Source organism: Callospermophilus lateralis, chromosome X (genome assembly GCF_048772815.1).
Source record: "Callospermophilus lateralis isolate mCalLat2 chromosome X, mCalLat2.hap1, whole genome shotgun sequence".
Lineage (NCBI taxonomy): Eukaryota > Metazoa > Chordata > Mammalia > Rodentia > Sciuridae > Callospermophilus > Callospermophilus lateralis.
This window is the reverse complement of record NC_135325.1, coordinates 31,561,251-31,633,339: the sequence shown is the minus strand read 5'-3', so window position 1 is coordinate 31,633,339 and position 72,089 is coordinate 31,561,251.

Here is a 72,089-nt window from a genome sequence, read left to right as displayed (position 1 = left end):
TCTCATGATCCCATCATTTCACCTCTGAATGTTGCTGCATTACCTAAAACATGAGCATTTGGTGGACATTCCAGATTCAAACCATAACGACAAAACATCACTAGTGATTCTATAAACTAACAGCAAAATAAATTAAAAACAAATCAAGAAACAATCCTACTTAAAATAGATAGATACAAAATACTGAGGATTAAACTTAACCAATGAGGTATGACATTTCTACACTGAAAACTAAAATGTTGGAGGGTTTTTATTCATCTTCAAATCTGGAACTTAATTTTGCTGGATATAGGATTCTTTGTTGTCATCCATCTTCTTTCAGAGCTTGGTATTATTCCAAGACCTCCTAGCTTTGAGGGTCTGAGTTGAGAAATCAGCTGAGATCTGAATTGGTTTGCTTATATATATAATCTGATCTTTTCTCTCACAGAATTTAAAATTGTATCCTTATTCCATATGCTAGGCATTTTCATTATAATGTCCATTGGTGTGGATCTGTTGTAATTTGCACATTTGGGGTCCCGTAAGCCTCTTGTATTTGATTTTCCATTTCATTCTTTAGATTTGGGAAATTTTCTGATATTAGTTCATTGAAAAGATTGTGCATCCCCCTGGTTTGCATCTCTGTGCCTTTATCTGTCCTGAAAGATCTTAAATTTGGTCTTTTCCTATTACCTCATAATTCTTAGAAATTCTGCTCATGTTTTTTAAACATCTTCTCTCCATGGTCAACTGTATTTTCAAGATTATATATTTTGTTTTCATTGTCTGAGGTTCTCTTTTCCAAGTGGTCTTGACTTTGGTGAGGCTTTCCTTTGAATTTTTAATTTGGTTTGTTGAATCCTTCATTTCAAGGATTTCTGATTATCATTTTTTTTTTTCAGAATCTGTCTCTTTATCGACGTGATCTTTCACCTCCTGAAATTTATCTCTGATTTTACTCATTCTTTGGGTCACAGATCAGTTTAACTATGTATATTCTAAACTCCTTCTCTGACATTTTCTTCTACTGTGTTGTCAATTCCATTAATGGAGCATCTAGGTTTGGGGGGGGGTACTTTGTTCCCTTGTTTTTTCATGTTGTTTGTGTGTCCACTCATCTAGCAGTGTGGATATGAGGCAGTAGTTTCTAACTTGTAGACTTATGGTGTCCCTGAACTTTTCCTGTACCTTGACTTTAATGGGGAGGCAAATAATAACAGTGTCCAATGCAAACAATATACAGCCTTAAACCAAATAGATCCAATAAGACAATTTTGTCACAATAAGCAGAAATTATGTGTTCAATTATTGTCTACAGTATAAACAGTAAGTTTGCAAAACGGTTTACAATTTCAAATGGTGGACAAAGAGAACAGAAATGTGTAGAATGTGATGTTTATGAGGAAGGAGGAGAGAAGATAGAAGCAAAAAATCATAGGAAAATTGAAAGAGGAAGTAATAGAGGTTGGCTGTTAGCAGGACAAAAGAGAAAGAGAATCCAGGAAAACAGATAAGTGAGAGGAAAATATATATAAAGTGAAAATTTAAAAAAAGAAGATAAAAAAGTGAAAAAAGTAAAAATAAAAGAATACATAACAAAACTGTAATATACTATTCAGACAACCCAGTCCTCACTAAACTGATATGTGATAAATACTTGATTTCAAAAATGGTAGAAATGTGAGAGAAAGAAAAAAAAAGGGGAGTATCTTGATAAAAAATTGAACAATTGTTTCTGTTGGATTTCAAAAGTTTCCCAGCTTCCCTTCTCATCAGGTATGTGGAGTTGTCTGGTGTATGATGCTAGCTTCACCCTCAGGATGGGTGGGGTTGTTAGGGTGAGAGTGTTAGTCCTGGAGGTGGAACTCCTGGAGGTGGGGTGTAAGCTTAGGTGTGCTCCTGTCTTTTCACTTGGTCCCAACTGGTTTGGAAATTTTAAGTCAGTGCACCTTGAGTGTCCAGCAATTGCTGGTCTACCACACTGGAAGACTGCACCTCAGGAATCTCCTTTGGGTTTCACTCATGTGTGTAGGAGCCTGATCTTAGCCCACTACTTCACCTGTGGACCCCACGATTCAGTCTCTGATTCAGTCTCTGAATTCAATCTCTCCTTGTCTGCCCTTTCAAATTCCCATTTCTCTCACAGCTGGTCCTGGAAGCAGCTGGATTGGAGGGGGAGGGTGAAGCCAGGTGGGTTTCTGAGACCAGTATTCCCCTGTGTAAATCTCTCTCCATGCTTGATTTTCTCCTAGTCACTTAAGCACCTCTCTGTCATGCAGCATGGGTTTGCCTGGCTTGTTTTTTTGGGTCAGACTCAGGTCTGCCAGTAATCAGCTTCCCCAGTTGCCATCCCATACACTGTGGCTGAAAAAATGGTTCCTTCTGTTGTCCTCCATGAATGCCATGAAGAGAGATGTTAGCTTCCCTCCTGTACACAGGTACTGGGCAGTACAGCTTACTGTTTTTTTCTAGCAGCATTTTTCATCTCTAAGCTCTCCATATCCCAACACAACTCAGTCTTCCTGAGAATGGGGGTTCCTTTAATTCCTTTATTGCTTTACTGTGTTCACATAGGGAGTGTTCTGGTTTGCACTTCTAGCCACTTTTGCTTCCAGCCATGGGGCTGGGGATATTTCCCCCTTATTTTATTATACAAAATTTCCTGAGTCCCCAATCTGTTTTGAGTGTCCAGTATTAAATTCTAGTAAAGTCCCCTCTAATTCTTGATGATTTACCCACCTTGTTGAAAAGCTGCCTGTCTGCTTTTCTTAGTTCACTCCATGCAGCCACCAGGGGGAAGCCATCTATTCCACCATCTTCCACAGTCTTCTGAAAACTATAAAGTATTGGTAAAAGAAATTAAAGAGGACTCAAATATATGGAAATATATTCTGCTTTCATGAATTGAAAGAATTAATATTGTTAAAATGTTCATACTACCCAAGCAATCTATAGGTTTAATGCAATTTAGATAAAAATATTAATGATATTATTCATAGATATAGAAAAAAATCAATCTTAAAATTTGTTGGAAACCACATAAGCCTCAAATAGTCAAAACAATCTTGACCAAAAAGAACAGAGCTGGAAGCATCATATTATACTACAAAGTTATAGTAACCCAAACAGCATATACCATCTTAAAAATAGAAGGATAGACCAATGAAACAGAATAGAGATCCCAGAAATAAATTCATTTATTTATAGTCAACTGATTTTCAACAAAGGTACCAAGAACACACAATGGGAAAAGAACAGTCATTTCAATAAATTGGTACTGGGAAAACTGGATATACACATGCAAAAGAATGAAATTAAACTTTTTAAAATTTTTATTATTGATACATGATATTATATATAATAGTGGAATTTATTGATACATGCTCATAACATAATTTATTAGACTCATCTTACACCATGTATAAAAATCCACAGAAAATGGATTAAAAATTTAAATATAGGGCCTGAAATTTTAAAACTACCAGTAGAAAAAATAGGAAAAAAATTCCCTAATATTTGTATGGACAAGGATACTTTGGAGATCACCCCAAAAGCACAGTCAACAAAAGTAAAAATAGACAAATGGCATTGTATCAAACTACAAAGGTTACTGACAGAAAAGGAAATAATCTAGGAGAAAATATTTGCAAGCTATACATCTGATAAAGAGTTAACATCCAAAATATATAAGAGACACAGACAACTCAATGGCAAGAAAATAATCCAATTAAAAAATGGACAAAGGTCCTGAATATACATTTCTTTTTAAAAATAATTTGACTTATTTATACAAACATGGAGTACATCCTATTCTAATTAGGATCTCACTCTTATGGGTGTACATGATGTAGAGATTCACTGTGGTATATTCATATATGTACATAGGAGAGTTATGTCAGGGTCATTCTGAATAGACATTTCTTATGCAAATTAAAACTACATTGAATGGCTCAGTGGGTAGAGTGCTCACCTAGCATGCATGAGGCACTTGGTTCAATCCTCAGCACCACATAAAAAGAAAAAACTACATTGAGATTTCATCTCAACCTAGTCAGAATGGCAATTATCAAGAATATAAGTAATAATAAATGTTGGTGAGGATGTGGCAAGAAAGATACACTCATACATTGATGGTGGGACAGCATATTTGTGCAACCACTATGGAAAGCAGTATGGAGATTCCTCAGGAAACTTGGAATTGAACTACCATTTGACCCAGTTATCCCACTCCTCAGTATATAACTTAAAATCAGCATATTACAATGATGTAGCTGCATCAGTGTATATAGCAGCTTCATTCACATTAGGAAAGCTATGGAGCCAACCTATGTACCATTCAACAGATGAATGAATAAAGAAAATGTTATATATATAATATATATTTATATATATTATATATATAATGGAATATTATTAAGCCATAAAGAAAAATGAAATTATGGCATTTGCCAGTAAATGGATGGAACTGGAGACTCTCATGCTAAGTAAAATAAGCCAATCCCAAAAAACCAAAGGCCAAATATTCTCTCTAATATGCAGATGATAACACAAAATAAGAGGGTGGGGAGGAAAGAATAGAAGTTTATTGGATTAGACAAAGGGGAATGAAGGGAAGGGAGGTGGGGATGGGAGTGGGAAAGACAGTAGAATGAATTGGACATAAACTCTACGACATGTACAACCACAAGAATGTGAAGTTAAACTCCATGTATGTATAATATGTCAAAATACATTTTATTGCTATGTGTAACTAACTAACTAAATAAATAAAAACCCAGAATAAGGGGGCTGGAGATATAGCTCAGTTGATAAAGTGCTTACCTCCTGTGTACAAGGCCCTGGGTTCAATCCCCAGTACCAAAACAAACAAACAAACAAACAAAAACCCACAGAATAAAACAGAAAAGAAAAATTAGACATTTCTTAAAAAAAAACACAGAGGGCTGGGTTATTGCTCAGTGGTAGAGTGCTTGCATAACATATGTGAGACCTTGGGTTCAATCCCTAGTACTAAAAAAAAATGGCCAACAGGTATATGAAGAACATGTTCCATATCACCAATAATTAAGGAAACAGATTAGAACCATAATGAGACAATCTCTCACACCTGTTCTTATCAAAAAGACATGATAGATGTTGGCAAAGATATGCAGAAAAGGGAGCCCTTGCACACTGTTCATATGAATGTAGGTTAGTGCTGCCATTATGGAAAACAGTATGGATGTTCTTCAAATAGAACTACTGTATGATCCAGCAATCCCACTACTGGGTACATCCTAAGTAGATAAGACAAGTATGTTGATGAAATATCTGCACTCCCAGGTTTATGGTCGCACTATTCAGAACATCCATAGAATCAACCTAAGTGCCTATCACCAGATGAATGAAGAAAATGTGGTACGTATACCCAATGGAATACTATTCTGCCATAAAAAGAAGGAAACCCTGTCATTTACAACAACATGGTTAGAACTAGAGATCATTATTTTAAGCAAAATAAACCAGCCACAGAAAGACAAATAAATATCACATGATCTCACTCACATGTGAAATTAGTCTCATAGAAGTAGAGAGTAGAATGGTGGTTACTAGAGGTGGAATGGTTGGTGGAAGGAGGTTGGGAAGATGTTACTCAAAAAAACGTTTCAGTTAGGCAGGAGGAATAAGTTCAAGAGATCTGTTGTATAACATGGTGATTGTAGTTAACAACATATTGTATTCTTGAAAAAGGCTGGATGATATGTGTTCTTGCCACAAAAATGATATCTATATGAGATAATGCATTTATTTATGAGCTATATTTAGTCATTTTGCAATGCATATATACTTCAAAACTTCAAGTTGTACATGAAAAATACATACAATTTTATTTGCCAATTAAAAAAACACAGAAACACTTTCCCTTCTGTAGTAATTGTTCAGGACATGATGATTGGCATTCCATGTGTCAACTGACTTTCCTAACCTTACACTGTTTTCCTTTCCTATTTTTCTCCCCTGAAGCTCAATTCCCTCCTTTATTTTTATCCCATTTTATTTCCTATGCCTTGATAAATTTTTTCTTGGAATAAAGATAAGTCAGTCATAAAATTCATTAATTATAATATTTGCTAAGGTTCTGTTACTCAGAGCATGGTACATGGACCAGTAATATCAGCATCACCTGGGAGCTTGTTAGAAATGCAGAATTTTAGGCCATCCCCAGACCCACTGAAGCAGGATCTGTAATTAATTAATAAGATCCCCAGGAGATTCTTATGCACATTGAAGCTTGAGAAACACCATGTTAGTACACTCCCTCTTTTTGGTCCCTTGGAGTCCTCAAGAATAAATTACAGCATCTTTACATGTATGGGTACATATTCTGTACCCATGAATTATTGTTTGCCTGTTTATTATCAGGGTTGTCTTCCCCTTTAAAGTAAGGGTCCTGCCAAGTCCTGAGAACCACATTCTTAGGAGTCCTAAGCAAAGTACTGAGTATATTCTATAATCTATTGGGTAGCTGTCATGGGTTGTTTTGCTACCAGGAGTTTGGTTCTTTGTCCAGAAACCTTTTATTTTACTTTATTTTATTTTATTCAGAAGTCTTTTAAAAATACCTTTCATATAGACTTCTTGAAGTCACACAGATTTAAAATGGTCAATAGTAGGAGAGGACAAGAGAAATTACAAAGTATACCCAGAAAGTAGAAGATTAATTTTAAAACCAGAAGCAATAAAGTAGAAAGACACAAGACTGTTCCATATGGTATAGAATGTCAAATATAAAGTTCTCACAATGCCACGTTGATGTGAATTGACACCAAATTTGCTCCTAAATCTTCACTCCTTGAGTTACAATTTCAAAGTGATGTGCCTGAATAATGTCATATTGCTTTGCTGCTTTTTAGAGTAAGTGGTTAGATAGAAGTAATAAGTTTTAGTGAATAAAGGATAAGTGGTGGGAATATTAATCTTATAACATTTTTAAAATCTAAATTTGGGGGATAGAAGACCAAAATAAATTTATCATCAAACGTCATTGTTTTCATGCACAAAGGACATTCCAATTTTAAAAAATGCAGGCCCAACATCAACATTTGTCACCTTCTTTAGATTCTCCTTCTTTTTTGGATACCCAGACTCTGCTCCTATCTTTTGTGAGGTACATTGCTTCCTCCCATCTTTAGAACTGTATAAAATGGCTGCAGACTGGAAGAATGAATAAAATTCTCCTCCCCTCTTCTACATTTCAGGAAGAGATCTCTAATAGACTTCTACTGTAAAGTATGTTTCTGGCCAAATTACTGAGGAAATTACCCTGGGACTCAGAATAGTGCTCCTATGAATAGTAACTTGATATACCTCAGTTAGAGGGGCCATACATTCATGAAATTAAAAGTTGATCTCTGCTCCCAGGTTTAAACTCATCTCCTTTTTCTTGCCTTTCATACATACTTGCTGAACATCTACTATGTACCAAGCACAACATTAAATACCAATGATAGAGGGACAAATAAGATAGCTTTTGGCCAACTACTCACTGTTTCAACTGATACTTTAGAAGATCCTTTATAATGAAAAACCATGGATCAAAGTATGTTTCCTGGAGGTGAATGAGTTTTTGAAGAAAGTTTGTCATTCAAAGACAGGATTCTGTTTTTCCTTAGAATTTTTAGGAAGAGTCTGGAGTTTAGGGGAAGGGTCTGGTCATCATGATGCCGTGCTCAGTTAGCAGGTCATTCATGCCTGCCCAATCACATGGAATCCAAACAGTGAGAATACCAGCCTTCCCCCATAAGATGTGGAAGAACACCCAAAGTAAGAGAATAGTGCTGGAGATACATAGAAAAAGAATACTGCATGCAAATAGCATTGATTTTTGCAGTCTCTTATGTATGAGGAACCCTATCCCGAGGTTCTAATTTAAGAATCCTGATTTACAGATCTCTTATATTGACCTAAACCATAGTCATTAAAGATAAAGATGCCATACAACCCTGTATTGTGAATCAGTGTTCAACTGGAGGGTGAATTGTGAAGCCATTCTGTGTCTAATCTTATATAAGAAGAAATTCTAGATCTGTAGGGAGCTGGGAGCTGGCTTGATAACAATACAGTGAAGATTCTCACTGAAGATCAAAGGAGACTCCAAGGAAGAATGAATTAGAAAACCAGAATCATGCAGGCTTGCTAAGATTTAAAATGTCAGAAAGGATGTGTAGGGATGATAAAATTAAAAGGGAGTGAAGACAGATCATGGGAGTTGGGGTATAGTGCCAGGAATCCAGACCAGCAATGTGGGGACTAAGGAGAAGGATTCAGGATAATGACTGGGAATGGGGGATTGTGGCTGGCTGTTATGATACACAGGGGTATGCAATTACAAGGTCAGGAACTTAATTGAACTAATGCTTATTAGGAAATATTACCCCTCTATGGATTGAATTGTGTACTCCCAAATTCATATTTCCGACTCCCAATGTGACTATATTTGGAATAAGGAAGTAATTAAGGTTGAATGAAATCATAGAGGTGGGGCACTATTCCATTAGCACTAGTGTCCTTATAGGAAGAGACATGAGGGGGCTTTCTTACTCTTTCTACACCATGTGAGGATACAGCAAGAAAGTGGATTTATGCAAGTCAGGAAGGGGACTCTCATTGGAACTGAGTTATATGCCACATTGATTTGGACTTCCCAGGTTCTAGAACTGTGAGAAAATCAATTTTTGTTGTTTAAGCCACCTGGTCTGTGGTATTTTTTTATGGCGGACTGAGCCATTACACTCTATTACAGATACAACCAAAATTACACTCTATTACAGACCCAATTACAGGGACAATCAAAATGCCTACTTATAAGCAATAATAATACAAAAAGTGTGAGAGTAGAGGAAGATCAGACATTGATCAATGGAACAGAACAGAAAATCCAGAAGTAAACCTAATTAGAAATAATATAAAGGCAACATTCAAAACATTACAGTTGAAATAAATGGCAATTTAGAAAAATAATTTAGAGAAGTATTCACAGAATTCATCAAAATTAATTCTAAATAGACTAAAAAGTTATTTAGAAACACAGAGTTGAATGAGTTTTAGGTTTCTAGAGGAGAAATAACCTTAAAACTTGAAAGCATTTAAGAAATCACAATATTCAAACATAAACATCAAAAGAATCATTTTGATAAACAGAATTGAACATCAAGAAAAATACTGGGGAGGATGTTTGTGGTAATTATTTTCACAGATGTTAGTTTTAAACTAAAAAAGATAGAAACTGGCCATTAAACACAACATACATTTGTCAATAGATAAATAGGAAAAAGAGAAAATTCACACAAAAAATTTACTTCTCTAGAAAATACACATAAGATGAATTATTCAACCTTGTTTGCAATTGGAGACACAAAAATCAAATAGGAGATAGCATAGAATACCAAATGAACCCATGTTTTATCTATGAAATGAGCCACACTATGATTGAAATAATCAATTTGAAAGAGATCTAAGGAGTATGTGGCAATTCTGGAACATTCTCACTTCTGGTGGAATGTCATTTGCATGCAGTACTTCGAGAAAGCAATTTGATCAGATGGGTCAACTGCTGTAAAAGTGATCATATTCAAAAGAAATTATCCTATGGAAATAGTCCAAAAAGAAAGTAAATACCATACATGTAAAGGTAGTTTTAACCCAGTTTGCCTAATGTTGAAAAACAGTGAACAATTTATCTGTTCAATAGCAGTTTCATGCTTAGAGAAATTAAGTGGTTTCATTCTTAAAGAAATTATTATCAACATTAGTATCAACTATTAAGTTGTGTTATTGAAATTTAATTATCTTCATGATATTTAGAAGGTGAGTAAAAGACCCCTAACTGTACATATATTTTTATTGCAGCTATTTTAAAAAGGCACAATTATGAAGAAAGATGGAAAGGGAGTACACAGAATTGAAAATAAGTGCTGTTAGAGGATTGTGAGATTTTAGGTGTCATTTCCCCCATGATTTTGCCAAATTTTCTGCAATGCTTTTTTCTATCTTTAAGTGAAAAAGGATGGCACAATTAGCTTCATTGATACAGAATTTTAAATATTCTAGTATATGAAAAATTTTAAAAATATGATGAAATGAAAGAAGGGAAAATAATTGCAGCAAGAAATTTTTATTAACAGAAAAAAGCCCCAAACAACAGGACAACACACACACACACACACACACAGTCCATGAATATTTAGAAACTCGGGAATATGAGAAAAACATATTTGAATGCATTAGATTCAGAATTCATATTCACAGATAAAAAAATACTTCCCTTCTAATAAAAAACATCCCTCCAGTTCCTTCCTTCTTCCTTTCCTTTTTTCTTCCCTCTCCAAGTTTAGAATGAACTGAATTCTGGATTGAAAGAAATGGTATGATGCCTGGTACGTAGTAGGTATCCAATGAATACCAATTTCCATCCTTCCTAAGAAATGTAAGATATTTTCAAATAAAAAAGTAGCTTTGTGTGCATAAAGAAACAGCATTTCAGAAATCAGAGCCAACTAACTTCATCTCACCTTCCCTATTACAGTAAGATCTTTTAGCACTGATATTTTAAAAAGAAAAAGAGATCCCAAATTCTAATAATCAAAATGGGTTTTCTTTGTTTTAAAAGGAAAAATCATACTGCAATTTTTAAGAGGCTATCAGGTATTTTAGTAATGATTCCGAGAGACTGCAAATTCTATCCACTATTGCACCTTTCACCTGAGTACTTCATCAAAGGAAGAACTAGTGTTACTATTTTATTTCTCTTAGTGGAAATGGTGGTGATTGGACATTGTCACTGGAATATCTGGAATTTTAAATAGACATTACAGGAAACCTGGGGCATTCTGGGCAGCCTTTATGAATTTTAAAGGGACAGAAATAATCCATTTTTCTGGGAAACACTCACATAGAAGGGACTACTCTTCTTAATGATGTGTTAATGAGGTGGCTGCAAAGACCTGATGCTACTGGCCAAAGTGAGAGGGCTATGGCCTCCCATGCACTTACCCTGCCTTTTTTTCTTTTTGTTTCTTCCCCCTGGTGCTGGGGATTGAACCTAAAGCCTCTCAATGACAGGTAAACAGTCTACCAGTGAGGTACAACCCCCAACCCTTGACCTTTTTATTGAGAAGTAATGCCTCTGCCTGTTGTCTCACTAGTGCTCCTCCTTTGGGGTCTGACCTCTCTGTAGCTACAGGGTATTGGCCTCCATAACTGGACATAGCCTCCATCCTGCTCCAAGAACCAGTAAGCTGAAGCTAGAGTGAGGCTTTTCATCTGGTCTTATTATTTATTATTCCCTATGTAAAACACTATTCATACATTTTGTACAATTAAAGTATTTGTAATACTTAATACCAAAAAAACTAGTGATATTTTGATTTTACTAACAATGTGTTCTGAATCATTAAAGGATGCCTTGGGTTATTTGGGGCTGGATACTCTTTTACCTTCTAATGGTCTTAACCCGGCAACTGGGATAATATTTAAGCAGCTTCCATTTGGTTTGCTCTTCAAATGTTGCACATGCTGAGAAGGTGTGATTTTTAGGATAACTTTTTATTTGATGTTTTAGTCAGTTTTCAATTATTGTAACAAAATACTTGAGAGAATCGACTTCTGTGGAAGAAAAATTTATTTTGCCTCAAATTTTCTGAAGTTTCAGCCCATATTTGCTTGGCCCTGTTGCTTTGGACCTGTGGTAAGGCAGTACATCACTGTGGGAGTCTGTTGGGGAGGAAATTGCTTACCTGATGACAGTGGGGTAACAAAGAGAGAGGAAGAGATTGGCATCTCCCAATTCCCTTCAAGGATATACCCCCAGTGTCCTAAACCTTCCACTAGTCTCCATTTCCCACTAGTCTCCATTTTTACCAATTCCCAGTACTGCTATGAGCTGGGGACCAAGCCTTTAACACATAGGCCTTTGGGGGATACTTATCTGAACTATAGCATATGGTAACTTTTTACTTTGATAAAATTCAAACTGTTGAAAGATTATAAGGATTTCCTCTATATTCTTTACCTAGATCCACAAATTATTCACATTTTACCACATCTGATTTTCTTGCTTTTTCTCAATGTGTGCATATATATATATATTTTTTTTTTCTGAACAGAATACTTTCAGGAATAAATTTGCAACATTAAGCTTCTTTACCAAAGACTTTAGTGTACATTTCCTAGGAACAAGGACATTCTTTTAAATACTAACAGTATAACAATCAAAATCAAGAAATTAATGTTGGTACAATTCTGTTTAATTCACGTTCCTTATTCAAGTCTCACAATAGTTCCAATAATGACCTTTGTGGCTATTTTGGCTTTTCCTATTCCCAATTCCATTCAGAATCACACATTGCCTTTGGTCATTGTATCTTCTTAGCCACCTTTAATCTGAAGTAGATCTTCAGCATTTTGGTCTTTCATCACAGAGTACACACCAGTTGTTTTATAGAATGCCCAATTTTTGTTTCTCTGATGTTTCCTCAAACAAGGTTGAATGTTCTCTTTGATATGTGGATGCTAACACACAAAGAACAGAGAGGAAAAGAATAGAAGTTCATTGGGTTGGACAAAGGGGAATGAAGGGAAAGGAGGGGGATGGGAATAGGAAAGACAATGGAATGAATTTGACATCACTTCCCTATGTACATATATGAATACACCACAGTGAAACTCACCATCATGTACATCCACAAGACTGAGATCCTAATAGAATAAGACGTGCTCCGTGTTTGCATAAATATGTCAAAATAGACTCTACTGTCATGTATAACTAAAAAGAACAAATAAACAAAATTCTGATTTTCCTTATCAGGACAAATTCAGGTTAGAATTTTTGGCAGGAATACTACTTAAGTAATGGTGTACACTTTTTAAAGCATATCCTAGCTATGAGGAGAAAAATAATCATGTTTATCTCAATTTTGGCAGTGTTAAACTTTGATCATTCAGTTAAGCTGCTGTCTTACAGGTTTGTCAACTGTAAAGTCACTATATTCCCCAACTGTGTAAATGGTCTGCTACTCGTCAAAGTTTCAATGTATTAGGATTTCTAACTGACCATAAAAATTTGGGTCCAGTTTTAAAACTTGAGGATGGTTATTTCATTTTTAAAATCTATTTTTATTTTAAACTGACACATAGTAATTATACATCATTATGGGATACAGTGTCATATTTCAACACATGTATATAATATGTAATGATCAGATGAAAGTAATTGGCCTATCCATCACCTCAGATATATATCATTACTTTACACTAGGAACACTCAAAATCATCTCTACTAGCTATTTTGCAATATTCTATTGTTTTTAACCATATTTATGCTACTGTGCTGAACATTAGAAGGTATTCCTCCTATACAACTACAACCCTGTACCCAGTAACCATCCTCCACCTCTCCCTCCCTTACACTCTTCCAAGGCTCTGATAACCACTATTCTGTTCTCCACTTCTTTGAGATCTGCTTTTTAGCTTAGGCATATAAGTGAGAACATGTGATATTTGTCTTCCTGTGCTTAACATTTCACTTAACATAATGATCTGCAGTTTCATCTATGTTTCTATCTTCAAATAACAGAATTTCATTCTTTTTTATGTGGTATAGAAACCACATTTTGTTTATTAATTTATCTGTCAGTGGATACAGGTTAATTCTATATCATGGTGTTATGAATTGCACTGCAATAGATTTTGTGAGTTCAGATGTCTCTTTAACATACCTGGTATCTTTTTTTTTTTTTTTTTTTTTTTTTTTTTAGTGATCATTTTTTTAATTGGTTGTTCAAAACATTACAAAGCTCATGACATATCATCTTTCATACATTTGATTCAAGTGAGTTATGAACTCCCATTTTTACCCCAAATACAAATTGCAGAATCACATCAGTTACACATTCACATTTTTACATAATGCCATATTAGTGACTGTTGTATTCTGCTGCCTTTCCTATCCCCTACTATCCCCCCTCCCCTCCGCTTCCATCTTCCCTCTCTACCTCATCTGCTGTTGTTCAGTTCTCTCCCTTGTTTTTCCCCCCTTTCCCCTCACAACCTCTTATATGTGATTTTGTATAACATTGAGGGTTTCCTTCCGTTTCCATGCAATTTTCCTTCTCTCTCCCTTTCCCTCCCACCACTCGTCTCTGTTTAATGTTAATCATTTCCTCATGCTCTTCCTCCCTGCTCAGTTCTTAGTTGCTCTCCTTAAATCAAAGAAGACATTTGGCATTTTTTTTAAGGATTGGCTAGCTTCACTTAGCATAATCTGCTCTAATGCCATCCATTTCCCTGCAAATGCCATGATTTTGTCATTTTTTAGTGCTGCGTAATACTCCATTGTGTATAAATGCCACATTTTTTTTATCCATTCATCTATTGAAGGGCATCTAGGTTGGTTCCACAGTCTAGCTATTGTGAATTGTGCTGCTATGATCATTGATATGGCAGTATCCCTATAGTACGCTCTTTTAAGGTCCTCAGGGAATAGTTCGAGAAGGGCGATAGCTGGGTCAAATGGTGGTTCCATTCCCAGCTTTCCCAGGAATCTCCATACTGCTTTCCAAATTGGCCGCACCAATTTGCAGTCCCACCAGCAATGTACAAGTGTACCCTTTTCCCTACATCCTCGCCAGCACTTGTTGTTGTTTGACTTCCTAATGGCTGCCAATCTTACTGGAGTGAGATGGTATCTTAGGGTGGTTTTGATTTGCATTTCTCTGACTGCTAGAGATGGTGAGCATTTTTTCATGTTCTTGTTGATTGATTGTATGTCCTCCTCTGAGAAGTGTCTGTTCAGGTCCTTGGCCCATTTGTTGATTGGGTTATTTGTTATCGTATTGTTTAATTTTTTGAGTTCTTTCTATATTCTGGAAATTAGGGCTCTATCTGAAGTGTGAGGAGTAAAAATTTGTTCCCAGGATGTAGGCTCCCGATTTACTTCTATTATTGTTTCTCTTGCTGAGAAAAAACTTTTTAGTTTGAGTAAGTCCCATTTATTCTTCTTTATTCTTGTTATTAACTCTTGGGCTATGGGCGTCCTATTAAGGAATTTGGAGCCCGACCCCACAATATGTAGATCGGAGCCAACCTTTTCATCTATCAGACGCATAGTCTCTGATTTGATATCAAGGTCCTTGATCCATTTTGAGTTAAATTTTGTGCATGGCAAGAGAAAGGGGTTCAGCTTCATTTTGTTCCATATGGATTTCCAGTTTTCCCAGCACCATTTGTTGAAGATGCTTTCCTTCCTCCATTGCATGCTTTTAGCCCCTTTATCAAATATAAGAAAGTTGTAATTTTGTGGATTGGTCTCTGTGTCCTCTATTCTGTACCATTGGTCCACCTGCCTGTTTTGGTACCAGTACCATGCTGTTTTTGTTACTATTGCTCTGTAGTACAGTTTGAAATCTGGTATCGCTATACCTCCAGATTCACACTTCCTGCTTAGAATTGCTTTTGCTATTCTGGGTATTTTGTTTCTCCATATGAATTTCATGATTGCTTTATCTATTTCTACAAGAAATGCCATTGGGATTTTGATTGGCATTGCATTGAACCTGTAGAGAACTTTGGGTAATATTGCCATTTTGATGATGTTAGTTCTGCCTATCCATGAACAGGGTATATTTTCCCATCTTCTAAGGTCTTCTTCTATTTCTCTCTTTAGGGTTCTGTAGTTTTCATTGTATAAATCTTTCACCTCTTTTGTTAGGTTGATTCCCAAGTATTTTTTTTTTTTTGAGGATATTGTGAATGGGGTGGTTTTCCTCATTTCCATTTCAGAGGATTTGTCGCTGATATACAGGAATGCCTTTGATTTATGCATGTTGATTTTATATCCTGCCACTTTGCTGAATTCATTTATTAGCTCGAGTAGTTTCTTTGTAGACCCTTTTGGTTCTGCTAGGTATAAGATCATATCATCCGCAAATAGTGATAATTTAAGTTCTTCTTTTCCTATTTTTATGCCTTTAATTTATTTTGTCTGTATAATTGCTCTAGCTAGTATTTCAAGAACTATATTGAATAGAAGTGGTGAGAAAGGGCATCCCTGTCTTATTCCAGATTTTAGAGGGAATGCCTTCAGTTTTTCTCCATTTAGAATGATGCTAGCCTGAGGCTTAGCATATATAGCTTTTACAATGTTGAGGTAACTTCCTGTTATCCCTCGTTTTTCTAATGTTTTGAACATAAAGGGATGCTGTACTTTGTTGAATGCTTTTTCCGCATCTATCGAGATGATCATATGGTTCTTATCTTTAAGTCTATTGAGGTGGTGAATAACATTTATTGATTTCCGTATATTGAACCAGCCTTGCATCCCAGGGATGAATCCTACTTGATCATGGTGCATATTGAGAATTTTTGCATCTAAGTTCATTAGAGATATTGGTCTGTAGTTTTCTTTCTTTGAAGTGTCTTTTTTCTGGTTTTGGGATCAGGGTGATGTTGGCCTCATTGAATGAATTTGGAAGAGCTCCTTCTTTTTCTATTTCTTGAAATAGCTTGAAAAGTATTGGTATTAATTCTTCTTTGGAGTTTTACTACATTTCTTCTACTACATTTGCTGTTATTTTGCTCTTCCTTTTCTAGGGTTTTGAGACATAGTGTGTAGTGTGTCATTTATTTGTTGTTTTTTTCTTTTTTTGAGGAATTAACTCCAGGAAATGAATTTCCCTCTTAAAACTGCTTTCATTGTGTCCCATAGATTGCAGTATGTTGTGTCTGTATTGTCATTTATCTCTAAGAATTTTTTTATTTCCTCCTTGATGTCTTCTGTAACCCATTGATCATTCAGTAACATATTGTTCATTTTACAGGTGATGCAGGATTTTTCCTTCCTTCTTTTATCATTGATTTCCAGTTTCATTCCATTATGATCAGACATGGTGCATGGTATTATCTCCACACCTTTATATTTACTAAGAGTTGCCCTATGGCATAACATATGGTCTATCTTTGAGTAGGATTCATGTGCTGCTGAGAAGAACATGTATCCACTTGATGATGGTTGATATATTCTATATATGTCCCGGTTAAGTCTAGGTTATTGATCGTGTTATTGAGTTCTATAGTTTCTTTATTCAGCTTTTGTCTAGAGGATCGGTCTAATGGTGAGAGCAGAGTGTTGAAGTCACCCATAATTATTGTGTTGTGGTCTATTTGACTCTTGAACTTGAGGAGAGTTTGTTTTATGAACGTTGCAGCACAATTGTTTGGTGCATACAAATTGATAATTGTTATGTCTTGTTGGTGGATGGTTCCTTTTAACAGTATATAGTGTCCTTCTGTATTCCTTTTGATTAACTTAGGTTTGAAGTTGATTTTATTCGATATGAGTATGGCCACTCCTGCTTGCTACTGAGGGCCATGTTAATGGTATGATTTTTCCCAACCTTTCACCTTCAGCCTGTGTATGTCTTTTCCTATCATATGAGTCTCTTGGAGGCAGCATATTGTTGGATTTGTTTTTTTAATCCAGGTTACTAGCCTATGTCTCTTGATTGGTGAATTTAAGCCATTAACATTTAAGGTTATAATTGAAATATAGTTTGTACTTCCAGTCATGTTTATTTATTTATTTATTTTAGTTTGACTAGTTTTTCCTCTTTGGTTATTTTTCTCCCCCTTTACTGAGATACCTCCCACTGGTAGTTTTGGGCATTATTTTTCAATTCCTCTTCTTGTAGTGTTTTTCTCAAAATGCTTTGCAGTGCTGGTTTTCTGACTGTGAATTCTTTTAGCTTTTGTTTATCGTGAAATATTTTAATTTCATTGTCAAATCTGAAGCTTAATCTTGCTGGATAAAGTATTCTTGGTTGGAGTCCATTATTTTTCAGCGTTTGAAATACGTTGTTCCAGGATCTTCTCGCTTTCAAAATCTGTGATGAAAAATCAGTCGTTAACCTAATTGGTTTACCCCTGAATGTAATCTGCCTCCTTTCTCTCGTAGCTTTTAATATTCTCTCCTTGTTCTGTATGTTGGCTATCTTCATAATTATATGTCTTGGAGTTGGTCTATTATGGTTTTGAATGTTTGGGGTCCTGTAGGCTTCCAGGACTTGGCAATCCATTCCATCTTTTATCTCTGGGAATTTTCTAGAATTATTTCATTTAATAGGTTGTCCATTCCTTTGGTTTGAACCTCTATCCTTCTTCTATCCCAGTGACTCTCAAGTTTGGTTTTTTTATGACATCCCATATCTCTTGGATAGATTGCTCATGAGATTTAAGCATCCTTTCTGTGTTGAGTATATTCTTTTCAAGTTGATAATCTTTGTCTTCATTATCTGATGTTCCGACTTCTCCTTGATCTAGTCTATTTGTAATATTCTCGTTTGAGTTTTTAATTTGGTTTATGTTTTCCTGCATTTCTAGGATTACTGTTAGATTTTTTTTTAAAAATCTCTATCTCCTGGTAAAGCTCGTTCTTTGCCAATTGAATTTGTTTAATTCGTTTTCAAAATATACTTTCATTGCTTGGACTTGCTGTCTCATGTCTTCTCTAATAATTAATTCCATCTGAGTCAGGTATGCCTTGAGTTCTTTTCCTGTCCATGTTTCTGATGCTTCTAGGTCCTCCTGTAGATTTAAGTTGCCCTGCATTGTTTGTGATCCTTTTTTCCCTTGTTTTTTCATGTTTTTCACATTACTTTCCAGCTCTGTTTCACTGCTGTGTTTCTGCTTTCTCCTATAAGTTTGTTTTGGTTTTGTATATCTCTGATGTCTCTCCTTTGTGGTGGGAGACTATGCCTAGAAATGTTGTGCTTTATTGTACTTTAAAGTTGACTCATTCAATTCATAAAAGGCTTCTGGATTCTGTATGCATATAGTGATTTGTTGTTTGTTCTTAGTACTTTATGTTTAGGTTCGGTGCTATGATGGTATGAGGGTTAGTATGTCTTGGCTACTTTGGAAGATTGCTCTACTGAAGGGGGATACTAACAGGCGATTGGATCAGGGTGTTGGTAGTAGCTAGGTATTCAGGAGTCTTATAGACAGCCTCAAAACATTCACCTATTTGCATTTAGACAATTACACATAATGGAAGACGTAATGCTTGGGATGAAAGTTGGGGGGTAGGGGAAGGAAGGTGCTCTTAAAAAGAAAGAAGGAGAGAGAGATAGATAGATTCGAGGAGAATGAAAAGAACAATAAAACTTGAAACGGGAAAGAAAGAAAGAAGGAAAAGGGGAGAAAAGAACAGAGAGAGAAGTAAAAAAAAATGAAGTCTTAGAGATCCATTTTCTTCTCTTCCATTAGGCGGAGATGTGCCCTCTGAGGCGAGCTTCTGCCCTCTATGTGCCCATAGAAATCCCTGTAAGGCGGCTCCTGGGAGTCTCTCAATCCTGTTAGTCCAGCGCCGTTTCACTTCTCCGGCCCCTCTCCCCCTTCCTCCCACCAGCCAGCCAGCCAGATCCTGTTCACCAGTAGCGGTTCTCCAAAGATTTACTTACACTTGCAGCCCCACCGCACATCCCATTTAAGCCCCAGTGCTGTGGTAAACTGGTGGCCCAGACCTTGGGAGTCGCCGCTGGTGATATGGGGGGTTGGGGATTGGGAATCCCCTCTGCTTCCCTACAGACACGCCCCCGGAGAGATCCCTGAGTTTTCCTGGCTGCTTGTATCTGGATGGGGTGGGAGTCACACACCACTAAAATGGATTCCACTGGGAGGGAATTCCGTCGGCCGAACTCCGGTGATGTCACCTCTCTGCTATGGCGGGCCCCAGGCTCCTTGCTGGAGTGTCCAAAGGGAGGGGTGGGACTGGTCTGTCTCAGGTTGGCCTCAGCTCCCAGCTCGCTATTTCATGAAGGCTTGGCTAGAGACCTCTTCATGCCTAGCTGCGTCTCAGAGACTAGCCGCCCAGTCACGGTAGCTGTGGGCCGGCGGCCGCGCCGCGCTGCATGGACAGTGGCTGGTGGGTCTGGACCTCTGCGTCTCGTGGCGGGGATTCACTTGTCTGGGGCAAACTGTCACTTCCAAAAATCCTAGTAACTCCTGGCTGGTCTCTCTTCAGTGGAATTTTGCTAGGAGATTCTCAGTAGGTAGAGTCTAAGCGTATCTATGCGTCTCTCTGACCCCATCACTGAGGGGGTACTGAAAGCTTTGCCTCTCCGCCCGCTGCCATGTTGGATCTCAACATACCTGGTTTCAATTCCTTTGGATACACACCCAGAAGTGGGATTGCTGGATCATATGGTAGTTCTATTTCCGGTTTTCAAGGAACATCCATACCATTTTCCATAAAAGCTATATTAATTTATATTCCCAGCAACAGTGTAAGAAAATTCCCCTTTCTCTGCAGAGGATTGGTATTTCTATATTACATTTATAATATGATACTATAATATGATAAGTTAGACAATCTGTCTAACTTTGCTTTACTCCTTCCATTTCTCTCCCCACGATCCAACCTCTCAAACTACCCCTCAACTTTGCTCCTTTCATTTACTATCCCTAACTTTTTGGTATATGGGAATCTTGCCTACTGTTTAATTTTTGCCTATTCTCTCTCTTGCCTACCATCCCCAACATCTAGCACATCAAGTATGTTTGTGTAAACTTAATACCCAATACTTTTCTCTCCTTCTTTCCACTGTAATATTTTTAATTACAGAAAGGCATTGAGAGAATGATTCAATGAGTATTTATATACCATTTCCAGATTCTATAAGACAAATATTTTGCCAGACTTAACTTTTATTCTTACTCAACATTTTGACATTTCACTCCTAATATTTCTGAATGAATCTTCTCAGAATGACACATTTCTAACCTATCCTAAGAAAATGATTGCTTTTAAGAGAAGTAACAATTACTTCATAATATCTTCTAGTTTTCAGTTCATATTTAAAGTTGTTTAAATATATATCCATAAATTCTTTGATACTTCTCCCTTTAAAAATCAGAATGTACTTATATTCTCTAATGTTTCTAATGAATAGAATAGAACAGAAGTGACAGTGTCAGAACTAGGTCTTCTTGTGAGCTCTCTCTTGAATTACTCTCTTGATTTGCTTATTCTGGAGGTAGCAAACTGCCATGTTGTGGGGGTACTCAAGCAGCTTATAAAGAGGATCTAATGTTAAGGAACTGAGACCTCCATTCAATAGCTATGTGAATGAACTTAGAAGCAGATCTTCCAGCTCCAATTAAGCCCTTAATGAAATCTTAATTTCAACCATGTGAGAAAGATCCTGACACAGAACCACCCAGGTAAGTCACTCAAGATTCCCAATCTACAAAAACTGTGAGATAATAAATGTTTGTTGTTTTAAGCCACTAAGTGGCAGCAATAGACAACTAATATAATATTCAAATTGCTTAATTGTCACAAGAATATCTTATTTAGCTATGGTTTTAAAACCAAGAAACACTCTAGATTTGCACATATGGTCATTAGATCCCTTCTTTTCTTTTAGATTGGAGCAGTTTCCCATTTATGTTTTGTTCATGATATTGACTTGTTAAAGTGTACAGGACTGTTATATTGCTCTATATTTTGGATTTGTCTGATCATCTCCACTTGAACTCAATTAACACATTCTTATTTGTCCATTTCCCTCTGTACTCTGTAAGTTAAAGTTTGATTAAATTCAAGTTGAACAGATTCAACAAAAATATTTCTTAAAAATTCGAAGGTAATGCTGTGTACTTTATATTGTATCATATAAAAGTGGTGATACTATCCAGCTGTCCTCTGCTGGTTATGCTAAGTTTGATCATTTAGTTAAAGTGGTTAACACCAGGCTCCTCCATTGTAAAATCACATTTTAATTTTTGTAACTATTAAGAAATCGGCAGATGATAACTTGGCATTATAAGAATATCCTGTTCCCAAGGAAACTTTCACCTAATGCTTCTTTTAACATCTATTGATGATCTTTACCTGAATTGATTATGACTTGGGAAGATGCAAAATGGTGATCTTCTTAATTATATCATTCCTTATGTACTTATTAGTTGATATTCATCTTTATAAAAGAGCTTTCCTCCCCCCCCCCTTCCTTTCCTCACTTCCTCTCTTGGATCACAGATTTTTTTTTATTTACTGCCTTATAATGAAATACAGATTTTTTCCTTTTCACGCTCAAATTGTTAATTTTGTTTATCCTATAGTATAGACAAAGCAAAGCAATATACTAACTGTAAACCTATTGAATAAAGTTTAAGACTCTTCAGAATATATGCTACAAAATATGTATCATATTAGAATTAGAGAACTGTGTTCACAAGTTTCTTGAAAATAATATAATTTTTTTCCTGTGGATGGTTTTGATATAAATTTGATATATAGTAAGGCTAATCTATTTCTGCTTATTATGGTTAATGTTAGGATTTACTTGTTCTATCTTTTGAATGTAATTTTACTTTTTAATATGTAAAATATTAACATGAATCAAAATGAGAACTATACAGAAAGATAGACTCAGAGAAGCATCAGTCCCATCTTGATAATTCAACTTAATAATTTTTGACTTTATAATGGTGCAAAAGCAATGGGTTTTCAGAAGAAACTATACTATGAATTTTGAATTTTGATATTTTCCTGGATTAATGATATGCTATACTATATTCTCTCACATTGCCCAAATACAGTCTAATGTAACTTTTCTGAGTACATTTAAGGTATGCCAGGCTAAGTAAGAATGTTCATTAGATTAGGTATATTAAATGCATTTTCAGCTTACAATATTTTCACCTCACAATGAGTTTATTGAGATGTGGCCTCATTGTAAGTCAAGGAGAATTTATGTGTGTGCATAGTTATTTCTACCTTCTTTCATAGAAAAAATATATCAGATGATATAGACTATTCTCTATTTTCATTGTTTAAACTTAATGTCTTAGTAACCACTCTATATCTATTTATATAGATTGTCCTCATTCTTTCTTTATGACTGCATAGTATTCCATTATGTGGATAGTTTATCCATCCAGTCCATATAAACAGACTTTGTATTGTTTTCAAACTTTTGTTATTATGAATAATGCATGACTAATAAACTTATATGTATATCATTTCATTTTTTTTCAGAGGCATAGCTTCAGTATTTCTTACTAAAAGAATAAATACATATTTAATTTTTTAGATATTGCCAAATTCCCCTCCAAAAGGATTGTGCCATTTTGCACTGCCCACCAGCAATACATGAGAGCATATGTTTCTGCCCAGCCTTGCCAATAGGGTGTTTTGTCAAGTATTTCAGTTTTACCAGTTTGATAAGCATAAAATATCTTCAAGTGATGGTAATTTGTGTTTCTATTATGAGTGATTTTAAATGTATTTCCATATGTTTAGGGGCCATTTAAGTTTCTTATATATTTTCTCATTTTCCTATTGGACTTTTGGTATTTTTCCTCTCAAAAATTTTTTTTAATTTATTTTTTAGTTGTAGTTGAACACAATATTTTTATTCTATTTATTTATTTATATGTGGTGCTGAGGATCAAACCCATGGCCTTGCATGCCCTAGGCAAGCACTCTACCGCTGAGCCCCAGCCCCAGCCCTTTCCTCTCAATTTTTAATAGCATTTTATATATCAGAGAAATTAGCCCTCCGTTTATGATGTAAGTTGTGAATTTTTTGTTGTTGTTGTTGTTTTACTTTGTTATTTTAAAAATGTTACTTGTGGGGCTGGGGCTGGGGATCAGTGGTAGCACACTTTCTTGGCATGTGTGAGGCACTGGGTTCAATTCTCAGCAACAGGTATAAATAAATAAAATAAAGGTCTATCAACAACTAAAAAATATTTTTAAAAATGTAACTTGTATTTTTAAGCAAAATCTTCCAGCTTTATTGAAGTCTAATTGGCAAATACAAATTATATATATTTAAAGTGTACAACTTGATGTTTTGATTTATGTGTACACTATAAAATAATCACCACAATAAAAAATTAATTAGCACTATTATTTCACATAGTTACATTTTTTCCTCTTTGTAAGAGGAAAACATCTACCCTTTTAGCAAATTTCTACTGTAAGCATACAATATTAATAGGTATAGTCATGTTTCTGTACATTAATCTCCAGAGGCATAACTGAAACTGAACTTTTGACCACCATCTCTTGATTTTCTCCTCCCTCAACCCTTAGAAACTGCATTCTACTTAAAGCAACTTTTATGTAGTTGAAATTATTGACCTTTTCATTGCTTTTTGATTTTACATCATATTTTAAAAGGCTTTCTCCACTCTCATATTATGAAATACTTCATCCACATTTCCTTTTAGTACTTAAATAGTTGGGCATATGGTTGTGTTTCAAGAAAAATTTTTCAACTTTATTTTCAAAATTTCTACCTAAATGACCTTACATTGAACGCCCTGTCTTAAGCTGAGTTCCTCATAAGCAGACCCTAAGTTGAGGAGTCATGAACATGTGGTTTATTTTAAAAGTGCTTCCAAGAGACACTGAGGAAGGTAGGATGGAGAAAGGGGAAGAAGTCAATGTAGAGTGCAATTTCAGGCAAGATCCCATAGAAAGAACATTCAGCCTGATCAGTCAGAGAAACTCTGTCATGTATGTTGGCCCAAGATGCCTTCCAATTGGCCCAACTTCAGACATGGAAGCTAAGCTTTCCTGCTGCTACATCCATCAGTCACTGGCTAAAGGCTGCCCCAGGTAAATAGAGCAGTCAACAAAAGGGCAAACCTGGATTTGGTCTTTGGAGACAAAACTAAGCCCAAGCCTGGGGAGCAACAGTAAGAAAGATCTGAAGAAATTTTGGTATGAACAATGCTCTCACTATAGCTGGCAAAGAACCTAGAAAGCAGAAGGCTGTGGGAGGAGCATGACTAGTGGTGGGAGACAAGGAGAGAAAAGAACCCAAAGAAAGAATCACTTCTTGTCTCTACAATCTTGTTGTTGTATTCCCAGAGTTCAGAAAGTAGATGCTTGCTTAATTATCTGTTTACTCAGTGGTGAAGTTCTGGCTTTGTTAAAAGCTGTGATCAAAAAGAAACTTCTGACATTCCATTAAAGACACACAACAGGGAATAACTTTGGTAAGCAACTCTCAAATCTACTTTCCAATTAAAAAAAGCAAACTCCTCTAACAATAGTTTGCATGGATATTCATTCCCAGTAGACCATATAGACTGATGGCTTCAATGTAATAAGGATTGGGGCCATTTGTGAGAAGTTGGTAATCTGCTTCTCCAACCAAGAGGAATGATGTCTGCCCAGAACTAATTATTATTTATCACCATACTCTTTCATCCCTTCTCTGGGGCATAAAAAACTCCTGCTTACGTTCCATCTGTGTATTAGTCAGATTCTTGTTGCTGTGACAAAATACCTGAGAAAAACAACTTAAAGGAAGAAAGATTTATTATGGCTCACAGATTCAGAGGTTTCATTCCATGATTGGCTGGCTCCATTGCTATGGATCTGAGGTGAGGCAGAATCATGTGGAAGGGTGTGGTGAAGCAAAGCTATTGATCTCATGGCAGCCAGAAAGAAGAGAGAGAGAGAGAGAGAGAGAGAGAGAGAGAGAGAGAGAGAGAGAGAGAGAGAGAAAAGGAGGGAGGTAGGAAGGGAGGAAAGGTCATACTTCTAGTGACCTACTTCCTCCAAGTAGACCCCACCTCTCCAAAATAATGTCATCTGCTATGAACCCATCAATAAATAAATCTATTGATGAGGTAAGGTCAAAGCCCTTATGATCCTCTCACTTACCAGAAGCCCCAGTTCTTAATCTTGCTCTACTGGAGACCATTCCTTCAATATATGAGACTTTGGGGGACAATTCAGATCTAAACTATAACAATCTGGAACTCTGCGACAGGCAGCTGACCCTGACAAGGGGTGTTTGTCACTGGGAGGACCCTATAAGTACATACCTATATTCCTACAGTTTGTTGGAATAGGAGCTCTTCCAGCACCTCCTTATATCTTCTCATTTCAATCTGTTTTAGTGGTTAAGAGATCAGGTCTTAAATCAAATGCAAAAACAACTCAGTCATATTATCTTTAGATATTTGACTTTACAGGAGTTTAAAAATGCTTTTAGGGTCAGTTTATTTATATGAAAAAGAGAGATGACACCTACATTGCAGGATTAGTGTAATGATTAAATAAAATAAATATATTAAGCTCTTGGCATGGAACTTGACCTGCATTATAATTATCATTCATTATGTTCATTCCATCTGGATGTTTCTCTCACTGCCTATGTTCCTCCAATGCTTTCCTCAGAATCTCTCATTCCATTGTCAATAACCTCCCTTATATGCTCAACCACTTCACAGAACTCTATCTCTAGGCTTTCCTTTTTTTTTTTTTTTTGAGAGAGAGAGAGAGAGAGAGAGAGAGAGAGAGAGAGAGAGAGAGAGAGAGAATTTTTTAATATTTATTTTTTAGTTTTTGGCGGACACAACATCTTTGTTTGTATGTGGTGCTGAGGATTGAACCTGGGCCCCATGCATGCCAGGCGAGCGCGCTACCACTTGAGCCACATCCCCAGCCCTCTAGGCTTTCCTTTGAGCATAACAACTCCCCTGAAATTTCTATGGAAGGGATTGATTCTTTGATTTTAATATTTTTCTTTGTTCTTTTTAGTTACACATGACAGTAGAATGTATTTTGACACATTATATGTACATGGACTATAACTTCCCATTCTTTCTGCTGTACATGATGTGGGGAAGGCATTGATTCTTTGACACCCAGGTATCATGAGCTGAAACTTGATCATCGTCTCCTATCTCCCTATTACAACTAGCAGATTATTACCCCTCCATTGTGGGACAAGAAATATTCTTTCATTACGATTTGTGCCAACCAGATATGCTTTCTTCTTCCTTTCTTCATTTTATATTTGAACCTTCAATTTCTTCCCTTTTACTTATCAAGAGCTTGAATATCAACTCAAGATTTCTTCTCATGTACTGCATTCAAACTAGGTAGCATCTATGTCCACATGAATCCATTCAGCTACCTGGTTCATGGCTTTTAAAAAAACATTATCAACACACAACTGTCTTCACCTGTAACTACCCCAGTGAACCACTGTGTTCATCACATCCTAGACCCTGATATGAATTGGAAAATATTCTACTTTATATTCTTTTAAAAATATTTTTAGATGTTGATGAACCTTTATTTTATTTATTTATTTTTATGTGGTGCTGAGAATCAAACCCAGTGCCTCACATTTGCTAGGCAAGTGCTCTACCACTGAGCCACATCCCCAGCCCATTTCTACCTTATATTCTAATGGACCACCCTGGATCTCATCCTTCTATCTTTCTAGGCTTTTTTTCTCCCTTATTTCAGTTCTTTAAGCTCACATACAGAGACCTTGAAGTAATTTATTTCCAACCTATCAGCCTTGTTTGGTTTACTTCCTCATATATGCAACCTTGATCCCACACACTCAACTGTGATACTCCTGCACTTAAAAACAAGGCCATTGCGCTGCTACCAAATCTCTCATACTGTTTGTAACCTTGAATCAATTCCAACATCTGCCTTTACTGAAATGTTGAATGCTGCTACAGGAAATGACATCCTTGAGTAGATTAGGGCCACCACTGACTTATGGTCTTCACCTTCTCCTGGACCCTCAGCTTCCCTCATTAATTTTTTAACTTTTCTCACCAGCTTCACCTCCCATTCCTCTGAATGTATGCTTCAATCTTCTCCATTAACTAAGTTTTCCATGCTGTTTTCTCAGAGAAGATGTCCTTACTTCTTTTTCATTCAGAACATGGAAACTATAAGGCATTGAACTTCCATAATTTCCCACGTATCTGGGAGTTATTTTTACCTTCAGTCACCTTCAAGTTTGGTCATTCATGCTTAAGAAGGAGACAGAGGCTGTGGTTGTCCTTTCTCCTGCTCAAGGTTACTCCTTTCATATCCTCCTTTATCTCCTACAGATCCAAGGCTTTATCCACTTACTAGACACTCTTTCTTCTATATATTCAACTTTTCTCCTCTTTGAGGCCATCTTCTGTGACCTCTAAATCTTCCAACACTATATGTTCCTCTTGTACTAGCCCTTTCTCCTTCTTTTCACAGCAAGGATACTAAAAAAAATAATAGTATAGACTTCTGTTCTTACCTTCTTTCTCACTTTCTGTATATGTTCCAACCCACTTTAGCCAGATTTCATTCTCTATAATCCATAATACTGTCTTTCCCAAGGTCACAGTTAGCCTTATGACTGCCAATCTCACTGATTGTTTATCAGATTTATCTCATGAGTACTCTGCAGCATCAGACACTGTATTGAATCTCTTTCCTCCCTTGATTTCTACTGTACCACTCTTGTTCTCCTACTTTCTTAATTATCTCTAATTATAAAATTATTTTTATATGCCTTGTGCTATGGTTCGCATGAATGCCCCCCCCACAAAGTTCCATGTGTTAAGGGCTTGATTCCTAGTATCCCTATTGAGAGTCAGTGAGACCATTAAGAGGTGGGATCTTGTGAGACATATTTAGGCCATTGGGAGCATTCTTTAAAAGGGGTTATGGGACCTTTCAGGTCCTATGTCTCTCTGCTTCCTAGTATATGATGTGAACATTTGTTTTGACATGTGCTTCTTACCATTGCCATCCAGTGCCCCTCACCAGAGGCTCAAAGGGGGACACCCAATCTTGGTGTCCAGACCCATGATTTAAAAAACCTTTCTTCTTAGTTAATTTCCAGAGGCATATTATTGTAGTAATGTAAAGCTGACTAATATACTTTCTTAATGTTGATGGATCCAAATATTTTCCTCTCTTTTTCCTTTACATGCTATTCCCCAAAGATCTCACCAACAGGTATGGATTCAGCAGCCATCTTCATATATATTCATATTCCAAATTTATATATTCACTCTAGCTTTTCTCTGAAGTTCTAGAATATATATCTTATTCCTTCTAGATAATTCTATTGAATGTCCCACAAGCACCACAAACCCATCCTGCTCAAAACCAAACTCATCCTTTATCTTATTTTTTAAAATAAATAATGAATACTATTAAGAGAGAGAGAGAGAGAGAGAGAGAGAGAGAGAGAGAGAGAGAGAATTTTAATGTTTTTTTTTTTTTTTTTTTTTTTAGTTTTTGGCGGACACAACATCTTTGTTTGTATGTGGTGCTGAGGATCAAACCCGGGCTGCAGGCATGCCAGGCAAGCGCGCTACCACTTGAGCTACATCCCCAGCCCTCATCCTTTATCTTAAAATTTGCTTCTTGACAGATTCAGTGCAATTCCTATTGAATTTCCAGTGACCTTTTGTGAACACGGAAAATGCAATACTCAAATTCATATGATAGTGAAAAAGACTGCAAATAACTAACAGAATCTAGAAAAAAAGAACAAACCTTACTACCAAACAATAGTAATCAGAACAGTGTGATACATATAGCCCAATGGAATACAATTGAGAGTCCACAAATAATCCCATACATCTTTGGGCAACTGATTTTCAACAGAAATATTAATACCATTCAATAGGAAAGTAATAATGTCTTCAACAAATGATGCTTGGACAACTGGATAGCCACATGAAAAAGAAAGAAGTTTGATCCTTATCTTATATCATATACAAAAGTTATCTGTGAATAGATCAAAGACATAAATGTAAGAGCTAAAACTATTAGAAGAGGTTGGCAAGATGGCAAAGTGGGACTCAGTAGCAAATCTTGACTTCTCTACAGTCTGAAATTGAAGTAGTAAGAAGACAACTGATCAGAGAGGTAGAGACAGAGGAATACACAATACAATACTGGAACTGTCAGACACAATGGAGGGACTTGGAAATTCTGGTTACTGGAAAAGAAGCCCTGACCAGAGCAGATCAAGGGGCAAGAATTAAAAAGGGAGAAAGAGGAAGAGGCAAAGTTGACTAACTTAATTCAGAAACAATGGTAGAAAAGAAAAACTGGCATAAACACAGACATTATATATCAATTAAATAGAAAAGAAGACTCAGAACAAACCTACACAGGACTAGTCATCTGATCCTTGACAAAGACACCAAAAACTTACACTGGAGAAAAGACAGACATTTTAACAAATGATGCTGGGAAATTGTATATTCCTATGTAGAAGAAGGAAACTAGATTCTGGTCTTTCACTATATACAAAAGTCAACTCAAAATAGATTAAAGACTTAGGAATTAGACTCTAAGCTTTGCAATTGCTAGAAGAAATTAGGGTCAGCACTGCAACATAAAAGTATAGGCAATGACTTCCTCAATAGGACTCCTAAAGCTCATGAAATAATACCAAGAATTAATAAATGGAATAGTGTCAAAATAAAAAACCTCTTTACAGCAAAGAAAATTAAACAAATAATATTAAATACTGTTGAGGATTCAGGGGAAAGGAAACATACTATTGGCGGGATTGTAGCCACTGTGGAAATGAGTATGAAGATTCCTTAAGAGACTAGGAATAAAACCACTGTATGATCCAGCTATACCACTGCTCAGGTTTTAGCCAAAAGAATTAAAGTCATATAGTATAGTTATACATACACATCCATATTTATAGGAACACAGTTCACAATAGCCAAACTATGTTGTCAGTCTGAGTATCCATCAACAGATGAATAGATAAAGACAATGTGGTATATATACGCAATGGAATTTTATTCAGTCATAAAGAAGAGCAAAATTATGTCATTTATAGGAAAAATGGATGGAACTGGTAAGCCAGATTCAGAAAGCCAAGAATCATATGTGTACTTCTCACGTGTGGAAGTTAGAAAAAAAGGGAAAAAACTATCTTATGAAAATAGAAGGGAGATCTGTGCAGTAGAGGAAGTGTATCAGGCAGAAGAAAAGGGGAGGTGCAGGGGAATAGATGGAATAGATTAAATTATGTTATGTGCATGTACAAATATGTCACCATTATCCCACTATTATATATGATTATAATACACCAATAAATTTTAAAAGACTCTTAGAAGAAAACATAAGGGTAAATCTTCATGTACTGGAATTTAGAAAGCAGATTCTTAGCCAAAACACCAAAAATATGAACAATAGAAATAAAACAAATTGGACTCCTTCAAAATTATAAACTACTGTGCATTAAAGGATACTAACAAGACAGTGAAAACACAACACACATATTGGAAGAAAATCATTTATCTGATCTTGCAAATAATTTATCTGATAAGATCCTAGTGTCAAAAAACTTAAAGAACTCTTTCGTTTTAACGAGAGGACAAATAACCCCATTAAAAATGGGCAAATGGGCAAATAGTCTTAAATAACATTTCTCCAAAAAAGATATATAAATGGTCAATAAGTACTTGAAAAGATAATTAACATTACTGGATATTAAGGAAATGAAAATAATAACTACGATGAGATTATTACCACATACTCATTATCATGGCTATAATAAAAACAAATGGAAAATATATGTTGAAGAACATGTGGAGAAACAAAATACTTCAAAGTAGCCATTATAAATATGTTTGAAAAAATAAAGAAAACCATGATTAAAGAAGTGAAGTCATGATGACAGTGTTTCACCAAATAGAGAATATCAATAAAGTGATAGAAAAAGCATTTGGTAAAGTCCAAAATCCATTCATGATTTAAAGAAAAACACAAAATAAACTAGGAATAGAAGAGGCCTTGCTCAATCTGATAAAAAGCATCTCTGGAAAACCTGATGAAATATAATTTTGCATCCATTGGGATGTCTAGCATCAAAAATTCAGAAGATAAGCAGTGTTGGCAAGGGTGTAGAGAAACAAGATCTCTCATACACTGCTGAGGTGGAATGTAAAAGGGTGCAGCCACTTTGAAAAATAGTCTGACAGTTCCTCAAACACTTTGAAATATCTTTACTATTATTTTTTGTCTTCTTTCGGATTGAGTTCTTTTATGATTCCATCTTCTCTCCTTTGTTAAGTTATTCACTGTAATGTTTTTTTTTTTTTACTTAGTGGATGTTGTAAGGTTTATAATAAACATCTTTATGTCTATATACCTATATGTCTATATTCAAGTGATATCATAATAGTTCATATGTAGCATAGCCACGTTGTTGAATGTTTCCATTTCTACCTTCCAGTCTTAGGGTTCTTGACATCTGTTCTACTTTACAAATATTGTAAACTTTGTAATATATTGTTATTATTTTTGCATTAAGTCAAGATATGGCAAACAATTTTGCTCATGAGTTAAGTCCAGTTTACTACATGTTTTTGTACATGAAGTTTTATTGGAAAATAAATCCCTAATAAAAGGATTTATGTAATGATGATTTGTCTTTAATAGTTATCCATGTAGTTATCAGTTCAGTTGTTCTTCATTACTTTGTGCAGCTCCAGATTCACATGTGGTATCATTTTCCTTCTTCTAGGAAGACTCACTTTAACCTGTTTTAGAGTCTAGTTCTGCTAGTGATTAATTCATTCAGCTTTTAGGTTTCCAAAAAATACTTTTTATTTTTCATTTTTTAAAAATATATTTTCACTGGGAAAGAATTCTGTTGATAGTATTTTCTTTCAATACTTTAAATATGTTGCTCTACTCTCTTCTTATTTGTATTGCTTTTGATTAGCACCTTACTGCCATCTTCATATGTGTTTCATTTTACTTAATGTGTCTCTTTTATCTGTGTAATTTTTAATTCATTTTTCTTCATCACTTTTTTGAACAATTTCATTATGAGGTGCCTTGGTGTTTTCTTGTTACTTGCATTAGGGACTTGTTGATCTTTTCAAATGCAGATTTATATTTTTTCCTCATACTTGGAAAGTTTTCTGCTATTACTTCTTTAAATATTTTTCTCCTTCCTCCCTCCACCTTCTCTTTTGGGGACTTCAATTGCACATATATTAGGCTACTAGGAATTGTTGCAAAATTCACTCATATTTGTTCATTCCCCCACCCCTGCCCTTCTTGGATAATTTCTACTGCTATATTCAAGTTCCCAAATATCTTCCTGTGCAATGTTTAATCTGACATTAATTCCATACAATGATTTCTTTTTGTCTCAGACAAAAATTATAATTTCTAGAGACTACTATTTGTAACTTGGTTATCTTCCATTCTCTACTTAACATGTCTAATTTTCATCTGGTTTCTTGAGCTTAAGGGACATAGTCTCATAACAAGTTAAACTTTATTTACTAATCTAAATTATTTCTGGGCTTCTCTTGATTGATTGATTGATTGATTGTTCTTGACATTATGAGTGGTGTTTTTCTATTCCTTTGCATGCCTGGTAATTTTTGACCTGAGTAAAGACTTGTGGTGCCTGGAAAGAAGGTAGTGTATCTATTAGCTATGGCACAATAATGTTGTATAACACATACTCCAAACTCAATAGCTTAAAACAGCTATCATTTATTTTCATGCATCTAAGGAAGTTAATGTGACTCTGTTAATCTAGGCCAGATTCAACTTGGTGGTTCTGCTGAATGCTTTTATAGCCAGGGAAACTACCAGAGTGTATGAGTCAACTACAGTGGCTCTACTTCTTCTGTCTTGAGTCTGGGGCACAATCTAAAGGGACAACAGCTACTACAGGAATCTTTTCTCTTGGTAAAGAAAGTGATCCATATACACAAGTGGAAATTTGGAAGCCAGACCCAAGGCCCTAAACCTGTGTGATCTTTCAGGCCCTATAATTCAAGTAATTATGAAGCTTTCTTTAGCAGGTTTCAACGAGGAAAGCTCTCTCTCTTCGCAAGACGTGATGCACAGGTGTACATTATAGTCCCTAAAGGGAGTTGGAATCAAGGACTCAGATACCCAGCTAGCCATACTATGCACATGTATTCCTAGATCAGTGGCCTCCATTTAGAGGCCTCTTTATTAGGGGCCCTTGGCTAAGACTTCTCTCAAGCACCTCTGCTGAGACCATCATATCAGGGAGTTTTGAAGACAGTTTTCTCCACTCTGACTTGTATTCTGTAATTGTTCATTCTTAGCCTTTACTTCCCTTCCCTCCACCCCACAACTATTAGATCCATGAAATACCAGGAGTGTTTTGTTTGGGGATCCCTCAACAGTGAGACAATACCTGTCATCTGCATTGATACATTTGACTGTATCCTGATGTTGTTTCATGGGAGAAAATGGAATACTGGGGGAGTTATCACTTCCTTCAGTTTCTACCATCACAGTGACTAAATGCTTCCTTTTGGGTTTGTTTTCTTAATTGATTACGTGGCAGCTCAGCTCTTTGAAGCTCAGCTCAGCTTTTGACAGAAACATGAAAAGCCTTTTAATACCTAGACTCAGAATTAACCCAGCATCACTTCCACCTACTTTGGTGGAAAAACAGCAAAACGTGGCTGAGTGTAAAATTAAAGAAACTGTGAGGATAGAAAGGGTAAAAAAATTGGCATCAACGATTTGGTCTATTAAATGGCGGACAGGGCACATTTTCTGCTCACAGAAAAGACATCTTGGCTCATCTAGCATCCTAATCTAGATGGCTTCTTATGCTTCTGGGTCATACATATAGACAAGTGGTTATCGTGGAGAGCTACACATTGAGTGGCAGAATCCTGATCACTTAGTGCATTAGTATTACTTACATACCCCACAAGTATTTATTGAGTACCTACTATGTTCCAGAAACAGGTAGATACTGAAAATGACACAAAACTCAAGAGAAACATAATCATTTCCTTCATGGAGCTCACGTTTTAGATACAGGGATAGGGATTTAGTTTGGTGGTAGAGCACTTGCTTAGTATGCACAATGCCCTGGATTTGATCCCCAGCACCAAACACATACATAAAATTTAAATACAAGAAAGTAGACAATACATACAATAATTTCAAATGCCATAAATGCTGTGCAGGAAACAAATAATGGGCCAATACAAAGAATAAATGGGAGGCTTCATTAGGTAAGATGGTTGAGAGAAACATAATATCAGGTGAATCATTTTAAGCACAAGCAGAACTCTTCCAGAGAAGCTGATGAGGGGACACGCTGCATACAACGTGCTGGTATTTTCAAGCTTTAAGGCATTGCTATAATCTGAATGTTTCTTTCCTTCTACCCCACCACCCTCAGTTATTAGTTGATACCTAATCCCCAATGCATAAGTATTTAAGTGGCGCCTTTGGGAGGTGATTAGGTCATTAAGGACAGAACCCTCATGTATAGAATTATGCCCTTGTAAAAGAGGCCCAAGAGAGCTTGTTTGCCCTTTCTGTCATGAGAGGACATAGAGAAGGCACCATCTATGACAATCAGGCCATCATCAGACTCCAAATCTTCTAGTTTCTTGCTTTTGGACTTTCAAACTTCTACATTTGTGAGCAACAAAGTTCTGTTGTTTATAAATTACCCAGTTTAAGGTATTCTGTTACAGTGGCCTGAAAGGATTAAGATATATACCAAGAACAGATTATCCATCATGGAAAGCAGAACACTGAGCAGGATACATGGGTTTACTTTATTTTAAGAGAAAGTTTTATTTTTTATTATTATTTTTTTCTTAGCTACATTGGAAAGAGTCATTGTTTGTAATGTTTACAGAAGGTCCCTCTCCTTCAGAAGAATAGTCTCTAGGGAAGTCCAAACAATGAATTATATTTCTGCAGAAGAGTATTCCTTGTCCTTGGGTAAGGGTGATCCAATTTCCATTGACAGAAATTTTGAATCTGCTTATATAGTATGTATGAGGCCCTGGGTTCAATCCTCAGCACTGCCAGAAAAATGCTCCATATTTATTGGGCAATTAAAGTTCCTCTCCATAGCTAATAAGGGGTGAAAAGAAGGGAGTATGGAATACTGGGAAGGACAAAGGAGGTGAAAGTGGGAAGTAAGGAAGTCTGGGGGAAGAATGAGAAGGAGATCCTGACCTGGGAGAGAGGACAGAAAGTGGTAACACTGACTGGGAGGTGCAGAGAGAGCAAATTGGAAGGATGACATCCCTGGGCCTGATTTGGAGCTAATGTCTGTGATCTAACTGCTTAGGCTTTGAGGAGTGAAAATACTGTACAGACAATTCCCTGAGCTTCCCAGATTCGTAGCTGAAACTACACTACTATCTAAATAGTATGCCTGGCACAGGTTAGATAAGGAAATCCCAAATTCAAATTTATCTAATAGTTGGTAAACATTCTTTGAAAATTTAAATCAATTTCCTCTATCGAGTCAATTTCTTGATTCATTCTCTGTTATATGTCAAGCAATAGAGCACTTTCCATAGAAATCACATATGGAGATTTTGTTGTCTGCCTCCCAAGGCTCTAAGATTTTTTAAAAAATTCACTTCATTTGCATAATCTCACTGAGCATTCATTTCCTCATTTTTAAAGTGAATGGGGCAGGGGTTGTGTTCTGTGTGTGTGTGTGTGTGTGTGTGTGTGTGTGTGTGTAGGGTTGCATTTTCCAAGCCCAGAGGGGTGGTGAAGAGAATGAATATTAAACCTAATGTTCTATATTCCAGCAAGCTTACTTCAGATCAAATGGAAGCAAGTTGTATAACTGAGTTGTGTAGCTTCTACTGCCATCAAAATTAATGTGGATTAAAGTAGACATTTTCATGAATGATATTATTGTGCTTTCCTTGTCTTTAAGCACAAAGTGTGTCTTTTAACTCTAAGTCAATGGAAGAGTCTACTTTGGTCTCTTGCTATCCATGCCCATCTCCTCTAGTTTAGACTACCCCAATCTCCCAGCTCAGCTGAATGGTTCCCTGTTTTTTTCTGCGCTCCATTCCCTTTGTCTGTGATCAAAGTTGGGATACTTCCATTCTCTAGCCTGATCCTTGCTGCTGTTCTTCATCTTACATGCTCATTATTTCAGCTGTATTTTCAATGTTCTCTCATTTTCCCGCCTATGTGTCCACCCACATCTCCACCTACAGTGTCTATAATGTGCTTTCCATCTACAGTAGCTTAATAAAAGGGAAATTATGCTAATTTTATTCAAACTTTAAAAAGTAGAACCTGTACCATTATTATTCTGCCCCTCTCTCTCCCTTTTATTTATTCATTTCAAAAGAAAAAGTGTCTAATCATCTGAGAAAATTGTACTTGCACAATGTTAAGCACTCTCCTATTTTTCTTTCTAATTAAGTAGATTTTTTCCAATCAAGTTTGGATAGAGTTATGAAAGCCAGCCTTATGAGTAGATCACTTCTGATGGAATTGGGGGTCTGGGTCCAGCACAACTTCAGTCTTAGAGCCTGGAAGGTAGGCTGGAAGGTCTGCTGCAGAAGCTACATTGGGAATAAAGGGCACAATTCCAGGAGGACAATTGTTTGAGGCTTTGCACATAATTGAAGCCTTAGAGCTAAGAAGACTGCTTGTCACATCAAGTACAGCCTTGAACAGGCAAGGGATCTTTGCTTTCAAATGCGTAGAGGTGGTAAGATTGGTCTTAGTGTCTAGAAGAGGAATTTCTTTGTCTTGTTGAGAGAATACTTAGATAAGGACATAGAGAGGGAAGTTTGAGTCTCTAAGGCCCATGATCTTCACTAAAGGAGGAAACTATTCCATTAAAAAAAAGAGGACAAATGAAGAAAAGCTCACTGAGCACCATTTGGGGCTGAATGTGGAGAACAAGATAGAACTAATGGCTATATGCTCAAAAAAAGAGACTTAAAAGAGAGATGGCTCTGATTGGGAGTATTTACATGTTATACTATGTTGTCCAATCTCATTCCTCCTTGTGTTCCCACAAAATCCTCCATAAAACTTAAAAGGTATTTGATGTAATTTTTTTCTTGTAGATATTGATTAAGGGGTCAAAAGTGCAGAGAGTTTAGCTCAGATATTGAAAGCTCATGGACAAGAGCTGAACCTGGCACCTAAATTGATTTATTTTTTCCTAGGAACTCCTATTTTTGTTAAATTATTTTTGTAACTACAGTGTCATATTGTCAAGGCCTTTTGAAGGTCTTCCTTTGTGGAGAATGTTATGCTAGGGGCTACTGAGCAAGTCAAGTAAACATAGATTGTATCTGCATTGTGTCAGAACAAACAGGCAATTGTATACCACTCTGAGAAAAAATCACATCAGCTACCCATCACAGAATTGAAAACACACATATTTAACTGAAATTTTTACATTTTTAATAAGTTATGCAAATTTTATGTCCTCCTCCCTTAATCACCTTTGTTTTTTTAGGCATTTAGGTCTGAGATTATATAACCCAAATCTTTCATTTGCTATCTGAAAGAAAAAAAAAAAGGTGGAAAGATTTGTCCAAACACAAGCAGCTATTGCTAGACTCTGAGGTCCTCTGACTCTCAGATTTCCTCTTTGTGTAAACATTTTCAGTTAGTACTAGGTAGAAAACAAATTCAAGATTGGGATTGAAATGAACTGAACACCATTAAGAGGAAGAAAATTACAGGAGAATAGCAGCATGGGAGAGAGGAGGAAAAAAGTATTTGAAAGATCTTGCATGTTTCTAACTCTGTTCCATCCCAAAAGAATAGGCCATGGAGCAAGTCTGAAAAGCAGGATTGGAAATTCCTCTTTTTCTCATGTGTCTTGCATTCTTCTTGCCTCTCATCACAGAAGCATCCTAGCCCACTGAGTGTGACCATACTTTTAAAGATACATGTTTTTGTGAATAACAGGACCATTAAAGCAGGGGACAGGACCACTGGCAGGGGACAGTTTCTCAGATATGGTGAATTTTATGCAGAGACTTAGTGAAATGAACAAAGGAACTGAGTAAAGCTGTTGGAAAAGCATTCTACCCAAAAGGGAAAGTATGTGCAGAGAAACCTGTCTATACAGTCTTTGTCCCATTTTGGTGTTGAGATTCCATTGGCATCACAAATTATTTGAAAGTTTTTCCTTGTTTATTTCTTTGAAAAGTTGACATACATATAAAGGAATTCTCTGTTCTGAAATATTTACTGAAATCATATATATAATTACATATATTAGACATTATATGTATGTAATTTCACATATATGCATATACATGTATGTGTGTGTGTGTAGAGAAAGAGAGAGAGAGTCAGAGAGAGACAGAGAGAAAGAGAAAGGGGGGAGGGAGAGAGAAGACTTAAGGATTATGGAGGTTTGGTAAATACAAAATATTTACTTATATAAGTAGTCTGGCAGGCTGGAGACCCAGGGAAGATTTGAAGTTTTGAGTCCAAAGGTGATCTGTTGGCAGAATTCATTCTTGCCTTGGAGACGCCAGATTTTGTTCTATTCATACTTTCAACTGATTGGATGCAGCCCATTTACATCATAGAAGGTATCTGCTTTTACTCAAAGTTGACTGATTCAAATATTACTATCATACAACAAAGAATGTTCAAAAACATAAAAAAAAAATATTTGAGCAAAAATCTTGGCACCGTGGCCCAGCAAAATTGACACAGAAAATTAACCATTGCATTGGTCTAATGAGTTTTCAATAGATTTCAGTTCATTTTGAGAAGTTATTGTGTTCTAGCAAATTATTAATTTCTTCAAAGTTTATAGATGTTTTGGCACAATGTTATCCATGCAAATTATTTTTGTGAAGTTCTAAATATATACTTTATAAGGGCTGGGGCTGTAGCTCAGTGGCAGAGCACTTGATTTGCATGTGTGAAGCACTGGCTTCGATCCTCAACACCACATAAAAATAAATAAATAAAATAAAGGCATGCTGTCCATCTACAATTACAATATATATATATATATATATATATATATATATATATATATATATATATATTCATTCTGTAAATTAAGTCCTCTTTTTCAGTCCTCATGTTTACTTGTGCCTCCACACTTTTTTGCCCTAGAAAAAATTGCCAAAGGACCATTTTATTAGTCTTTTCAAGAATCCATTCCTGGAAAAAAAAAAAAAGAAAGAATCCATTTCTGGGCTGGGGTTGTAGCTCAGTGGTAGAGAGCTTGACTAGTATGTGTGAGGCATCTGAGTTCAATCCACAACATCACATATAAATAAATAAAATAAAGATTCATTGACAACTAAAACAATGTATAAAAAGAATCCATGTCTGTTAATGCTGTATTTTTATGCATATTTATTTATTTATTGCTTTAATATATGCTATTTTTCCTTCTGCTTTGTGTTACTCTGATATTTTCTGAAGTTCTTGATTTGGTTTCAGTATTTTTTTAAATACTCTTGCTAAGGGCTGGGGATGTAGTTCAATTGAAATAGCACTTTCCAGGCACATGTGAGGTCCTGGGTGATTACCAGCACCATTAAATAAATAAATAAACAAAATAAAAGTATACTATTGTGACATAATTTTATTTCTTCTATTTTTAGTATTGTAAAGTAAAACATATAGAAAAGTTTATACACAGTTAAACTGCATATAAACTATATGCAATTGAACACAATTGTACAGTAGCTTTCAGGTCAGAAATAGACTATTGCCAGTTGTCTAGAAGCACTGTCTCATCCCATTTATGCTTTTTAATTAAAACTTCCTCCTGTTTCCTAATGTTATCCGCTTCCTTGACTTTTGTCATGATTTCATTTATTTTTAGTTTTTTAAAATTTTTATTTGTTATATATGACAACAGATGCATTACAATTCATATTACACATATACAGAACAATTTTCATATCTGTGGTTGTACACAAAGTCGAGTCACAACTTTCCTTCTGTCAGGCGCAGAGTCTCTGATTTGATATCAAGCTCTTTGATACATTTTGAGTTAACTTTTGTGCATGGAGAGAGAAAGGGGTTCAGCTTCATTTTGCTGCATATGGATTTCCCGTTTTCCCAGCACCATTTGTTGAAGATGCTATCCTTCCTCCATTGCATGCTTTTAGCCCCTTTATCAAATATAAGAAAGTTGTAATTTTGTGGATTGGTCTCTGTGTCCTCTATTCTGTACCATTGGTCCACCTGCCTGTTTTGGTACCAGTACCATGCTGTTTTTGTTACTATTGCTCTGTAGTACAGTTTGAAATCTGGTATCGCTATACCTCCAGATTCACACTTCCTGCTTCGAATTGCTTTTGCTATTCTGGGTATTTTGTTTCTCCATATGAATTTCATGATTGCTTTATCTATTTCTACAAGAAATGCCGTTGGGATTTTGATTGGCATTGCATTGAACCTGTAGAGAACTTTGGGTAATATCGCCATTTTGATGATGTTAGTTCTGCCTATCCATGAATAGGGTATATTTTTCCATCTTCTAAGGTCTTCTTCTATTTCTCTCTTTAGGGTTCTGTAGTTTTCATTGTATAAATCTTTCACCTCTTTTGTTAGGTTCATTCCCAAGTATTTTTTTTTTTTGAGGATATTGTGAATGGGGTGGTTTTCCTCATTTCCATTTCAGAGGATTTGTCGCTGATATACAGGAATGCCTTTGATTTATGCATGTTGATTTTATATCCTGCCACTTTGCTGAATTCATTTATTAGATCGAGTAGTTTCTTTGTAGACCCTTTTGGTTCTGCTAGGTATAAGATCATATCATCCGCAAATAGTGATAATTTAAGTTCTTCTTTTCTATGCCTTTAATTTCTTTTGTCTGTCTAATTGCTCTAGCTAGTATTTCAAGAACTAAATTGAATAGAAGTGGTGAGAGAGGGCATCCCTGTCTTGTTCCAGATTTTAGAGGGAATGCCTTCAGTTTTTCTCCATTTAGAATGATGCTATCCTGAGGCTTAGCATATATAGCTTTTACAATGTTGAGGTAAGTTCCTGTTATCCCTCGTTTTTCTAATGTTTTGAACATAAAGGGATGCTGTACTTTGTCGAATGCTTTTTCTGCATCTATCGAGATGATCATATGGTTCTTATCTTTAAGTCTATTGAGGTGGTGAATAACATTTATTGATTTCCGTATATTGAACCAGCCTTGCATGCCAGGGATGAATCCTACTTGATTATGGTGCACAATTTTTTTTGATATGCTTTTGTATTCGATTCGCCAGGATTTTATTGAGAATTTTTGCATCTAAGTTCATTAGAGATATTGGTCTGTAGTTTTCTTTCTTTGAAGTGTCTTTGTCTGGTTTCGGGATCAGGGTGATGTTGGCCTCATAGAATGAATTTGGAAGAGCTCCTTCTTTTTCTATTTCTTGAAATAGCTTGAAAAGTATTGGTATTGATTCTTCTTTGAAAGTTTTGTAAAACTCTGCTGTATACCCATCCGGTCCAGGGCTTTTCTTGGTTGGTAGTCTTTTGATGGCTTCTTCTATTTCTTCCTTTGATATTGGTCTGTTTAAATTGTGTGTGTCTTCCTGACTCAATCTGGGCAGATCATATGACTTAAGAAATTTATCGATATCTTCACTATCTTCTATTTTATTGGAATATAGGGTTTCAAAATACTTTGTAATTATCTTCTGTATTTCTGTAGTGTCTGTTGTGATATTGCCTTTTTCATCCCGTATGTTAGTAATTTGAGTTCTCTCTCTTCTTCTTTATGTTAGCATGGCTAAGGGTCTGTCGATCTCATTTATTTTTTTAAAGAACCAACTTTGAGTTTTATCATTTTTTTCAATGTTTTTTTTGTTTCAATTTCATTGATTTCTGCTCTGATTTTAATTATTTCTTGCCTTCTACTACATTTGCTGTTGTTTTGCTCTTCCTTTTCTAGGGTTTTGAGATGTAGTGTGAGTTCATTTATTTGTTGGTTTTTTCTTTTTTTGAGGAATGAACTCCAGGAAATGAATTTCCCTCTTAAAACTGCTTTCATTGTGTCCCATAGATTGCGGTATGTTGTGTCTGTATTGTCATTTATCTCTAAGAATTTTTTTATTTCCTCCTTTATGTCTTCTGTAACCCATTGATCATTCAGTAACATATTGTTCATTTTCCAGGTGATGCAGGATTTTTCCTTCCTTCTTTTTTCATTGATTTCCAGTTTCATTTCATTATGATCAGATATGGTGCATGGTATTATCTCCACACCTTTATATTTACTAAGAGTTGCCCTATGGCATAACATATGGTCTATCTTTGAGTAGGATTCATGTGCTGCTGAGAAGAACGTGTATCCACTTGATGATGGTTGATATATTCTATATATGTCAGTTAAGTCTAGGTTATTGATCATGTTATTGATCTTTATTCAGCTTTTGTCTAGAGGATCGGTCTAATGGCGAGAGCGGTTTGTTGAAGTCACCCATAATTATTGTGTTGTGGTCTATTTGACTCTTGAACTTGAGGAGAGTTTGTTTTATGAACGTTGAAGCACCATTGATTGGTACATACAAATTGACAATTGCTATGTCTTGTTGGTGGATGGTTCCTTTTAACAGTATATAGTGTCCTTCTGTATCCCTTTTGATTAACTTAGGTTTGAAGTTGATTTTATTCGATATGAGTATGGCCACTCCTGCTTCTTCCAAGGGCCATGTTAATGGTATGATTTTTCCCAACCTTTCACCTTTAGCCTGTGTATGTCTTTTCCTATCATATGAGTCTCCTGAAGGCAGCATATTGTTGGATTTGTTTTTTTAATCCAGGTTACTAGCCTATGTCTCTTGATTGGTGAATTTAAGCCATTAACATTTAAGGTTATAATTGAAATATAGTTTGTACTTCCAGTCATGTTTATTTATTTATTTATTTAGTTTGGCTAGTTTTTCCTCTTTGGTTATTTTTTCCCCTTTACTGAGATACCTCCCACTGGTAGTTTTGGGCATTATTTTTCAATTCCTCTTCTTGTAGAATTTTGCTCAAAATGCTTTGCAGTGCTGGTTTTCTGGCTGCGAATTCTTTTAGCTTTTGTTTATCGTGAAATATTTTAATTTCATTGTCAAATCTGAAGCTTAATTTTGCTGGATAAAGTATTCTTGGTTGGAATCCATTGTTTTTCAGCGTTTGAAATACGTTGTTCCAGGATCTTCTCTTTTTCAAAGTCTGTGATGAAAAATCAGTCATTAACCTAATTGGTTCACCCCTGAATGTAATCTGCCTCCTTTCTCTCGTAGCTTTTAATATTCTCTCCTTCTTCTGTATGTTGGCTATCTTCATAATTATATGTCTTGGTGTTGGTCTATTATGGTTTTGAATGTTTGGCGTCCTGTAGGCTTCCAGGATTTGGCAATCCATTCCACCTTTCATCTCTGGGAAGTTTTCTATTAAATGAAGTTTTATTTCATTTAATAGGTTGTCCATTCCTTTGGTTTGAACCTCTATACCTTCTTCAATTCCAATGACTCTCAAGTTTGGTTTTTTATGACATCCCATATCTCTTGGATAGATTGCTCGTGAGATTTAAGCATCCTTTCTGTGTTGACTATATTCTTTTCAAGTTGATAAACTTTGTCTTCATTATCTGATGTTCTGACTTCTACTTGATCTAGTCTATTTGTAATATTCTCGTTTGAGTTTTTAATTTGGTTTATGGTTTCCTGCATTTCTAGGATTACTGTTAGACTTTTAAAAAAAATCTCTTTCTCCTGGTAAAGCTCATTCTTTGCCAATTGAATTTGTTTGTTTTATTCGTTTTCAAAAGATACTTTCATTGCTTGGACTTGCTGTCTCATGTCTTCTCTAATATTCCATTCCATCTGAGTCAGGTATGCCTTGAGCTCTTTCCCTGTCCATGTTTCTGATGCTTCTAGGTCCTCCTGTAGATTTAAGTTGTCCTGCATTGTTTGTAATCCTTTTTCCCTTGTTTTTTCTTGTTGTTCACGTTACTTTCCAGCTCTGTTTGACTGCTGTGTTTCTGCTTTCTTTTATAAATTTGTTTTGGTTTTGTATATCTCTGATGTCTCTCCTTTGTGGTGGGAGACTATGCCTAGAAATGTTGGGCTTTATTGTACTTTAAAGCTGGTTCATTCAATTCAAAAAAGGCTTCCGGATTCTGTATGCATATTGTGATTTGTTGTTTGTTCTTAGGACTTTATGTTTAGGTTACTTGCTAAGATGGTATGAGGGTTAGTATGTCTTGGCTACTTTGGAAGATTGCTCTACTGAGGGGGATACTAACAGGCAATTGGATCAGGGTGTTGGTAGTAGCTAGGTATTTAGGAGCCCCATAGACAGCCTCAAAACATTCACCTATTTACATTTAGACAATTACACGTAATGGAAGACATTATGCTTGGGATGAAAGTTGGTGGGTAGGGGAGGGATGTGCTCTTAAAAAGAAAGAAGGAGAGAGAGATAGATTCGAGGAGAATGAAAAGAACAATAAAACTTGAAACGGGAAAGAAAGAAAGAAGGAAAAGGGGAGAAAATAACAGAGAGAGAAGGAAAAAAAATGAAGTCTTAGAGATCCATTTTCTTCTCTTCCAGTAGGCTGAGCTGTGCCCTCCGAATCGAGCTTCTGCCCTCTATGTGCCCATAGAAATCCCTGTAAGGTGGCTCCTGGGAGTCTCTCAATCCTGTTAGTCCAGAGCAGTTTCACTTCTCCGGCCCCTCCCCCTCTTCCTCCTGCTAGCCAGCCAGCCAGATCCTGTTCACCGGTAGTGGTTCTCCAAAGATCTAATTACACTTGGAGCCTCATTGCACATCCCATTTAAGCCAACTGGCGGCTAAGACCTTGGGAGTCGCCGCTGGTGATATGGGGGGTTGGGGATCGGGAATCCCCTCTGCTTCCCTATAGACACGCCCCCGGAGAGATCCCTGAGGTTTCTTGGCTGCTTGTATCTGGAAGAGGTGGGAGTCACACACCTGCTCAAGAGGATTCCGCTGGGAAGGAATTCCGTCGGCCAAACACTGGTGACATCAGTCACCTCTCTGCTATGGCGGGCCCCAGGCTCCTTGCCGGAATGTCCGAAGGGAGGGGTGGGACTGGTCCATCCCCGCTTGGTCTCAGCTCCCGGCTCACTATTTCATGAAAGCTTGGCTAGAGATCTCTTCATGCCTAGCTGCATCTCGGAGACTAGCTGCCCAGTCATGGTAGCTGCGGGTGGGCGGACGCACCGCGTCACATGGACAGCGGCTGGCGGGTCTGGACCTCTGTGTCTCGTGGCAGGGATTCACTCGTCTGGGGCAAACTGTCACTTCCAAAAATCCTAGTAACTCCCGGCCAGTCTCTCTTCAGTGGAATTTTACTTGGAGATTCTCAGTAGGTAGAGTCTAAGCGTATCTATGCATCTCTCTGACCCCATCACTGAGGGGGTACTGAAAGCGTTGCCTCTCCGCCGGCGCCATGTTGGTTCTCCCCTTTTCCCCTTTGCCCTATCTAGAGTTCATTTAATCCTCCCACCCCCACTCCCACAGCATATTATGGATCAGCATCCTTAAATCAGAGAAATCATTTAGCATTTGGTTTTGGGGGATTGGCTGATTTTACTTAACATTATATTCTCCAGCTTCATCCATTTACCTGCAAATGCCATGATTTTATTCTCTTTATTTTCTGAATAATATTCCATTGTTTATATATGCTACATTTTAAAAATTCAGTCATCTACTGAAAGGCATCTAGGTTGGCTCCACAGTTTAACTATTGTGAATTGTGCTGCTACAAACATTGATGTGGCTGTGTCCCTGTAGTATGCTGTTTCTACGTCCTTTGGATATAGACCAAGGAGAGGTACAGTTGGGTCAAATGGTGGTTCCGCTCCCAATCAATAAATGGGCCAAGGAACTTAACAGACACTTCTCAGAAGAGGATATACAATCAACAAATATATGAAAATGTTCATCATCACTAGCAATTAGAGAAATGCAAATTAAAACTACTCTAAGATTTCATCTCACTCCAGTCAGAATGGCAGCTATTAAGAATACAAACAACAATAAATGTTGGTGAGGATGTGGGGGAAAAGGCACACTCATACATTACTAGTGGGACGGCAAATTGGTGCAGCCAATATGGAAAGCAATATGGAGAATCTTTTTAGTTTTATTATGAATGAATGTATCTATATATAATATAGTTTAGTTTTGCTTCTTTCTGAGTTTTATATAAATGGAATTCTAGTTTTATATAAATGGAATTCTAGGAATTCTGTGTATTTATTCTTTCTTGCTGTGCTTGTTTTCCTTCAGCTGTATGTTCATGAGATGAACATATTATTTTGTGTAGCTACAGTTTATTGATTTTATCACTTAATAGGATTTGAGTGTATTAATATACTTCAAAAATCTTTTACACTGATGAACACTTTTTTTTTTCAAATTGCACTATTACAAAAAATGTTGCAATGATCACTCTTGAACTTATAGCCTAGTGCATAAGTGTCTGAGATTAAGGTGTGTATCTTCAACCTCATTAGATAATGTCAAACACTTTTGCAAAGTAATTATACAAATTTACAGACCTATAGCAGTGTGTGAAATTGCCCATTTCCAGTTACCAAGAATATTGTCAGACTTATTTTTATAACTACAGGATGTGTGTGTTGGTATTCTATTATAGATTTTCCCCTGATTACTAATGATGTTGAGATTTTTTCCGTGGGATATTGGTTCTTTTTGATTTTGTTCTTATGTGAAGAAAAATATTCTCTTGGTTGTTTGATTTGTATTTATGTTTAGGACTTATTTATTTATTCTGAAGACAAGCCCTTTTATTGCATTATTTTCATGCCTATTGCACTGGCTAGGACTTCTAGTACTACACTGAATTTCAGTGGTGAGAGTGGACATCCTTATCTTATTCCTGATCTTAGAAATGCATTATTCAGCCTTTCATTATTCAGTATGAGATGACATGTAGGTGTTTGTAGGTATTCTTTATCAATTCAAGGAAGTTTTCTAATTTGCTAAGACTTGTTGAAAATCATGAATGAGTGTGGAGTTTTGTCAAATATTGTTTCCATATCAAATTATATAATCATTCAATTTTTCTTCTTTAATCTATTGATATAATGGATTACATTGATTACCATACCTGGAATTCAACCTATTTGGGAGAATAACTGCCCCCAAATATATTCATGCCCAAATCCCACCAAATTGGCAATGTGTTACTTACATGGCAAAAAGACTTTGCAAATGGAAGTAAGGCTTAGCACTTGAAATTAGAAAATTACCTTTGATTGTTAATGCATACCCAGTTGAATCATTTGAATCCTTAAAAGCAGAAAACTATTCTCAGTTGTGGTTAGAAGGAGGCATGACTGTGGAAGAATGGTTAGAGATGCAATATTGCTGGCTTGGAAGAAGAAAGAAGGGGGCCATGAGACAAGAAATATAGGTGACCTCTACAGGCTGAAAAATGTAAGGAAACAAATTCCCCCCAAAGCTCACAGATCCCTTTTTTAAATTTCTTTTTTTTTCTCTTTCTCTCTTTAGCTTTTGTCTATGAAAAAAGACATTTGACCCTTGAGTCTGGCTTGTCTCACAGAGCACAATGTTTTCCACTTCCATCAATTTATCAGCAAATGACAACTCCATTTTCTTTATGACTGAATAAAACTCCACTGTGTGTGTGTGTGTGTGTGTGTGTGTGTGTGTGTGTGTGTGTGTATTCCACATTTTCATTGCCATTTATCTGTTGATGGACACCTAGGCTGGTTCCATAACCTGGCTATTATGACTCATGCTCCTAAAAACGTTGGGATGAATGTATCACTATAATATGCTGATTTTATTTCCTTTGGAGAAATACAAAGTAGTGGAATTGCTGGGTCATATGGTAGTTCCATTCCTAGTCTTTTGAAAAGTGGAGGCTCCATAGTGATTTCCATGCTGTATTAATTTACAGTCCCACCAACAATGTGTAAGTGTTCCTATTTACCCACGTCCTTGCCAGCATTTATTGATCAAATTTTGCTATGTGCATGTGTGAGCATTTCACAATGAATCACATTTCTATGTATAATTATAATGCACATATTAACAAATAGTCAGAAGGGAGACTAGTAGAGTAGAGGAAAGGGATTTGGGGAAAGGAGGACAGGAGGGGAAGGGGAAGTACTGGAAAATGAAATAGAGCAAATTATGTGCATGTATGAATATGTCACAATGAACCCCACTATTATGTATAATTACAATGCACTAATGAAAACATGAAAAACAACAAAAAATTCCATACCATGTTGTGTTTTTTAAAAAGCTTCCAGAGATGAAAACAGCCAACACCTTGATTTTAGCCCTGTGAGACCCATGTGAGATTTCTCACCCACAGAACACTAAGATAGTATGTGTTGCTTTAAGCCACTAAGTTCGTGCTAATTTGTTATGGAAGCAATAGAAAACTAATGTAGTTATGGTGTACAATTCTCTTTTGGCACTGCTGGATTCAATTGGACAGTTTTTTCTTGAGGAATTTTATATATAAAGTTCATGAGAGATATTGATCTGTAGTTTTTTTTTGTACTGTACTTTTCTGGTTTTAGTATTAGAGTAATATTGGCCTCATTAAATGATTTATAAGGCATCCTCTTTTTTGTTTTCTGGGAGAGATTATATAAAATTAGTATTCTTTTTTGGTAAAATTCTTCAGTAAAAACATCTGGCCAAGAAGATTTCCTTTTGGGAGAACATTTTAATTACAAATTCCATTTTCTTAATTGTTATAGGACCGTTCAGTTGATCTATTTCATATTGGTTGAATTTGGAGTAATTGTAGTTTCCGAGGAATTGGTCCATTTCATTCAATTGTTTGAATTTATATGCATTAAGTTGTTTGTACTATTTCCATATTTGTTCCTACTAATGACTCCTGTGATAACCAATTGTATTCATACAGTTGGTGATTGTGTGTTCTTTTTTTTTCTATTTGTCATTCTTGCCAGAAGTTTGTCAATTTTGTTGAGCTCTCAGAGAAATAATTCTTTGTTTCATTGATTTTTCTCTACTTTCTTTTCAGTTTCATTTAGTTCTCTTATCTATATCATTTCCTTCTTTCTACTTACTTTAGTTTTATTTTGTGCTTCTTTTTCCTGTTTCTGGAAGCAGAAACTTACATTATTGATTTAGAACCTTTCCTCCTCTCTCATGTAAGGATTTGGTGCTATCAATTTCTGTCTTGGCAGTGCTTTGGTTACATTGCACCATTTTGATATCTATTTTTGTTTAGTTTTATGTATTTTTGTATTTCCTTACAGATTTTCTCTTTGATCCATTGTTTCAAATGCTTGGTTTAATTTTCTTATTATCTTTGTTACTGATTTTTAGTGTGATTCCATTATGATCAATTACACTCTGTATTATTATAATTTTAAGCACTTGTTGATGTTTGTTTTATGATACAAACAATGGTTTAGTTTGGTGAGTATTTCATAGAAACTTGAAAAGAATGTGTGTTCTACTGTTTGTGAGTGGAATATTCCATTAAATCCTGTTGGTTGATTTTGTTATTGAATTCTATATCCTTGCTGATTTTCATTCACTTGAAATTGTTGAGAGAAGGCTTTGAAGTGTCCAACTATAATTGTGGCTTTTTCTGTTTTTCCATTCAATTCTATCAATTTTTGCTTCATGCACTGTAGTAAATATACCTCATTTATTCCTAGTGTTGGTTACTTATTCATTTCTCTTTAATTTGTCATTTCTTACTCTGTCTTATTAACGATATGTAAATTGTATTTGTATTTTCAAAAGACCATCGTTTGGGTTTGCTATGCTTTATTTTTCTGTCACTAATTTGGGACTTTACTCTTACTATCCCTGTTTATAATTTTTGCTTATTGTTCTGAGATCATTTTTCAGATTTGTTTCTTAATATATACATTTAAAGATCTAGCTTTTTACTTTACATGCTGCTTCTTTGCATCTCCCAAGTTTTGATATATAATATGTCAGTTAACACTCAATTTCAAATATTTTCTAATTTTCATTATGATGTTTTCACTTACCAAGTTACTATAAACATTATTTCTTAATATTCTAAACAGTGTTTTAATTGTGTTTACAGTTATTTTTCGGTTTATGATTCCTAAGCTAATTACATTATGGACAGCAAGCTCACATTGCCAGGAATTGTTGCTTCTTTACTATCTTCTGTCGATCCTAATGGAGTTACAGTTAAACCACTGCATAACAAAGTGGTCCCCTTCCAGGACCACTATAGAATCAGTCAGAAGGCTACTCTGGTTTCCAGTTTTTCCTTTTTGGGTAACAACTTTGTCAAGATATATTTCACATATCATACCAACCACACATTTAAAGTGTATAAGTAAATGTTTTTCAGTATACTCACAGAATTGAGCCATTCAAAACACCACACTCTCACACCTATATCCGACCAGACATCAGACATGACTCTCAAATCTGAACTGTACACATCAACCCACCTTCCACTGGCTCAGTTCCATTCCCGAGAATCTTTCATCATGCTTTCTTCTTTTATCATCTGCTTTTGCTTGACTTTCCTAGGACCTGTCTCATCCCTGTTCTGATCTATGTTCCTTATTGCCACCAGAATGATCTTTCCAACAGACAAATCGAATCCTATTGTTTCCTTGCTTAATAGACCATGAAAGATGCTATTCTTTCCAGAATAAAGTGCAATTTCTTGAGCATGATCTTGGAGTTTTCACACCAGTTCTCATGTTCTCTCCATCTTCGTCATTTACCTCTAGGCCCACATTAATCCAAGCTCCTTCACCTTTCAGAGAAGCTCTTATATCTCACTTTTGTAATTGGCACTGTAAGTTCTCTGGCCTTGTGTCTTTTGAACTCAAGTTGGGTAGGATTGATCTGTGGTTATTATCGGGACCATGGATTAAGGGGATGCATTTCCAGAGAGAGTTTCATTCACTTCTGTATGCATCAGTTGGGAGTATCAATTCAAGGCCATTTTATGCTAATTTTCTGCTTAGACTTACCTGGATGGCATGGTGGTCTCCAGTCTTACACTGGAGTAGTCTGATGGATATAAATTACTACAGAAGACTTTTCTTTCTTTAAATATTTGTTAGCTGTTGATGGACTTTTATTTTATTTATTTGTATATGGTGCCAAGAATTGAACCCAGCACCTCACGCATGCTAGGCAAGCGCTCTGCCACTGAGCCACAACACCAGCACCCCCGCCAAGACTTTTATTAACAGAGCTCAGATAGTGAAAACTTTGTTTGTTGTATCACTTTACCAGCAGATGGGCTGTTTTCTAGTCTGCTTTTTCATCAAGAACATAACCTTTCAAGGGTCTGAATTTATGTTCTGACTCTTCATCTTCTGTGGGGTCAAGGTCATAACTCCTTTCCCACAAGGTCATTATTTCAGTTGATTTCTTGGTGATCCTCATCCCCTTCCAGGACCACTGTAGAATCAGAGTCAGAAGGCTACTCTGGTTTTCAGTTTTTCCTTTTTGTGTAACAACTTTGTCAAGATATATTTCACATATCATACCAACCACACGTTTAAAATGTATAAGTAAATGTTTTTCAGTACACTCACAGAATTGTATAACCATTATCATAATCAATTTTAGAACATTTTCATCACCTCAAAGAAATTTTGTACCCCTTAACTATGACTCCTCTATTCCCCATAGCCCACACCTCCGGACCTAGCAACCACTAATTTGCTTCCTATCTTGTCTCTATTGAGTTACTTATTCTAGAAGTCTCATATAAATGTAGTCACATAATATGTAGTCATTTGTGACTGAATTATTTCACTTATCACAATACCTTTAAGGTTCATCCATGTTGTAGCTTGTAATAGCACTTAGTTTCTTTTTACAGCACTTAGTTTCTTTTTCATCCATTTACTGGCAAATGCCATAATTTTGTTTCTCTTTGTGGCTGAGTAATATCCCATTGTGTATATATACTACATTTTCTTTATCCATTCATCTGTTGAAGGGCATCTAGGTTGGCTACATAGTTTAGCTGCTGTGAATTGAGCTGCTATAAACATTGAAGTGGCAGCATCACTATAGTATGTTGATTTTAAATCCTGTGAGTACACACCAAGGTGTGAGATAACTGGGTCAAATGGTGGTTTCATTCCAAGTTTTCTGAGGACTCTTCATATAAATAAGTCAATCTATAAATGGGCAAAGGAACTGAATAGGCATTTCACAGAAGAAGAAATATGACCAGTCAACAAATACATGAAAAAATGTTCCAACATCTCTAGTGGTTAGAGAAATGCAAATTAAAACTACAGTAAGATTTCATTTCACTCCAGTCAGAATGCCAATTATTAAGAATACATAAATGTTGGCAAGGATGTGGGAAAAAAGGTACACTCATATATTACTGGTAGGACTGCAAATTGCTGCAACCACTCTGGAAAGCAGTGGAGAGATGTCTTTGATTTCTTGTGCTTAATGTTATATCTAAGAAATCTTTGCTAAGTCCAAGTTCATGAAGATATACTCCTCTTTTTTTCTAAGAGGGTTATATTTTAACTCTTAAATTTACATCATGATTCATTTGAATTAATATTTGTAAATAGTATGAGAAAGAAGTTCAAATGAATTATTCTGTATGTGAATATCCAATAATCTCTGCATCATTTATTTAAATTTATGCACTGACTGGTCCTGACACACCTGTCAAAAAACAAATATGTGAGTTTATTTCTGAACTTTAAAGTCTATATTCCATTTACCTATATGTTTATCTTTTGTCAGTAACTATACTGTCTCAATTACTGTAGACTTCTAATGAATTTTGAAATTGAAGTGTGAGTCCTCCAACTTTGTTCTTTTTTTTGAAGAATTTTTTTGGCTCTTTTGGTCACTTGAGATTTCATATGAATTTCCAGATCAGTTTGTCAATTTTTACAAAAAAGTCTGTTGTGATTCAATAGATACTGCATTTAATATGTAGATCAATTGGAGGAGTAATGCCATCATGACAATAGAAAGTCTTCTAATCCATGAACATAGGATGTGTTTCTATTTATTTAGGACTTCAATCAATTTCTTTCAACAATATTTTATATTTTAAAGTTTAACTTTTGCATTTTTGTTAAATTTATTTCCTAGTATTGTATCCTTTTTGTTGTAATTATAAATGGAATAATGCTCTTAATTTGAACTTATTAGCTCTAATATCTTAAAAAAATGAATTCCTTAGGATTTTCTATATACAAGATCATATCATCTGTGAATAGATAGCTTTACTTCTTCCTTTGCAATCTTGATGCATTTTAGTTATTTTTATTGCCTAAATAATCTGACTAGACTCTCCATCAGATTGTTGAAGAGAATATAGATGTGGTGAGAATAGGCATCATTTTCTTGTTTCTAATCTTATAGGGAAAACATTCAGTCTTTTACTATAAGCTGTGGGATTTTGTGTTCACTTTTGGTTGGTTGTTTTTTGAAGATACCTTCAATTCCTAGCTCATTAAGTGGTTTTTATTGTGAAAAGGAATTGGGTTTTAATGATTGCTGTTCACCAGTCTATTGAGATAATCATGTGATTTTGACTTTTATTTCACTGATACAATGCATTATAGTAATTGATTTTAGGATGGTAAACCACCCTTGCATCTTTAGGATAAATCCCATTTGATCATGGTATATAATATGTTTTATGTATTGCTGTATGTCTTGTTAATAGTTTGTTTAGATATTCATCAGATATTTTATTTGAGAAAATACACCTTAGATGTTTAAGCAACTGCTCATTAGGTTTTCTGTCTCTTACCACCGAACTGAATCCTGACTCATGGTAATGTTTGCTTACCTACCTCTCTGAGTATCTGTAGCTTTATTCTAAAAAATGGTTAATCTTAGAGATAAGACCCAGGAAACTTTTTAAGTTCTTCATAGTGTTTCAATAAACTTAGGAGCATCCTGATCCTTTGTATCCATCATGCTATAGTTTTGCTAGCAGTATCAACTATGTATAACCAAAATTTTGAAATCATGTTTTCCCTAGAAGAGTATGCTTGATGCTGGGCTATCCTACCCTTCTCCCTCTTTCAAACCTTTACTTTCTTCTTTTATGACTAGATCCTGGTTTAGTTTAGACCATTTCTACCCAGAATTCTGTTGATCCAGGACTGAGGTTGTTTCAGGCCCAGTTGAAGCACAAAATGATGGACTTAGGGTACTGTATTTAAATTAGACTCTGTTATGTACAAGCTAGGTAATCTTGAGCAAGTTACTTAAAGTATCTAAGCTTGTTTTCTCAGCAGCAAAAAGTTGGTCATAATGCTTACATCACAGTATTGTTGCGAGAATTCAACTGCAATTAAGCATAGATGTATATTACCTTATAAGTGCTCAATAAAATGTAGTCAATTATAGTAGTAATTGAAATAGTAATAATAGTACCTGAATCTGCTCTAATTTTCCACCAGTTTCCAGTTGGGAGAAAGTAGCAAGATTTACCAGAGGACATTCTTCTACATTCAAAGTGTTTCTTATTTCACAATGATGACAATAAAGACAACAATTCTACTTCCAGGAATACTGAGTGACATTATTTACCTGATTTTTCAGTACTTAGTGCTTAAAGTACAGCAGACTTACTTTCAGTGAATGTTAATTTCCATATAACACAACTTTCAAAAAGAACAAAAGAAAAGGGTAACTTATAAAGAAGGTAGGAGTAAATAAGTGCTTGAACATCAAATACTTTCTACAGCACCAGATTTTTATTAATTAAGTGCAAATGGTGCAAAAATATCACGTGGATTAATTTCCTTTTAATACACAGAAGTTAATAATTAAAGGACAGAGTCTTTGAAAAATCTGTTTGTTGTTCTGCCAAAACCTAAACATTTGCAAAGTGGCATGCTGAACCTGGATTCCCTAAGACACATCAATCCCACCCATTATTAATCTAGCCTTTTAGAAACTGCTGTATCTTTGTGTTCCTCCACAAAATGTTTAAAGAAAATTATCAGACACAAAAGCAAGGAAATGAGTATATTTGATAAAGTACTTTGAAACTCTGATGTAAAAGATTTCTTAGTTATGTCTACTGCTAAGTTTATTAAGCACTTTCTATGTGGCAAGTATAATGTCAAGCAATTTGAACACATTTCAATTAATCCTCTAACATCCTTACTGTGGTTACCTCTACTTTCACAATGAAGAAACTGAGGTTTAGATATATTAGGTAAAATTACAAAATCCAGGTCTTGAATCTAGGTCAGTAAAACCTCAGTTCTTAACCATTAGATCTTCTACTAAATATGATGATGGTTGTTTAATAATGAAGTAATTTTTAATGCTTTAAAGCATAAAGGCCAACTGAGACAAATTTTCATCTATGAAATTTTCATTGATTGCTTTCTGGTATACTCTATTAAGCCATGCTGTTGACAGCATCTGCCTTGATGCTCCCCATACCTCTGTTCTTAAATTCTCCCCAATTTCTCTGAATCCTCCTCCACTCTCTACCTCCCATTAACTAGTTCAAATAAATGAATGAGAAATTTGCCAATTTACCAAATCACTTAAAATTTATTTTATCTAATCATTTACCAAATTTCTAGCTATTCAAATTGGCTGGGATAGTTTTAACAGTTTTTAGAAATTTTGTGTAGTTTAGATTACTGGCACAAAAATTTCATTGAGAATAGTTTTGCAGCTGTTTTGCCACTGCTTTTCATCACAGATAGCTAAAGTTTAATGTATTCTATATTTTTCAATAGTTTGGATATATGACCTTTTAAGTGGAGAATTATTTGTGTATTTCAAATTACAAATGCTGAATATGTCTCAAATATCAAGGATTTCAGAACTAAAGTAGAGGGGTATTCTCCTCCAACTTATTTAAAATTCAGTTCTTAGCATTTTGTAATTATTTTCACTCATAAATTTTTTAAAAAGCTGACTTGATAAAATGAATATTTCTTGTGCATTTTAGGCAGTGTCAAGAACTGGGAAGTGTCTGAGATTTTACTCTACTTGTAACAAAACAACTTAGTCTGACATAGTTTCATAGATACCAGTAGAAGACACAAGATTCCTGGGTCATTAATAGAGAAATAGCAGTAGCTAGACTATTATTAGATCTAAGCAAATTCCCTGAGCCCCAATTCCCATAGGGTAATGGGAAGAGGGCCAGGTGATAACTATACAAACAATGGGTTGCATTACAGGAGAAGAACTCTGAAATTAAAGGATACAAATGATTTAAAATAGAAAGTAAGCATTCCTGCCTTTTTCTTAGGGGGAGACACTGTTCACTATAACAAGTATCTTTGGAAAGACAGTCCAGAACAAAGAACAGTTTTGTCTTGCTTATAAGATGTACAGGAACAAAGACCCATGGAAAATTGACTCTCAATGGGCAGTTGAAAACTGCTCAAAGTTTGAAATGTGAATCATACAAGAAAATGAGGTTGAACTGAATTGGACTGACAAATCTATTACAAAAGGTCTGTAGTAAAATGGCTGCAGCAAACTGAAAATGAAACCCAAGCTGAACTATATTAACATAAAACTTTGAAAAATATTCAATGGCTGGTGAACCGATTCATTCAACATAAACTACTACAAATTTTATAGGTAAACAAAGTTTTGGTGAATCAGTAATACTAAATTGACAACTAACCATGTCTTGGTCCTTTTTCTTTATTTTTAACCACTGAACCACATTCCCAGTCCATTTTTTATTTTTTTATTTTAGGACAGGTTCTAAGTTGCTTAGGGCCTTGCTAAATTGCTGAGGCTGGCTCTGAACTTGAGACCTTCCTACCTCAGCCTTCTGAGCCACTGGGATTACAGGTGTGGGCTACCATGCCCGGCTGGGTCTGTTTTCTGTTGCTATAACTGAATAATTGATGTTGGGATATTTATAAAGAGTAAAAATTTGTTATGTCATGGTTTGGGGAGCTGGGAAGCCCAGGACCATGGGGCCAGTATCTGTTCATCATCAGGTGAAGGCCTTTTCCAGGCATCATAACATGGCAGAAGGCATTATGCAATGAGACAGAGAAAGCATGTCAGAGAGAGTTTGCTTTTATACCAGAGCCACTCCCATGATAATCCATTAATGTATAAGTGGATTAATCCACAAAGAAGGGAAGAATCTTCACTACTCAATCACCTCGCAAAAGTCCCACCTTTCAACATTGGGGACCAAGTTTCCAACACATGAAATGTGTAGGACATATGCACGCCATAGGAGCTATTCTGCAAGTTGAATCAATTTTTGGCAAAGTGGATCTTTGTTTGAATTGGCCTGCTTCCTAGGTCCACATTCAATGTCCTGTTGCCTATTCACAGTCACAATTAGCTGTAAGATAAAGTGCTGAAAATAAAGTTTTCCCCTTCTCCAGAATATCAGGTTATTTTTTTTAAGAGGAAAGGGCAAATTGGCAAGGTGCCCCCAAAGTAACTAATTTATATTGTTAAATTGTTTAGCTCTCAATGGATGCATATTTGGGCACCTGCTAGCTTCTCAAAAACCTCACAAATGGGTTACATATGGATTACAATTTTTCAACCTGATTGGAGTTTCTGATTTGTTGACTTTTCCACCTGATCCAAAGACGTTATTCTTTTATTACTTCATTCCCTGTCCAGCTTAGCTCCCTCTGTTTATTATGTAATTTTGTTTTTCAAATTCTGCTACCTCTTTTGTTTCACTCTTCCTCACTCCAAATGGTCAACCCTGGAAAATCTCAAACATTTGTGTGTTTTGTACTATACCTCTGAAGCTGAGTTTTGTTAGTGAATTACTCTACCAAACAAATAGGTATGTCTATTAATTGATGAATATCAACTCTAAGTGAGGATTTAATAACACCTGCCCATCTTACCAAAAATCTTAAATTTCTTTCTTAAAATGGTTGTCCCACTGTCCACAAGGATATTTCACATATAATCCAAATTTTCTATGTCTTTTTTTCCTCTATAAAAGTGATGCTTTATGATTTTTGTGGTCTGTACACACTTTTGCCTTCATAGGTCCCTTCCTCCATTAAAAAATAGTGGGAATTATGTTTATGCACTGAGTTGGCATAAAGGTAAATATAATCTAGATTTGATTCATTTATTGTTAGTATATTCCTTTTTTCTCCTGATTTCAAAAGAAATTAAAATTAAAACATTTTCATGGCTCCTAAAATGATTACGGTCCCTAGGCTGTCACTGTAACTGTGCCTTGTGGATAAGTCAGCCCTTTTCCTCAGGACCTCATCATCTAGGACCTTGCTTTTACTGTATTTATAATACAGGACAGAGTTTCCTTATCTTGCCTTGTAGAGCTTGGGAATAAGACCTGGATAAGAGATGTAGAATGTGAGTTTCTCTATACAGTAGGGTTTCTTAGCCTTGACACTCATAATGTTTGGGAGTGAATGATCTTTTGCTATGGGGAACTTTCTGGTACATTGTAAGATATTTAGTAGCATCCTTGAATTCTCATCTCTAAATATCAGTAGCAGCCATGACACAAAAATGTCTTCATACATTGCCAATTGGGTCTGGGTAGTAGAACAGTTTTTGGTTGAGCATCACTGATATACAGATTTAAGTTGAAGTCTTGGTAGTGGGTGAGTTTTTCGTGGAAATAACTCATAAGAATAAGAAGAGAAGAAGGTATTGTGAACTCCAAATGTGAGGGACTAGCAAAAGAAAAAGAATAATCAGAGAATACTATCCCTTACTCCTAATCTGGGGCTGACCTGAAGGATTTAATTAGAAAGATTCAAATGTCCACTACTTTTTAATGAGATAGCTGAGCAAGGAATTTATACCCATCTACCTGGGCCATCTCAAAGGTGAGACAATCCCCCACTATCATTGGCATTTCTGTCTAAAGATGAAGGGTTGACATAAACAACCTCTGATAATTTGCATAAGCACCTGAGTTTCTGAGAGAGAGAGAGATCATTGTCATCACTATAAATGAGAAATAGATACTACAAAACCATAGACCTTCTTGATTTTCTTAAAATTAAAGGTCAGAGCTGTGACTTCTGTGGGTTATGTGGAATTGTGCAGATACCACATTTCTTGCTAAATTCGGTGTCCTTGTAGGTGTTACTCCTTGAGAAATCTTTTCAACTCCTAACTCATTTCAGCATCTGCTTCACAGAAGATTCTACCAGCACAGGAGTAGAGTTATTTTTTCACAATAATGAAAAAAATGTAAAATGTGCATTGTTCTCAGTTCCCAAATCATAATCCATACTCTTCTTTCTAAATGTGAACCCAATTATATAAATGTTCATAATCTTGATCATATACATGTACACATGCTACATATAGAATACAGATTTTTTACTTAAAATGAGTAGCATAGGCACTCTTCCAAAGAGGGGAACTGTAACTCATCATTTACATATTTTCTACTTATCATGGTTTTTTTCCTCACATGAAGAGCATTTAACTTCATTTCTGTTTGAGTCTCCTCATGAGATGAATAAACTCATTGCTGACATTCAAGGAATATTGTGCTTGTGGTGCATGCAATAGACCCTATGGTCTCTTTAGGATCTCAATGCCCTCATTTGAGTAGGAATAATCCATTCATGGTGCCACAAGCAAGACTATCTGTGAGTGGTCTACTCAGTTATGTCCCTACAACTGTGACCAGATCTGCAAGCTGGACAGGGCCATAGCAGTGTGTGGGTCCTCCTAGGTTTATGCATAGGCAAGAAAAATTGCCACTATGTTCCCTTTAAATCGTTGAAATGCTTGGGAAGCTCATACTTACTAATTTTACAGTTGTAAAGTCCAACAAATAAGTTAATCAAAGGATTTTCTGCCTTGTAAACTCTCTAACTTGGATTTCACTGGCATTTGTTAAAATATTATTTCAACTGTGCAGTAAGCAGAGTTCCAAGATGGCTCTCATGTTCACACCCTATATAATGTTCTCCCTGTGACTGCAGACAGAACTGGTGATGTGGTTATAACCAACAGAATATGATAAAGATGATGGAGTGTCTCTCCTGTGAATAATTTATGTAGAAGTCTCTGAGCAGACTTGTTCTTCTGATGACCTTGAAGAAGAAAGTTGTCAAAAGTTCAACTACAAGGAAATGAATCCTTCTAATAACCTGAGGGAAACTGGAAGCTGATCCTTTCCTAGATTGAGCCTTTGATGAGAACAAAGTCTGGGTGACACCTTGGTTGCAGTCTTGTGACACAAGCTTCTCTGTGGCTGGACTCTTACAGATACTGTGAGATAATAAATGAGTATTGTTTTAAGCTGATATATTCATGGTAATTTGTTCTGCAAAAATAGGCAACTAATATAAGCTGTCTATTTTAAATTCTTGCTTTTTTCTCTCCCACCTCAGTGTTTATTGAAGGCTATAAATCTGGTTTTTGTTCATTTCAGAATAAGCCTTTAACATTTTTATGGAAAGGCATATTTTAATACTTTTTTTCCAAACTATTGGAAAAACTGAAAAATATTCAAATGCTTTATGATCATGAAACTCTGTTAGTAAAGTTCAAATGATTATTAATCAGAATACAGTTGGTCTTATTCATATTTCACATTGACATTCAGTTTGACCTCTGTTTCCTAAATGTTTCATTTGCATTCATTCATGAAAAATAAAGCAAAACAAAAAAGACTCCCTCTCCCTCAAACCCCTAAACAATCTAGAACAGCCTTTTTGGCTAATGGATGATTTTAATCCCAGCCATCAAACATTTGGGTAGTACATTTTCACTAAATTGCCTACTAAATTATATTTCTTAAAGGAAGTATAGGACAATTTAAACATTTCAACCTTTTAAAATTACTGTTCCAGTGATTGTTATGTAAGTAGCTGAGTTCCATATTTTAGTGATACAGAGAAGAAAATCAATGGAGAAAGAAATGTGTGTGTGTGTTTTTTTTTTTTTTTTTTTTGGTGGTGGTTTATGGTTTATATCCCTAGGGGGAAGGCTAATGTGAGTTATACACAAATCATTTTCTAGAGTGATCATATGGCATTCTTATTTGATTGCTCTAGATAATGTATTAATAAACACATTTCAATATTTTGCACAATTTGAAGCCTTCTTTATCGCTTGAAATGGAAATTATTATCCAAATTTCATTTGAAGGAGTGAGCCTGATCTCTCAGCAAGTAGCACAAAAGGGATGTGATAGATAGTGCATGGCAAACGAAAGAGGTTTGGCATGAATTATAAATGTTCTGAAATATCTTTATACATCTTTAAGAATGAATGTCTGATTGCCTTAGTCTGCCCTTTTTCTTTCTTTCTCTTTTAATAGAAAGTAGATGGCTTACTATATTCATTTGGAAAAGTATCTCAACGTGCCTGTAGTTGTAAAATTCCTGGGAATTGAGGTATGTAGATCAGTTAATATCTTTTTTTTTATAGAATTTGAGATGCATCCTTCCTTATTAAGAGAAGAATATATGCTTAGAAAGCTTTTTTTAAATGAGAGAATTGTAAAACAGAGAATATAATGCATAAAAATGGCTTAAAATACAAACTAATTTAGAAAAACTATTAGGTTGTAGACTGAGAAAGCTGAAAAGAGGAAGAAATGCTACATGGCAAAGACTTCAAAGGTGACAGAGACATTTGAAGAAAGTTGTCATAAGTTTTGGATTTTGAAGAATATCTAGAAGAGAAAAGGTTTTAAAACAATAGAAAATAGTATGCATGATTTTTTAGTTGAAAAATTATAATTTTATTTAACTCGAGAAGAAATGAACACTTTTTAAAGGCATGAAGGTAAAAAAGTCAGCTGTATTCCCTCTCTCATACATAGAATGTAGAAATTCCTTCATAGATCATTTTAGCTTTAAAGATATTTTAATAAACACATGTCATAATTTGTAGCCATCCACAACTTTTGAACACCTGATTTTGGAAAATGGCACCCCTTATGATCTTGCTTTCCCAATATAGAAGCCAGAAACTAACTTTCCCAGCCTTCCTTACAGCTCTCTGTAAAAAATGAAGTGAGATTCTAGCTTAAAAGGAGACAAATACACAGAAGCAGATGTTTTCTGAAAAAGGTGATGGCAGAGACAATGGTTTTCAGGGACAAATGATGGCAGCACAGCACACATTGCCTAATATCAATAGGGCAATTTGGTTCTGTCTGGTCCCAGTATTAGCAATAGTGGGATACTTTCTGAATCCATCCTGTAGCATCATTTTGATGTTGTGCCTTCCCATGTTCTCTCAGGGGATGTGTGGTTCTCTCAGGGGGTCTATTGAGACATCTAATATCTGTTGCACATGTATTCTGCTTAACCAGCTGTAGCAAGTCTTGATATTTGCAAACAACAACTCAGACTGATATAAATTCTTTTCTAAACAAAACAGCTATGAAACCCTAGGTACAAAGGGGTCATCAACAGATAGCTTCTCTAAAAGTGATGCAATTTTACTTAATCCAGAATTAAAAAAAAATACCTTGAAGAAGTTCTTTTTAAGTCAACAATTTACTAAAAACAATTAGGAAATTAACACATCTCAAATGTGTGCAGTAGAACAAGATAAGTAGAGTACAAAACAGTTGGTAGGTCTGTTTTCTTACATGAAATAAAAAAATCTATTTCTAAAATAATCATATATAGTCCAGTGCAAATAAAAAGTAGTAGAGATGTAAGGTAGGGGTGGCAAGAATAGAAGTTAATTGGAGTAGACAAAGGGGAATGAAGGGAAGGGAGTGGAAATGGGAATAGGAAAGACAGTAGAATGAATTGGACAAAACTTTCCTCTGCTCATATCTGAATACATGAACATTGAAACTCCACATCATGTTCAACCAGAAGAATGGGAAGTGATACTCCATGTATGTATGATATGCCAAAATGCACTCTACTGTCATGTATATCTAAAAAAAAAATTAAAAAAAAAGAAAAAAGAAGTAGCAGAGGTATAAATTAAACTATAATTGTGGACTCTAAATTGTAGAATGTTGATAATTACTAAATCTGGGTGATGAATATTCTATTTATGTGTTTCAAAATGTTCTTAATAAAAAGGTTAAATTTAAGAACTATCATCAATTAAGGATCTAATATTAATTGAAAAAACATACTTCCCATTTATCTTTAAAATGAGGGAGAGAAACAATACCAAACATTATTTAGAAATTTGGATATTATTATCTACCAAAGCAATTGAACTAAGTGAGAAAAATTTACAAACAACAAGAGATAGACATCACTATTATTTAGGTCATTTTTGTTCTAAATTTCTCAGGAATAGTTTATTTATTTACACCACAAAATTTTAATTAGTGTCTGCCATGTGTTGGCATTATTCTAAGTGTTTGATATATATAAGGAAATATGGAACAGGCCCAGAGGCCTGCCGGCATGGTAGACATGTCACCATAATTGGAGTAGGGGCAGAGCAGAGCCGCCGTCTGCACCCTGAACAGGCCCAGCGACCCGACGGTGTGGTAGTCACGTCACCCCAATTGGAGGAGGGGCAGAGCAGAGCCGCCGCCCACACCTGCAAGGTAGGCAGACCTGTGACCGACCGGCGGAACAGGCCCAGCGGCCTGCCAGCAGGGTAGACACATCACCCCATTTGGAGTAGGGGCAGAGCAGAGCCGCCACCCGCCTGCAAGGCAGGCAGACCTGCAACCGACCGGCAGAACAGGCCCAGTGGCCCGTCAGCATGGTAGATCACCCCAATTGGAGGAGGAGCACAGCCGCCGCCCGCCCCTGCAAGGGAGACTTTTCAACTATACAAAAGCAATATAAATATATAGGGGGAAAATTCAATAACACAACAGTTTCACCAAGCAGAAAGAAACGCGAGCAGTATGAAAAGACAAGGAAAGAAAGGACCACAAGCAATGCAGGTCAACTCAACTTTAGAAGAGGTAATATCTGCAGCAGATGGAATGTCAGATAAAGAATTCAGGATATACATGCTTCAGATGATCTGGAGTCTCAAGGAAGACATTAGACAGCAAAATCAGACAATGAAAGATCACTTTGACAATGAATTACATAAACAAATCCAAGAAGCAAAAGATCAACTATACAGGGAGATAGAGGTTATAAAAAACAAGCAGAAATCCTAGAAATGCAGGAAGCAATAAACCAACTTAAAAACTCAATTGAGAATACTACCAGCAGAGTAGAACACTTAGAAGATAGAACATCAGACAATGAAGACAAAGTATTTCAACTTGAAAAGAACATAGACCGCTCAGTGAGACTGTTAAGAAACCATGAGCAGAACATCCAAGAAATATGGGATAACATAAAGAGACCAAACGTAAGAGTCATTGGGATACAGGAAGGTATAGAGGTCCAAACCAAAGAATGAGCAATCTATTCAATGAAATAATACAAGAAAACTTCCCAGACTTGAAGAATGAGACAGAATCCCAAATCCTAGAAGCCTACAGGACGCCGAATGTGCAAAATCATAAGAGATCCACACCTAGACACATTATAATGAAGATGCCCAATATACAGAATAAGGAGAGAATTTTAAAAGCTACAAGAGAAAGGAAGCAGATTACATTTAGGGGTAAACTAATCAGGATAACAGCTGATCTTTCAACACAGACTCTGAAAGCTAGAAGATCCTGGAATAACATATTTCAAAAACTGAAAGAAAATGGGTTCCAACCAAGAATTGTGTATCCAGCGAAATTAAGCTTCAGGATGGAAGATGAAATTAAAACCTTCCATGATAAACAAAAGTTAAAAGAATTTGCAGCTAGAAAACCATCTCTTCAAAACATCCTCGGCAAAATATTACAGGAAGAGGAAATGGAAAATATCAATGAAAACCAACAGCAGGAGGTAGTACAGTAAAGGGGGGAAAATAATCAAACAGGAAAACAAACCATGTTTAGTAACATAAATAAACAAATATGGCTGGAAGAACAACCCATATCTCAATAATAACCCTAAATGTTAATGGCTTAAACTCACCAATTAAGAGACACAGGCTAGTAGAATGGATCACAAAACAAGACCCAACAATATGCTGCCTTCAGGAGACGCATTTGATAGGAAAAGACATACATAGACTGAAGGTGAAAGGTTGGGAAAAATCATATCACTCATATGGACTTCAGAAACAAGCAGGAGTGTCCATACTCATATCAAATAAAATAGATTTCAAGCCAAAGTTAATCAAAAGAGATGAAGAGGGACACTACATACTGCTCAAGGGAACCATACACCAACAAGAAATAACAATCATAAATATGTATGCCCCAAACAATGGTGCAGCTATGTTCATCAAACAAACTCTTCTCAAGTTCAAGAGTCTAATAGACCACCATACAATAATCATGGGAGACTTCAACACACCTCTCTCACCACTGGACAGATCTTCCAAACAAAAGTTGAATAAGGAAACTATAGAACTCAATAACATAATTAATAACCTAGACTTAACTGACATATATAGAATATACCACCCAAGATCAAGCAATTACACTTTTTTCTCAGCAGCACATGGATCCTTCTCAAAAATAGATCATATATTATGTCACAGGGCAACTCTTAGACAATATAAAGGAGTAGAGATAATACCATGCATCTTATCTGATCATAATGGAATGAAACTGAAAATCAATGATAAAAGAAGTAAGGAAAAATCATGCATCACTTGGAGAATGAACAATAGGTTATTGAATGATCAATGGGTTATAGAAGACATCAAGGAGTAAATTAAAAAATTCTTAGAGATAAATGAAAACACAGACACAACATATCGGAATCTATGGGACACATTGAAGGCAGTTCTAAGAGGAAAATTCATTGCTTGGAGTTCATTCCTTAAAAAAAGAAAAAACAAACAAATAAATGATCTAATACTTCATCTCAAAATTCTAGAAAAAGAAGAGCAAAACAACAGCAAAAGAAGTAGAAGGCAAGAAATAATTAAAATCAGAGCAGAAATTAATGAAATCAAAACAAAAGAAACAATTGAAAAAATTGACAAACTAAAAATTGGTTCTTTGAAAAAATAAATAAAATCGACAGACCCTTAGCCACGCTAACGAAGAGAAGAAGAGAGAGAACTCAAATTACTAGCATATGGGATGAAAAAGGCAATATCACAACAGACACTTCAGAAATACAGAAGATAATCAGAAATTATTTTGAATCCTTATACACCAATATAATAGAAGATAGTGAAGGCATCAATAAATTTCTTAAGTCATATGATCTGCCCAGATTGAGTCAGGAGGATATAGACAACCTAAACAGACCAATATCAATTGAGGAAATAGAAGAAACCATCAAAACACTACCAACTAAGAAAAGCCCAGGACCGGATGAGTATACAGCAGAGTTTTACAAAACCTTTAAAGAGGAACTAATACCAATACTTTTCAAGCTATTTCAGGAAATAGAAAAAGAGGGAGAACATCCAAATTCATTCTATGAGGCCAACATCACCCTGATTCCTAAACCAGACAAAGACACTTCAAAGAAAGAAAACTACAGACCAATATCTCTAATGAACCTAGATGCAAAAATCCTCAATAAAATTCTGGCGAATCGGATACAAAAACATATCAAAAAAATTGTGCACCATGATCAGGTAGGATTCATCCCTGGGATGCAAGGCTGGTTCAATATACGGAAATCAATAAATGTTATTCACCACATCAATAGGCTTAAAAATAAGAACCATATGATCATCTCGATAGATGCGGAAAAAGCATTCGACAAAGTACAGCATCCCTTTATGTTCAAAACTCTAGAAAAACTAGGGATAACAGGAACATACCTCAATATTGTAAAAGCAATCTGTGCTAAGCCTCAGGCTAGCATCATTCTGAATGGAGAAAAATTGAAGGCATTCCCTCTAAAATCTGGAACAAGACAGGGATGCCCTCTCTCACCACTTCTGTTCAACATAGTTCTCGAAACACTGGCCAGAGCAATTAGACAGACGAAATTAAAGGCATAAAAATAGGAAAAGAAGAACTCAAATTATCACTATTTGCAGGTGACATGATTCTATACCTAGCAGACCCAAAAGGGTCTACAAAGAAACTATTAGAGCTAATAAATGAATTCAGCAAAGTGGCAGGATATAAAATCAACATGCATAAATCAAAGGCATTCCTGTATATCAGTGACAAATCCTCTGAAATGGAAATGAGGACAACCACCCCATTCACAATATCCTCAAAAAAATAAAATACTTGGGAATCAACCTAACAAAAGAGGTGAAAGATTTATACAATGAAAACTACAGAATTCTAAAGAGAGAAATAGAAGAAGATCTTAGAAGATGGAAAAATATACCCTGTTCATGGATAGGCAGAACTAACATCATCAAAATGGCGATATTACCAAAAGTTCTCTATAGGTTTAATGCAATGCCAATCAAAATCCCAACGGCATTTCTTGTAGAAATAGAGAAAGCAATCATGAAATTCATATGGAAAAATAAAAGACCCAGAATAGCAAAAACAATGCTAAGCAGGAAGTATGAATCAGGCGGTATAGCGATACCAGACTTCAAACTATACTACAGAGCAATAGTAACAAAAACAGCATGGTACTGGTACCAAAACAGGCGGGTGGACCAATGGTACCGAATAGAGGACACAGAAACCAATCCACAAAACTACAACTATCTTATATTTGATAGAGGGGCTAAAAGCATGCAATGGAGGAAGGATAGCATCTTCAACAAATGGTGCTGGGAAAATTGGAAATCCATATGCAACAAAATGAAACTGAATCCCTTTCTCTCGCCATGCACAAAAGTTAACTCAAAATGGATCAAGGAGCTTGATATCAAATCAGAGACACGGTGTCTGATAGAAGAAAAAGTTGGCTATGATCTACATACTGTGGGGTTGGGCTCCAAATTCCTCAATAGGACACCCATAGCACAAGAGTTAATAACTAGAATCAACAAATGGGACTTACTCAAACTAAAAAGTTTTTTCTCAGCAAAAGAAACAATAAGAGAGGTAAATAGGGAGCCTACATCCTGGGAACAAATTTTTACTCCTCACACTTCAGACAGAGCCCTAATATCCAGAGTATACAAAGAACTCTGCCGCAGTCTCTGGCTGGGCACAAATCACGAGTCTCCACACAGCTTGTAGATTCAAACAGCAATTCTTTATTCCCGAACTCACACCGGCCGTCTACAAACACGTTCTGGGGGAATCCACGTTCTCTGCCCAAATCCACACTCTGCCCAAATCCACTACTCTGCCCAAATCCACTACTCTGCCCAAATCCACACTCCTGGGCTTCTGTCTCCCAAAATATACTGTCTGACCCTAAGAACTCAAGAGGAACTCAGCAGCAGGATACGCCCTATTCTAAAGGGGGAACACCCTAATCTCCTATTATGCTAAACTGCCCTATTCTAAAGGGGGAACACCCTAATCTCCTATTATGCTAAACCGCCCTGGTCCTTGAGCAAGGTCACCTTTCAGAAGTCCTTCCACTAGACAGCATGGGAGTAAGCTGGCAAGGAGATTGTCATACCTACTTGGCTGATGGCTCCCAGCAGAACTCAAAAAAATTAGACAATAAGATAACAAATAACCCAATCAACAAATGGGCCAAGGATCTGAACAGACACTTCTCAGAGGAGGACATACAATCAATCAACAAGTACATGAAAAAATGCTCACCATCTCTAGCAGTCAGAGAAATGCAAATCAAAACCACCCTAAGATACCATCTCACTCCAGTAAGATTGGCAGCCATTAGGAAGTCAAACAACAACAAGTGCTGGCGAGAATGTAGGGAAAAGGGTACACTTGTACATTGCTGGTGGGACTGCAAATTGGTGCGGCCAATTTGGAAAGCAGTATGGAGATTTCTTGAAAAGCTGGGAATGGAACCACCATTTGACTCAGCTATTCCCCTTCTCGGTCTATTCCCTAAAGACCTAAAAAGAGCATACTACAGGGACACTGCTACATCCATGTTCATAGCAGCACAATTCACAATAGCAAGACTGTGGAACCAACCTAGATGCCCTTCAATAGACGAATGGATAAAAAAAATGTGGCATTTATACACAATGGAGTATTACTCTGCATTAAAAAATGACAAAATCATAGAATTTGCAGGGAAATGGATGGCATTAGAGCAGATTATACTAAGTGAAGCTAGCCAATCCCTTAAAAACAATGCCAAATGTCTTCTTTGATATAAGGAGAGTAACTAAGAACAGAGTAGGGAGGAAGAGCATGAGAAGAAGATACATTAAACAGGGATGAGAGGTGGGAGGGAAAGGGAGAGAGAAGGGAAATTGCATGGAAATGGAAGGAGACCCTATTATGTATACAAAATTACATACAAGAGGAAGTGAGAGGAAAGGGAAAAAATGCAAGGGGGAGAAACGAATTACAGTAGAGGGGGTAGAGAGAGAAGAGGGGAGGGAAGGGGGGAGGGGGGATAGTAGAGGATAGGAAAGGCAGCAGAATACAACAGACACTAGTATGGCAATATGTAAATCAATGGATGTGTAACTGATGTGATTCTGCAATCTGTATACGGGGTAAAAATGGGAGTTCATAAACCAGTTGAATAAAAGTGTGAAATATGATATTCAAGAACTATGTAATGTTTTGAACAACCAACAATAAAAATTAAAAAAAAAACAAAATATAAGGAAATATAACAAATATCCTTGTCCTTACCTTAAGTATCTACTATATGTATCGCCTTAAATCTCAATGAATGATTTTTCTACATCCCTTTAGTCTGCAAGCCTAATTGTCTAATTTTGTAAAAAATTAAATCTATCTTTTGTTTCTATGGTTTAGAACCATAAGATTTTATAGTTGAAAGGAAGTTTAGATTGCATAAATTTAACTCCTCATTTTATTATAATTGAAAATAATACTTTGCCTTTGTAGAGCCTTTTATAAGTTACAACATGCCTTCCCAAGACGCAGACAGGATAAGTGACTTGCCAAGTTTATACTGCCTATTAGTAGTTGAACAAAGACCTCCCAATTTGAGCTTTGCTTCTCTTTCGGCTTCAGCAAACTTTGCTTGCTTCAATGCTGTGGTTATGGTTGACCAGAAAGACATTAACCTAAAAATCCTACTATCTGTACATTCTGGGTTTGTTCCTCTTGACTCTATTGCTCTCTACCTTCCTTATCCTGTCCCCCTCCTTCAATGGCTCTAAATTGATCTTGCAAATGATTAAGATATGACTTTCTCTTGGGCACCAACATCTTCAAATGCTGCCATTCTTTAAGCACTGTTCAGCTAGGCTCTCCTAATTCAGTCTTTCATATTCTTTGATAACATTCTTTCTTCATTCTTCTAAAAAACTTCTCAGCACATTTTTGCCCACCGTCCAGTTATCTTTATGTTTCAGATGTCTACGTATCCAATAATGAACAAAGAATGCCCCTCACCCAGGGCTGACAATTGTACTGTTGTATTTAATTGCTTCCATATCATGTAGCATTCTGTTTCTGTCTTCACCATGTTATATGTACTCACAAGTTTCTGTTCATCAAATCACTAGAGTATAAGATCTCTTAGAAAATATTAGAAATTCAGGCCATGTCAAAAGTACTTCCAACTACTGTTTTAAGATAGCCTACCCACTCAGTTACTGTTTAGACACCTGATATCTGATCTCATCTCTCTCTCTCTTTCTCAATATGAAGTGTTGACACATTTAGATTATCTATTACTGTATAAAAAGCACTCTCAATAACCTTGTGGCTCAAAACAACTTATTATTATCTCTCAAGATCCTATGGGTTGACTTGGCTCATCTAAGTGGTTCTTGGGTTTTTAGGTGGTTTCAAGTCAAACGGCAGCTGGAGTCAAAAAGAGGTTCAACTGAGCTGGATGTCCAAGATGGCTTCTTTAGCAACATGTCTTGCTCATCAGCTGAATGCTTGAAACAGCTAGGATTTTGCCAGGCATTTCTCTCTCCATTCTTCCTCTTCATGTGCCAGCTTGAGTTTCCTCCAAGAACAGTGGTCTCAGGTAGTCAGACTTCTTACATGGCAGATGGCTTCTTACTGAGTGAGTATTCCAGAGACCAAGGTGGAAGCTGCAAGGGTTTTTTTAGACCTCAAAAGGAGGGGACTGCACAAAGGTGTGAGTACCAGGAGATGCAGTTCATTGAGTGGGTAGGAGGGCACTTCTGGTGACCACCTGCCTCCTTTCACACACATAGGCTCACACAATCACATCAAGGGAAGTGGGATCTGCAGCTAGAGCTGAAGTTTTGCTGTTTGTCCACCTGGCTAGCAGGACTCTCTTTTTTAAACAAATATAATTGCCTAAAATACAGCCTTCATTTTTTGGTTAAGCATAGTAGATCCAGAGTTACTTTTAATTAAACAAAAGAAGAAAAAATAAGAACTTTGAACTTAGATGACTTGCATCTCTTTAAACTATATTTAATCTCCCATTTATTAGAGCATGTGATAATAACCCAGACCTTGTTCTGTTGATGGCTGGAGGCAGACCTGCCACCATTCTAGGGCTGACAAGTCAAAACAGGT